The sequence below is a fragment of the Bidens hawaiensis genome, unplaced genomic scaffold (genome assembly GCF_021521415.1).
Source record: "Bidens hawaiensis isolate Kalapana, Puna unplaced genomic scaffold, B.hawaiensis_p1.1 tig00006534_1, whole genome shotgun sequence".
Taxonomy (NCBI): Eukaryota; Viridiplantae; Streptophyta; class Magnoliopsida; order Asterales; family Asteraceae; genus Bidens; species Bidens hawaiensis.
The window spans coordinates 893,829-965,917 of NW_027491439.1; the positions used below are offsets into that span (position 1 = coordinate 893,829).

The 72,089-nt window shown below is 36.1% G+C and overlaps 3 protein-coding genes and 1 pseudogene across 5 annotated transcripts in view; all 4 read left to right on the forward strand.

Annotated features, from left to right (window-relative positions):
* The first annotated feature begins 640 nt into the window (after positions 1–640).
* On the forward strand, positions 641–4,342 carry LOC143632774 (uncharacterized). Its single transcript, XM_077101201.1, has 6 exons — positions 641–852; positions 1,678–2,244; positions 2,854–2,942; positions 3,141–3,240; positions 3,338–3,544; positions 4,223–4,342. Exons 1-5 carry the CDS (start codon positions 703–705, stop codon positions 3,515–3,517), a joined length of 1,086 nt encoding a protein of 361 aa, XP_076957316.1. The 5' UTR covers positions 641–702; the 3' UTR covers positions 3,518–3,544; positions 4,223–4,342.
* An 8,131-nt stretch (positions 4,343–12,473) lies between these two features.
* LOC143632852 (glucomannan 4-beta-mannosyltransferase 9-like) lies at positions 12,474–19,560 on the forward strand (annotated as a pseudogene). The gene is made up of 8 exons (XR_013153584.1): positions 12,474–12,829; positions 12,909–13,007; positions 13,314–13,566; positions 14,343–14,453; positions 14,526–14,662; positions 14,726–14,839; positions 18,727–19,124; positions 19,271–19,560. The product of XR_013153584.1 is annotated as a glucomannan 4-beta-mannosyltransferase 9-like (transcript).
* Positions 19,561–21,597: 2,037 nt separating this feature from the next.
* LOC143632807 (U-box domain-containing protein 35-like) lies at positions 21,598–28,016 on the forward strand. Its single transcript, XM_077101229.1, has 9 exons — positions 21,598–21,799; positions 21,885–21,976; positions 22,237–22,358; positions 22,473–22,713; positions 24,452–24,831; positions 24,966–25,035; positions 25,609–25,980; positions 27,093–27,797; positions 27,999–28,016. The coding sequence occupies exons 1-9, from the start codon at positions 21,598–21,600 to the stop codon at positions 28,014–28,016; spliced, it is 2,202 nt and encodes a 733-aa protein (XP_076957344.1).
* Positions 28,017–69,202: 41,186 nt separating this feature from the next.
* The window catches only part of LOC143632853 (transcriptional activator DEMETER-like), a 10,314-nt gene continuing 7,427 nt past the window's right edge, over positions 69,203–72,089 (forward strand). Inside the window, exons 1-3 of one of the 2 annotated variants that reach the window (XM_077101277.1) lie at positions 69,203–69,377; positions 69,870–70,661; positions 70,755–72,089. The exon at positions 70,755–72,089 is cut by the window's right edge and continues 462 nt beyond it. In XM_077101277.1, coding sequence (XP_076957392.1) covers positions 70,037–70,661; positions 70,755–72,089 — 1,960 coding nt within the window. In that variant the 5' untranslated portion in view covers positions 69,203–69,377; positions 69,870–70,036. The remainder of the gene's footprint in view (positions 69,378–69,869; positions 70,662–70,754) is intronic. The other variant, XM_077101276.1, reaches the window with a different exon arrangement.

Sequence of the window (72,089 nt, forward strand, 5' to 3'; positions counted from 1 at the left end):
GGGAGTAAACCAACTTCCCCATTCTTATGGTGAAGATATGGGGTTGATGCTTGTGACATGTGTTAGATGACCTCAATTCTAAGACCAACATTTTACACGAACTTTGTAAAACTACATATCATGATCATAGATGGCGAAAACATCACCGATGGTGGTTGGTTGTGGCTATTGACATCATGTCACACCTCTTTCTCTCACACGTAGAGGTGCACATTTTAACCAGTTTCTAACCAGATCCCTAACTAGTAAATCTATAACCGATTAGTACCTGAAAATAACCGTCGGTTTATTATCGGTTTTTCATTTTGGCCCCGTAATCGGTTAACTGAAACCAGTTTTAGGCTCTTCAATTATTTCTTTTTAAAACCGTGTTTTTTTTCCCTGTTAACCGTTTCGATTATACCCGAAACCGGTTACACCATTTAGGGTTTTGTGCTTGAAAACCGGGTAGTACCGGTCTAACTGATTAATTGACTGTTGATCACTAACATGCTATTAACCGGTTTGTGCATGGCTACTCACATGTCTATGAAAACAGCTAAAGCCCATAAGAGGCCCATATGACTAAGCCCACTTGCTTCCTTCCTGATTCTAAAACCTACTCACAAACTTCCAACTAAAACTGCTCACGACTGCTCATAACTTCTTCTTCTTCTTCTTCTATTAATTTTTGTATTTGAATCTGAAGTATTAACTAACAATATGCCTAAAGGAGAAGACGCAATCATCAGAAAGAAGAACAAATCAAACAGAAAAAAGATGCGTAGCGATTCTTCCACGGTTTCTAATCGTATAGCCGCCATTATTGCACAAAAAAAGCGTCGTCAATCAGGAAAACGCAGAATGTGTCAGGTATCACTAATCATTATATTATATCATTAGATCATTTAATGACCGTTTAAACTATTTTATTTTATTTGGATTGATTTGTTAATTTAACATGCCAGGATTTTGCATCCTTTTGTAACGATTTTATGTGTTTTTTGCTTACTAGTTAGTATGCAATAGTCACAACATAAACTAAGCTTTACTTGAAGAATAACTGACTTATTTCAAAGACTTGATGTTTAACATTGATTGTATGTGTTCGTTTTTTCATGTTTTCGCCATTTAGGGGTTTCGGTAGGGGTGTGCACGGTTCTGTTTGGTTATCATGTTAAACCGAAACCGAAATGAAGTCGTAGGTTAATTTTTTTATTAACCAATCGAATTTCAGTTAGGCGGTTTGGTTAGTTCAGTTATTTTGTCGTTTTTTTGGTTCGGTTAATTTTAGTTGATAACCAAAACCAAACCTGTGCTAAATTTTTTAATGCTTAGAATTACATGAAATGGAGGTATAAAAGCTAAAAGTATATGAAACTATGAATGGTTTGGTTTGGTTTGGTTAACTGAGGCTACAAAAAAAGTTCAATAGCCAATTTGCGGTTAATCGGTTTTTGGTTAATTTCGGTTTCGGTTTTGATTCACTGTTCGGTTATTGCTCACCCCTAATTTTCGGTATTTTTAATTGTACGGTATTCGGTATATGGTTTTACTCGCATTTGGTATCGGTATGGTACCGATCTCATGATATCATCTAAAGTTGCTTTTTGTGCAAATTTATGTTGGCTGTTAGGTTTGTGGTGTTATCATGAACTCTAATTTTTTATTTATGAGACATTTTGATCGTTTATTCAGGGGATGTGTTTTAGCCTCCCAACTCTAGAGGATCCTTTTAATGACAAACCAAACAAAGTTGATTACACCAAGAAGGAAAAGAAAACAAAGACTAAGAAAGTTTGGCCATCAAAAGAAGTCAATTCTTTGAGCGAAAACGGAAATAATGGTTTACAGAACAAGAGAAAGGCTAATGGTGATCGTCAATCAAATGGGAAAAACCAGGAGCAGAAACGGGCGCGGGTCAACAAAGAGTTAACACCGTCAGATAAAGAAAATACCAAGGATGTAGGCTGTCCATCAAAGTTCTTGATCTCATGTTTGAAAACAATACAAGAAACGATGCATAATGAAGAAGAATTTGAAAGGGGAAAGCCTTTGTTCTTTGATCCCTGGGGGTTTGAATATTGGAGATGTTATTCAGGTGGCAAAAATGTGTTGGAGACAAGTTGTCATGCTACCATGGAGCAAATTGCGTGGATTGGATCAACCGCTGTTGATACGATAACAAAAAAGGAAAAAGAAGGCGTATCTTTCACCAGCCCTTATCTTCTGTTCATTGTACCATCACAAGAGAAAGCAGCACAGGTATACCTAGCTATAATTAAATTGTTTGTTTATATGATTTATTCACTAAAACAAGAAGGTTAAATCCATTGCAAATTGGTACTTATGATCTCGGTTTTCATGACATAAGTCTGAATTTATTAGAAAGAAAGACATCGTTGTGCTAAATAACCAGTGAAGTTTTGAAAAGTATCCTAATTTGTTAACACTAGGTTAGAAACACGTGCGTTACACGGGCCCAACAAAGAAAATATCAAATAGTTAATAATGAAGATTTATGAGTTATAATATGATATTTGGAGATTAGATATGATTGAAACTATGTTTAAGCTACTATATTTAAGGGATGCAATAAGAAAAGTGGGAAAAATAATCTTTGGCTCACAGAACCGTGACACATGGCGCTGCAATTACTTATTTATTAGGTATCGTGGTTTTGGTTTATGGTGGTGTAACTACACAACTATTTATTAGAGAAAATGAATTGTCAGGATTTATTATTATCATTAGTATTACCATAAGGTTTATTTGATTAGTTTTTCTTTGTAATTGTTCTCAGTGTATCCCTATGTAGTTGATAAATAGTACACGATACCTTACGGGGTTTTCATTATACTATACTATTTGCAGGTACGCGCTGTATGCAAGCCTTTGAAGGCGTTTGGAATACATACAGTGAGCCTACATCCTGGGGCCTCTATAGATCATCAAGCCAATGGGTATTTACATAAATCTATGAAAACTTAAGTTGTGTGCTTGCATGTTCAATTATGTATTTCTTAACTGCAACAAACGATTTATGCAAAGTTGCAAACGTATTAATAACCTTTTTAATTGCTTGAATATATACTTTTTGGATCATACATATTCCTGTATAACTGTATTATCACATGATGGAAACTCTGTTTCTGATACAGATTAAAAACTTGTGAGCCAGAGTTTCTTATTTGCACGCCAGATAGACTTGTGGAGCTTGTTTCCATGAATGCTGTTGATATTTCTGGTGTTTGCTCACTGGTATTCTTTTCAACTTTTATACATCATCCAAACTAGTTTCACCTTTTTAACGTAGATTATGTTTATGTTTACTGATATTTAATTATTATTTATACAGATTATTGATGGACTGGATTCTTCTTCTGGGGATGCTTATCTTGACAGCATAAAGTCTATTCAGCAACATATTTCTGTTGACCTGCATACGGTGGTTTTCTGCAGTGGGTTGACCGATGCATATTTAGCTGCAGTGTCGAGTCTTTTGCCAAACCCAACGTGCAGATTGTCAATTGATTAGATTTTTCAAATGGTTATTCATGCAAAGGTATATGAACTTAACGCGTTAATTATAATTGTGAGAACAATAAGTTTATAATATAATAACAATAATCTTTGAAATATATACGATCAAGAAAGTTGTATATAACTAGCTAATCTCACAATCTCAATCTTATATTATAAAATTAATTTCTCTCTCTCCAATCTACATAATTTAACTCATCCCAATCTTTTATACGCATTCACAACCCATCCCAACTTAAAAAAAATGTTTTTTTAACGAAGTCCGTTTTTAATAAAATTTATATCGGAATGTTCATAATTTTTTTTAAGAAATATCGTGTATTTAATTATTATTTTTAGTTAGAATATTAAAAGTTAATTAAATAATTAAGTTATCGGGGGTTAGTTTGGATTGCAATCTAGGTTTGCTCCACCAACCTAGATTGCCAATCTAGATTGCATTATTTTCTTTTTCAATTTTTTTTAACTTCGGACCCACCAATCTCATTATGAGATTGCCAATGGGAGTAGTCTTAAAAAGTACACATTGTGGTAACTTTTAACTAGGTTGAAGTAATATGCGACCCAATCAATTCATTTATAACCACAATTGGGTCAAATTTATTGATATAAACTATTGTGAAAATATTAGATCTGTGTCATGTACTTGCATAATCATATTCATAAATATCTATTGATATAATTTACCAACATGTTGCAGCGGGAATGAACCGGCAGTTTTCATGATTGATGCGGGCGAGGCAGATTTAAGTGAAGCTGAGATGGTGTTAGGTAATTTGCATGTCTTTGAGCCCGTGTTTTTAAACATTGAGCCTTGTCACAAAAAACATTAGTTTTACTGACCTGTACTTTTGTTTGTTGTATCGGTAGTACTGATGCAAATTAAGATTTTTTTTAAAGAGACGAGTTCATCTTAACATATGATTGGAGTTAAGTGTGGCAATCAAGGGCCTTTAATCTATATATTTGTGTTCATATTCGTTGATTCAAATTATAACAAAAGGTTAGAATGACTCTACCCACGTTAAGCTACGGCTGAGAATGGAGTTTGCCCTTTTAAGTGATAGTAAGCCGATTCGAGACGACTAATCTTCCAGGATAGTGACCTTTTGAGCGGGTTAGACTCTAACGGCCTGTTCTTGAGTTTTTTTAAAGGAGGGAAAGGAAAGGAAAACTAAGGATAGTTAAAAATGGGTGTTCTTGAGTTTTTTTTAGGATGGAAAGGAAAGAAGTAGGAGGAGTTATGAATGATTAAATTAATGTATTTTTTCAATAAGTTATCCTCCCAAAAATGGGATGATTACTAAGGATAACATAGTTATCCTTTTCTTTCCTCTAATTTCATCCCAACTCAAGAACACATCTAATTAAAAAAATTTTCCTTCCATTCTCTTCCCTTTCTTATCCTTCCCTCTCATTTCCTTTTCTTTTCTTGATTAAAAAACTCAAGAACAAGTCGTAAAGAAATAGAGAGAATAACACATCATTTACTTTAGTTTTCTTCTTACCTTAATACTCAATGATAAAGCCTTTAAACAAGCATACAAAGATGCAAACTAAATTAGGAGAACATGTCTCTAATGCATATACCCACTAACATAATAAATTAACCACTAACATGTCTTACAAACAAAACACATTGATAATAATAAACGTGTTTAGTTCATGGCTAACTTAGACGCGTATCACAAAGTGTTCGTTACAAACGAGTTGAGTCCTCTTTCATGTAATCTAGTTCTTACACTTTCTTGTATTAATTTATATGGTTTAAAAGTTGTACTATTTTACCTTGAATGCTTATTTGGTGCATCACACCTAACTTGACAACACGTCAATTACTATATATATCCAACGGTAATATATACAATGGTTTTGTACATTAATTTTCTTTCATTTTTTAAAATTTAATATGTTGTCATTCGCGTCTTGTCTTATCGTAATTTTTTTTACCCAAACAATATTCATTAATTAATAAAAGCATTCGAACGATTTACAAAGAAGTGGCAAGCAAGCGGGCAACAAGTTATTCTGCAACCCTCTTTTGAATAGCAAACCCAATCCTTAAACACAAAGTTTCGGTTCTTATGGGCCGATACATTACTATGCACAGCTTATGGAACTCTGCTCAAAAGGTCCACGACATCCAGAGCTAAGAAACCAAATGTGTCAAAGGCAAAGGAGATAAACACGTGTTGATTCTCCAAACAGGCTTTCTTGTGTTTAGCAACCTTGCCTGATGCCGCCTTCAAAGTTGCAGGACCTGCTTCATTGTCCCTAAGCCCAACAAGAGGGGACACTCCTGTGAGGTCCACACAAACATGCTTCCCCCTACCCACCAAAAAACAAGAATATCGTAATTGATAAGCGTGTAGAAGTGGTTTTCGTATTTTTAATTAAGCGAACAATGTATACACTATAAGCGACACTTGTGCCTATCATGCTTGTTAGCAATACATTTTTTCGATAGAGGACTTGGATAATAAAACAAAATATAGCTACTTTGATAAGCCTTTATATATCTTGTCAAAATATGCTTGTACAAACACACAGTAAAATGTTTACTTAAGAGTATTCTCTTATTATACATGTATCACATTCGAGCTATGTTGTGCTACTAAGTTGGTATTGTTTTGTTACAATCGATCACTAAAATAAGGTCAAAATAACTTCTCGAGGACATCAACTTGACATAATGCGAGAGTGATTGATGAATAACAAGTTAAACCGAGTTATTTTTGTTGCCTAAGTTGAACCTAGAGGTTTAGTTACAAAATAATAAGCTTATCTTAAGAGAGATGTTATATAATGCTTGGTCATTCTTATATACAAACGTTATATTACCCTTATGTATTTTTTTCTTGTACCCTCCAACAATATATTGTACATAAATCAACAAACATATTTACCGAATTAACTAAAATAATCCTTGAAAATACCATTCTGTTTAATTTGTTGTCGTCGTTATATTAAAAGAATACATATTATGTTTTACGCATTTATCTGTACTTAAGAACCAAAGTGCTATGTTGTTAGGATCAGACGGGTCACACACACGAACACAAATCACACACCACTCAGCTCACAGCCAAGAAAACACAAAGATTTATAGTGGTTCGGTCCGGCTCTGACCCGCATCCAGTCATCCACTCTCGGTAACTTGGAGGTTTTTATTTCTTGTTTGATGTAATAAAACATATACAGGATCAATCTCTTATATAGAGATGAAATAGGAATTTGTCAAACAAAGAAATTAATTTTGCAGAAGAAATAGATCAACACACAGCTGTCTTCAACCACTTCTTTTGACAGGCTACAAACATCAGTTTTCACACATGTTTTCTGCCGCTGTTTTTTTTTTTGACAAACCACAAGAATGGTTTCCCACTCAACATATATTACGTATCATATATAGAATGCGATTCGAATAGGATATAAGATACATATTATACACATTATATAATTTCATAGATATGAGTAAAATTATTTTTCCATAATACATTTTTCCAAGATTTACTCCAATAACAATGCCCAACAATCATGAACTTGTGAGGTGGAAGAGTGAAAATGAAGTATGATTTTGTCAGACTGCCATGTTATGGTGCAAAATCTTTCATAGGTGTCGAAATAAAGACTTCCATCTAAATTTTTATCATGTGTGTGGTTGTGAATTTCTTTGTTGTTTGGGTCCATTTTACCACAATAATGGAATACAACGAGTAATTTTAAAGAAAGTAAAATATATTATCTTCAAAATAAATCTTTTTTAAATTCACAAGTGAATGATTTATTTTCAAACAGGAGTTAAATTATAATAAAGTACAGAAATTTAGTCGGTAAAAATGTCTCTTAGGACTTAGGAGTATGAATTTACGATATGAACATAATACATATGTTAAGTTTAATATAAGTCCAGATAGGTTCTATCAACGAACACTCTTTGCTACACGGGTCAAGTCCCGGTCAACTTGACGGATTCATGGGTTGAAACTTGAAACCCTAAGTTTTATACTTCATTTTTTAAATGTGTGTTATGCCATAACTTAACATTATTGAGTGTTTTACGTTAAAATTTAAAAAGGTAAAAAGACGAGTATCGAGTTTAAGTTCAAATGTACTTATTTTATATTCGATTGTATTGTAAGTTGTAAATTTATATCTATAGAATTAATATATAAAAATATAAATCAAAACAAAATTTCAGGTCAATCAGGCCATGTTGATATCAACTTGTGAAAACTCGTGTCGTGTTTGGGTTATTGTGCCTAGCATTTCGAGTTTATGGGTGTCCGGGTTTGTGTCATGCTTTTGAGTTTCTATCGGGTTTGACTAGTCAACTTGTTTATACCCCTATAATAAACTTCCCTTTTAAGTGTTCTTAAAGTTGTTTTAAACAAAGAATATGAGACTTGAGGATTTCTGTGTGAGCCATTTTATTTTATTTAATACTTTGAACTTAATTTAGTATATCCTAACGACATACTCTTATTCTTATAAATTATTATATTATCGTTTAAATATACTGTAAAAGTGGTTAGTTGGAGAATGAAGCAGGTGAACGCAAAGTGTACAAATTCAGGAAGGAATGAATGAAATTATGAAAACATTGAACCCATTTCATACCCAAATTGTCTGACTAAAGTGTTAAGTGTACATGACTGCTCAACCCACTTCAAGACTCTATACCAACCTTATATCATCAATTAGTCGTTGCACCAAATGTAGTAATTTTTATGTTTATATTTACAATATTCTAGAATTAATATAATAATAGAATCTAATCAAGATTTGACTTGATGAAATTGTTGTTTACAAAAATGAATCAACTGAGCACACATTTACATACGTTCTTCGGAATGTTATGTGCCATGACACGTTCTCATGCAATTGTGATTTCTACACATTTACTTTGTCCCATTGGCCGACGTTAAACTAAACTTTAAAAATATACTACAATAGTCCTAAGTTTCGATTTATTGGCCACTAACAAGCTTTTCACCAACGGGGTTAGATTCCGTTAGTTTTGAATACGTGTATCGGAAATAAACTCAGGTTGAGAGAGTTTAGGGTCAGAACACGTTTTGGGTCGGAAGTGGTTCATGTCAGACGGTGGTGGTGGTTCGGTTCGTTTTTTTTTTTTTGTTTTTTGTTAAAAAAGTATTTCTGTTCGTTTATTTTTCTTTAACAAAAAGTGGTTCTATTCGTTTATTTTTTTTAGAAATGTAGTTAGGTTTGTATATTTTTGTTTAAATAAAGTTGTTCGATTCGTTTATTTTTGTTTAAAAAAGTGGTTTGGTTTATTTATTTTGGTTAGGAAACTATAATTTTAATTTAAAAATATTTTTTACCACATAAGCAGTACACGCCACTACATTTGTCACACCATCTTACACGAAATCATCCACGTCATAAAAAACTAACGAAATCTAACCCCGTTAATGAAAAGCTCGTTGACGGTTAATTTGTCGAAACTTGGGACCGTTGTGATACAATTTTAAAGTTTGGCTTAGTGCCGGCCAATGGGATAACATTTGGATTATTAAAATCCAATATCCATGTCCTTAATTCTAGTTTAGTACTGTACGTTCTGTTGATTAGGAGTGTTGGTAGGTTAGTGGATTATGTTTACTAGATAATAGTATCATGTTCCTAGTATCTTACTGTCCTAGTATCTTACTGCTTTCTAGGACTTGTGTAAGCCTGATAAAAGCCTTAGGATTTCAATTAAATGCATGAATGAAACATTAAAGAGTTGTCTAATCTCTCTCTATTTTCTCTCAAACTTCCTTCTTTCTTTGATGATTTGATCAAGAACCACATCATTGTAATGTTGATACAATTTATAAGATTCCAACATTGAACATTTTTATGAATATTTGTCTCTATAAATACACTATATTTAATTGTATCAACACATATATACTAGTAAAAAAAAATTTCACAGGTGACAGAGTGAAATTGAATATTTTATGGATATTTTTATATACTAGTGAAATTGAATATGAGTGTTGCGCATGAATTCAGCCAATATCAATTTGGTTCGTTATGACACCAACTCTTGTTATAGCAACCCAAAAAAAAACCATAAAAATTAATAAAAGCTTGACAAGCCATGATAATTGCAATTCAGCAAAGTTTGTATGACTGATTTTAGACTTTAGTAATTAGTAAACCAAGATCATCATTTGCTCAGTGGCGGATTCAGGAATTTTCTCATAGGGGTCGGAAGTTTTATTTATATGTACATAATTAACCCTCGCTATATAAACTTTTTTTTGGTCCGGTTCGACCATCGGGTCGGGTCGAATTGCATCGGTCATATATATAGAAAAAAATGATAATCAAACAAAGAATTATATAACAAAAAAAATGAGAAACTTTACTATAAATGCATAATTATTGAACAATATATCTAGCTTTGTTATATACGAGCCTTCATTTTCTGAAATCTAACCAAAACATCATCTAGTTTGACATTTATAAGCAGGTTGTTTTTTTAATGAAATGAATAAAATTATCATTTAAACTCTCATCACCCATATGATTACGCAAATTGGACTTCACGTACTCCATCGCCGAAAAGTAAATTTCAACGCATACGGTTGCAATGAGTAATAATGATATGAGAGGTAACTTCAATTAACGAATAAACAATACACCAATGCAAATGAAGTAACTGAGCAAAATAATGTATAGCTGAAACAGTTTTTTAGATTAAAACACTTAATCCATTAAATTTACCTGACATATTACTTCCGCCATCATACTCTTTTTTTTTAATTAGCTTAAATGTAGATTAAGTTGGGAGTTTGAGACTTATGCTTAAAAATTGAGTATAGATTAGTTGAGCATTTGAGTTTAAACTTGTATTTTAATTATTTCCTACTAAACTCAATTAGTTGGTATATTATTTAAATACATTTATATAATTAAAGTTGTAAATATGTCAAAAAAATTTATTGGGGTCGGTCTCAAATTTCGTAAGGTTGTTCTCAAAATCCCAATAGGGGCATTGTGCCGTCCTCGAAATCACACAGAGATCATTGTCAAAATTATACAGGGGTCGGTCGGAATTTTAACACATATATACTGGTAAAAAATTTCCATAGGAGACGGAGGACCCCCACCTCAAAATGTGGCTACGCCACTGCATTTGCTCCAGAAAAAGCAGTATTCACAAGCTCACAGCTACCCTTTAAGAAATGTGCTACTAGTTATAGTTTTTGTTATTATTTTAATTTTAACATTTTTTTATAAATTTTGTAATTTTTATTTTTTTTCATTAGCTTTTTCATAAAATTTAGGACCACTTTGTTTCTATTAAATTTACAAAGTCTGTGAAGAAATTTATTTTTATTACAAGCTATACATAATTAGTCGTTTTCTCTTCACATGTTATTCTTACTTACGTGATCGATTTAAATCGGTTAAACTTAATCAAATGCTAATACTAAGTTCTATAGTAATGAGGGGTTACCTAACTTGAGTTTAGAAAAACACAAATTAGAATCTTTTAATTGTTGTGGACTTATGAAAAAACATATCTTACCTAGTTAACTCAAATAATTTATTGTATCTATAATAAGTTATTAATGCATCGATCTTCTTCTGGTCATAATTTGATTAGTTTAATCTTGTAACATACCCAATTTCAGTCAGAGATTGAGACATTAGACCATGCAATGAATGCTTGTCGTTGTAATTTCATTTTCCCCACGCTAAACTTGACCTGGAATTTTGGCATCTACCTTAAATAATATACCATTTTTATTTAATCTTTGGGATGGGAGTGCCTTAAAAATGGCAAAAAACACAACTATGTATATTTCTTAGAGCTTCGAATTCAAGTTGTCAAATGCTTAGAACTTCAAATTTCCACCATACGAAAGACAAATTTAGTAATTGGCACACACATAAACTTATACGTCACAGTTCAACAATTTTATGGGAAGCACAATAACTATCTATACGTAGTGTTGACCATATGTAGTGAGAGAGATAATGATAAATAGCTATGTTGTATAATCGTCTTATGTGTATTTTATATAAAGAATCATAATAAACATAGATACACATATAGAACTTATATTTTTGAGTGACCCGAGGTGACTCAAAGGGGAGTAAAATAAAGCAATACATATGGGCACAAATTCTAAGAGGTAGCAAATTATATGTAGTTAATTTTGGTTTTGAGATTAGACACACATAGATGACATACGTGTCACTAGATCGGAATCAATTTTTCTTATGAAAAAGACCCCAATTTTATTATGCGCATTAGGTGTCCAAAAAAGATTGAGACGACCTTGCGCTTGATACACAATAGTTAGTCAATTTTAAATAAAGAATCACACGAAACACAATAAACATATATGCATAGCGTTGACAGATGTAGTGAGAGAACTAATTGTAAAGTTTATATTGCATAGTCGTCTCATGTGTCATTTAAAACTACAAACACACACTTATTCGGTTACAGTAGTTTTCTAACTAGAATTGATTTTAAATTTTAACTACAAAAATGCAAGAAGCGCAATAAGTATGTTTGTAGTGCCGAACAGATATAGCAAGCGGTTATAATATCATATAATCGTTTTATGTATCAAGTTTTCTAATTAAAATGGAGTGTGTCCCACGTTTTATTCTAAAATTCTTTCCCCCATCTCAAAGGGCCCCTATTGAGTCTCAATGGGTCTTCAATTCAACGAAGATAAAAGAAAAACTTACATAACAAGTGTAGTGTCACTTTCGGAAACATGATTTCACATTGTGAGTTAACTTGGATCCCAAATGCGTCATCTAACTCAAAGCTTCCATTGACACTTACTTGATTGTGTTTTCTGACACACCACTTGTCTTCTCTCACAAGCAAAACCCCATCAAACTGTCCTTATATATAACCTACTTACAATCCACCAAATATCATGATCAATTCAAAAATGTTATATTTCATTTTCTATAACAAACCTTTCTGACCTCTAATAAATATTTTGGAGGTCGAAAAGGAAGACGAATGGAGGGTCTTTTCTCGGTTTCTAGTTATGGTGCGATGGGTCGAACGATGTGGGAGCAAGTGAAGGCGCCCTTGATCGTGCCATTTATGAAAGTTATGGTGACATTATGCTTGGCCATGTCGATAATGTTATTTGTGGAGCGCGTTTATATGGGGCTTGTTATTGTTGTTGTTAAGTTGATGAAGTATAAGCTCGATAAAAGGTATAAGTGGGAGGCGATTAAGGAGGATTTGGAGACCGGTAACTCGGTTTTCCCTATGGTTTTAGTACAAATACCTATGTATAATGAAAAAGAGGTATGTATAATGTATTATTACATATACAAAAGAGAAATATTTTAAGTTTATAAACTTTATTTTCTTTTTGTATGTATAGGTCTATCAACTTTCAATTGGTGCCGCATGCGGGCACTCATGGCCATCGGATCGCGTCATAATTCAAATTCTTGATGATTCAACCGACCCGATCATTAAGGTTTGATTAATTCTTCTTCTATAACGACTAATTCACACATACTCTAAACGTGCTTCTAAATCTACACCATATCTATATGCGACTACAACCCAAACGCCTTTGAATATATGCGTTGATACCGCTAGCCTACAAGCCCTTGTGTTTTATCATCATTCATGGTCACTAGGGTATCTTCTTTAGGGCCAGGGGTGGTCACTCCCCCCCTGTTGTTTTTACTTTTTTGTTTTTGTTTTTGTTTTTTTTTGCGCAATAATGTAAATTTTTTACTCATTAATCTATTTTTTTAATTTATTGAAAATTGAACAGGATTTAGTAGAGTTGGAATGCAAAAGATGGGCAGGAAAAGGAATAAACATAAAGTACGAAATTAGAGACAATAGAAATGGATACAAAGCTGGCGCTCTAAAACAAGGAATGAAACACTCTTACGTGAAGCAATGCGAGTTTGTGGCCATCTTTGATGCTGATTTTCAGCCCGACCCAGACTTCCTTTGGCGAACCATTCCGTTCCTTGCGCATAATCCTGAACTCGCGCTTGTCCAAGCCCGTTGGAAATTTGGTATTCTTTTGTTCTCATCTTGTCTAAATAATATTTATATAGTGCTCGGAGTTTGACTTATAATGTTAACCTGGCTAATGGTTGTTCGGATCATGCATATTTAATATTGCAACATGCAACCCGGGTAAATACATGTTCCGAGAGTCTTTACTTTTTTAGGCTTGCTAGAAATTGGAAAACGGTTGATAAATATAATGGTCTAAAATGGGTTACTTTTGTTACGTGTCAAAAAAGGTCGGATCATATGGGTCAATTATATCATTAAATAATAATAATAATAATAATAATATTTTTAAAGAATAAGTAATTTTGTTTTAATAATAATCTGTATTTTAGTGATTTGAATTTAACGAAATAATTTAGATGGAATTTCTACGAGGTTCACATCTATTTAAGACTAAATTACAATTGTTGTTCTTTAAACTTCGGCAAATTACCAATTTGGGTTTATTTAAAAGAATAGTGTCTCGCTTTCAGTCTTTTTAGTTTTTTTTTTTAATTATCATCCATCCATTTCATCAATTAAATTGAATGATATAATCACAAAAAATATAATCATTCTTTAAGGAAATGATGGACCCAATCCGTGTTTTTTTCCCTGTCAATGTTTAGATAAGTATATCACAAAATATATATTATAAACTGTGATAATTATTTTACCTATATGAATGAATTACGGGTCGAACATACATGAAAATATTTTCGAATATAAAACTTTAAGCACTTTATTTTTAGACTAATTCATTGCACTGGTTTTTGTTGATGGTGTATTTCAGTGAACTCGGATGAATGTTTAATGACAAGAATGCAAGAAATGTCACTCGATTACCATTTTACTGTGGAACAAGAAGCTGGATCCGCTACACATGCGTTTTTTGGCTTCAATGGTAAATATTTTGGACCCAAGAATTCAAGATCAAACATAGTTGGAGATTAATGAGATGTGTAATGAAATATAGGGACAGCGGGTGTTTGGAGAATATCGGCCCTTAATGAGGCTGGTGGATGGAAGGACCGGACAACCGTCGAAGACATGGATTTAGCTGTCCGTGTAAGCCTTAAAGGATGGAAGTTTGTATATGTTGGCGACCTCAAGGTATGTAAACCAATATTGTCACATATGGTTAAATCAGCATGTAATTTTCTGTTTAACCCGTAGGTGAAAAACGAGTTACCAAGTACCTTCAAAGCGTATCGTTATCAACAGCATCGTTGGTCATGTGGACCGGCTAACCTTTTCAAGAAAATGATCATAGAAATCGCAAGAAATAAGGTTTTACTCTTAATACTTTATTGTAGATGTGACAAATTAAGCAAGCAAAACTTTGTTAAGTGTTGCAAAATTATGATTATTATATACTTGTAGGGGTATGGTACTAAACTCGGTTTTACGACCCTAAATTTATTATGTTTGACTTATTTTATTATATGGACTAATACAATGTTATTGGGCTGAGGGGGTTTTGTGGAGGCAACCCTAACTGGGCTAGGCCCATTAGGGTACCATGATGGTGGTCATGAGGCTCCCTATATAAGGAGGTCTCCACCTCCTTATTGAGGGTGGGTTGTTGCTCTCAATAAGGGCCACCATCATACTATTTTTGTGTCTGTAAACAAGAGATCTTTGAGATTTCTTAGCAGTCACCTCCACACCCCTGAAAAGCCATTGCAGGTCTCAAGCAAAATCGGAGAAGAAGATCAAGACGTGGTTCGTTCATCTCGAAATCCGTGGGAACATCGTCATGGATCAGGTCAGATTCATTTCATGTTTCGACATTGGCGCCATTCGTGGGACGGCAACGAGCTACCCTTCGATTTTCGTCTCGGTCCTCCGATCTGTTCATCAAATGCTCTAGATCTATGATTTCTTCTTTCAGATCTGTTCTATGGAAGTCCAAAATCCGCAGATCTAAATATATTTCCGGATCTAGAAATATGCAAGGAGAAATACCACCAAACTTTGGGGAAAACCTTTAGATCTGTGCTTTTCTAAGTGAAATATACCAGATCTAGTTATGGTTTTTTCAGAACTGGGTTCGTTTGAGCAATAGTCACGTTTTCATATTCATAGACCTATAAATCCTCTCAGATCTGTTGGTTTTTACATAAAACCTACCTGATGTGGATATTCAAAATCTCTAAATCTATGAATATATCTTTGGAGCATCTTCATAAACAGCTTCAGCAAGCAAAGCTCCCCGCAAGGCGTTATCAAAGCCTTGAGGGTCAACTTCAGCTTCCACAAAGCTAAGTTTCCGCGAGCCGTGAGCAAAGTTCCCGCGAGGCGCAATCAAATCCTTGGGGGTCAGCTTCAGATTCTGCATGCGCGCTCCCGGCGATTACTCTCCGCCACAGCGGGTCGCATGCGCGCTCCCGGCGATTACTCTCCGCCACAGCGGGTCGCATGCGCGCTCCCGGCGATTACACTCCGCCATGCATGCGCGCTCAACTCCGCCCTGCATGCACGCTCAACCTCGCCATGCATGCGCGCTCTCCCCGCCATGCATGCGCGCTCAACTCCGCCATGCATGCGCGCTCCCGGCCACGCGCCAAACTTAAAGGTTGGGAATCCTCATAAACCCATAAGGCCACGCGCCAAACTTAAAGGTTGGGAATCCTCAAACCCATAAGGCCACGCGCCAAACTTAAAGGTTGGGAATCCTCAAACCCATAAGGCCACGAGCTAAACTTAAAGGTTGGGAATCCTCATAAACCCATAAGGCCACGCGCCAAACTTAAAGGTTGGGAATCCTCAAACCCATAAGGCCACGCGCCAAACTTAAAGGTTGGGAATCCTCATAAACCCATAAGGCCACGCGCCAAACTTAAAGGTTGGGAATCCTCAAACCCATAAGGCCACGCGCCAAACTTAAAGGTTGGGAATCCTCATAAACCCATAAGGCCACGCGCCAAACTTAAAGGTTGGGAATCCTCAAACCCATAAGGCCACGCGCCAAACTTAAAGGTTGGGAATCCTCAAACCCATAAGGCCACGCGCCAAACTTAAAGGTTGGGAATCCTCAAACCCATAAGGCCACGCGCCAAACTTAAAGGTTGGGAATCCTCAAACCCATAAGGCCGCGCGCCAAACTTAAAGGTTGGGAATCCTCATGGCGCCAAACTTAAAGGTTGGGAATCCTCAAACCCATAAGGCCGCGCGCCAAACTTAAAGGTTGGGAATCATCATAAACCCATACGGCCATCGGCCGCGCGCCAAACTTAAAGGTTGGGAATCCTCATAAACCCATAAGGCCACACGCCAAACTTAAAGGTTGGGAATCCTCATAAACCCATAAGGCCACGCGCCAAACTTAAAGGTTGGGAATCCTCAAACCCATGAGGCCACGCGCCAAACTTAAAGGTTGGGAATCCTCAAACCCATAAGGCCGCGCGCCAAACTTAAAGGTTGGGAATCCTCAAACCCATAAGGCCGCGCGCCAAACTAAAAGGTTGGGAATCCTCATAAACCCATAAGGCCACGCGCCAAACTTAAAGGTTGGGAATCCTCATAAACCCATACGGCCATCGGCCGCGCGCCAAACTTAAAGGTTGCGAATCCTCATAAACCCATACGGCTTCGCGCCAAATACAAGAACGAACGCGGCTCCGCTCCGCTCAACACGCCCTCATAATTAAACCTCTTATAACCCGAAGCACCCCTAATAAGTCCAGAACTCCAACTAACCTCTTGCACGCCACGCATATCACATCTGCGCGTGGCGCACATCACATGCTCACGCATATCACATCAGCGCATGAAACATCTGCGCATGACACAGCCTATGCGCAAGCGCATGAAACATCTGCGCGTGGTGCATGACACAAAAGCCTATGCGCAAGCGCATGAAACGTCTGCGCATGAAACGTCTGCGCATGACACAGCCTATGCGCAAGCGCATGAAACATCTGCGCGTGGTGCATGACAAAGCCTATGCGCAAGCGCATGAAACGTCTGCGCGTGGTGCATGACACACAGCCTATGCGCAAGCGCATGAAAACATCTGCGCATGACACAAAGCCAAAACCTATGCGTAAGCGACACAACAAATGAGACAATAGTCTAATCCAAATCAGGATAAGGACAACCTTATTTAGCAGCAATGAACTAGGGGACTATCGTGGTATACCACCACTACATTATCGCGATGGAAGACATCCGAATCTTAGGGCAGGAGCCTAATAATATCCCAAACGGCCACGCGCCAACGTAGGTTGGGCACACCTCATAATTTGCCCGAGGATGGGAACCTTGTAATACATCCACTTTTAGTTGATATGTTTTTGCAGGTTCGGCTACGAGTCGCACAAGCACCTATGACATTATTATTATCTGGCCGATTGTGCCTCCGTTATTATTTTGAAAACAAGTTGGGATAGTCATCCTGCGTAGAGGAGGCCCTTGTGGGCCAGTCATTATCATCATATTATAGCTCATAAGCCGCAACTCGCGCATGATTCATTATTTTTATAGCTCGTAAGTCGCCTCGCGCGCAAGCTTCATTATTTTATAGCTCGTAAGTCGCCTCGCGCGCAAGCTTCATGGCCACCATGAGGCTGACGATGTTCCCACGGATTTCGAGATTCATTTCATGTTTCGACCTGATCCATGACGATGTTCCCACGGATTTCGAGATGAACGAACCACGTCTTAATCTTCTTCTCCGGTTTTGCTTGAGACCTGCAATGGCTTTTCAGGGGTGTGGAGGTGACTGCTAAGAAATCTCAAAGATCTCTTGTTTACAGACACAAAAATAGTATGATGGTGGCCCTTATTGAGAGCAACAACCCACCCTCAATAAGGAGGTGGAGACCTCCTTATATAGGGAGCCTCATGGCCACCATCATGGTACCCTAATGGGCCTAGCCCAGTTAGGGTTACCTCCACAAAACCCCCTCAGCCCAATAACATTGTATTAGTCCATATAATAAAATAAGCCAAACATAATAAATTTAGGGTCGTAAAACCGGGTTTAGTACCATACCCCTACAATACTAGTATTTTTTTTAATAATATGATTATGAGGTTATATAAGGTAAATCCATTTGATTTTTTTTTATACTACAACTTAGTCATAAAACTAGTTCTAATCAAACTTTTTGCAATTAAACTAGTAAAAAATATCTTATCAGAATGCTTATTATTATTATTTTTCGTTGCAGAAAGTGACATTATGGAAAAAGTTTTACGTGATATACAGTTTCTTCTTTGTTCGAAAAATCGTTGCACATCTAGTCACATTTATCTTCTACTGTGTGGTATTACCCGCAACGGTTCTGGTGCCAGAAGTGCAAGTTCCAAAATGGGGTGCCATTTACGTTCCCTCCATCGTCTCTCTACTCAACGCAGTTGGGACCCCGAGATCTTTTCATTTACTGGTTTTTTGGATCCTTTTTGAAAACGTCATGTCTCTCCATCGGACTAAAGGAACATTTATCGGCCTTTTTGAGGCAGGAACAAGAGTTAACGAATGGGTCGTCACTAAGAAACTTGGTGAAGCTTTGAAAACCAAACCGGGTACCAAAGCTACCAAGAAACCTCGAATTCAAATAGGGGAAAGGTAATTACAATTCACTTTTATTATTATTATTATTATTATTATTATTATTATTATTATTATTATTATTATTATTATTATTACATTGGATTTTAACAAGTACTTTCTCAAACTATTACAACTTCTTATTTGTTACATGACCTGGACAGTGTATATATGCTCGAGATCATCGTTGGACTTTATCTGTTCTTGTGTGGATGTTATGACTTTTCGTTTGGGAAGAACCATACTACATATACCTCTTCTTGCAATCGATGGCATTCTTCATTGCGGGATTTGGCTACATTGGTGTTTTCGCCCCTAATTCTTAAAAACTATATGAAAAGTACTCGGTTTTCAGCTTATCAGGACACAAAAATGTTGAAGTTGTTGGTCTGTTGTGTTTTCGCAATTTTGTTACAAGGAATCAAATTATTCTTTCAATATACATGTTTATAAACTTATAAACACTTGGAATGTTGTTGCTAAGTTATTTTTTTTCGTAATAATGGACTTGGATTATGCATATTCTAGTTATGTTTTTAACATTGGGCTTACGAGAATGCGAGCATTTGAAGATTGTTTGGCTATTCAAATTGAAAACTATTTATTTACATATATCTATAGTGTAAACCATTCTTAAAGTTCAGATGGTATATGACGGAATCAAGGGGGAGTCAAAATGGTCCATCCCAAAGCTTCGACCACATGCCCTAGCATAGCCTTTCCCCGCAGGGACATCCACAATAGAGCCAGTGCGCTTGACAAGATCTCCTTTAATAGCAGTATCACTACCAAAGACAACAATCCCTACATTCTCATTCTCAAGATTCAAGGCTATTCCTTTCACACCGCTGGCAAATTCAAGCATTTCCCCAGCTTGAATCATCAACCCTTGTCGAAATTCGTAGGAATTTGTTTTGCAAAAAAAGGGTGTTTTTTAGGTAATTTGAGTTTGAATCTCCAAATTGTCATTGATTGATATAAAAAAATGCTAATTCTTTTTAATCGGGTCAGTGGGTTAACCGAATACGAACCTGTAAATCAGACACAGATACAAACATGACATATTTTATTGTTCTACTAATGTAAGTAGCAAGAAACAATTGAGGTAAAGAGACCAAATTAGTTGATTTGGACTTGAGATAAATCCATAATAATAATTAATCTACAGTTTTGCACTAGAGTATTACCTAATTACTTTTACACTTCTTACGTTAAAAGCTGTTTGTATTTGAACCTAACACAATCCTACTAAACCTGTTATTTTTTGAATTCAACTCATTAAAGTGGAGCTATTAACAAATAATTACCCCATTAACCAATTATCCAATTTAAAACCCAAACATAACAAATACAGTAATAGTCCAATACACTTATACACATTTAACCATTACGTACACAAAATAGCCCATTAAACATAGACAAAATAACCCAATTACTCCTTACTCCTTGTATATTGTTATATTGTTATCACAATTATTTGGCGATCTATGGGGTATTTTTTTTCTTACAAACGAGCCGATCCGAGCCCGAGCTTGACTAGGCTCGAGCTCGGCTCGTTTAACTTGCACAGAGCTCGAGCTCTATTTTCAAAGCTCGAGCTCGGCTCGTGAATGGATTTTGAAGCTCGAGCTCGGCCCGGGCTCGGCTCGTTTACTATTTATCAATTGTTTTTTTATATAATTATAATTATTTTTTATATTTTTTTCTATTATAATTTTATGTATAAAAGAATATATAATATTTAGTTATTTTTTATTTCCATAACATTATATTTATTAACTAATAATTATTAAATATATATTTTAAAAAAATTATATAAATAGCATGCTCGTTTAGGCTCGCGAGCCGCCTCGAGCTCGATAAGTAAAGCTCGGGCTCGGGCTCGTTTATTAAACGATTTTTAGGCTTGAGCTCGGGCTCGGGCTCGATAAAGCTCGGCTCGAACGAGCTTTTTAACGAGCCGATTTCGAGTAGCTCGCGAGCAGCTCGGCTCATTTGCACCCCTAAATATAAGGGCCTGCTATTAAGTACTCGCGTAAGACACCCGAATTCTCATGAACTACGCAAAGAGAATTACTAAACAGTCCCTCAAGACGTGGAGCAATATATGAGTTGAATGTACCATACAAAGCCTGTTGGGCTGCCTTTTCTTTGTACAAGTCAAACAGTAGGTCAACTTTAGTCCATTTATAGATATCAGGAGAGCTTTTAGGATAAAACATTCACCTAGACCACAAATAATGGATAAAAAAAACATATTTTGACTTGGTACTATCAAACCCTTAATTTAAGTTACCTTAAAACATCATCCACCAATTTTAGAATTCAAAGAATCCATTGCAAAACAAAACATAACAAAAACAAAAACCAATTAAGATTTAAACAGAAATAATAACAAGGCATGAATATCAATAGAGAGAGAAAGACAAGACAATGGAAAAGGTAAAATTTGAGATCCTGATACAAGAAAAATACAAGAACAAAATAGAGAATGTGGCTTCCTAAGAGTTCTAGTACCAACTTCTATGGCGGTGGGGGCGTTGGGCACCAACGCAAGGCAAACGCCATTGTGGCGGTAGCTATTGACAAGGATAAATACAGCCAGCATGCTCTCAAATGGGCTATTGAACAACTTCTCACACGTGACCAAACCATTGTACTCATCCATGTAAATAATAAAGCTGCCGCCACAGGTATGAATATCTTAGAAAAAAATGTAATTAATTTCCGCTTATTAATTAAATTTCTTTGAGAAATGATCAAATGTTGTGATTGAAGCAGGGGCCGCACCCGATGGAAATAAGCTACAAAATGAGAAAATATTAAAAGATCTGTTCCTCCCTTTTCGTTGCTTCTGTACACGTAAACATGTACGCACCTTTCCAGTTTCTTTAGGAAAAAAACATTATCTGAACATTTTAGCCAAATCTTATATTGACTTTAGACAACAGAGATGTTGGGTTCATAAGAAATGTCTGACTTAAAATACCACCAACGGGTTTTAGACATATTAAGTTAAGCCTGTTTGGGTTGTGTAATTCTGCGATGTCATGGGAATATCCTGGAATTTTGGTATGAGAAGTCGGATGCTACATTATTTATTTATTTATTATTATTTTTTTGGTTGTAGGTACAATGCATAGAGGTTATACTTGAAGACAACAACATAGCAAAAGCATTGGCAGAATATGCAACTCAGTATGCAATAGAGTTCTTGGTGTTAGGTGCTGCCTCGCGACATGGTTTCATTAGGTGATAATATTCTTCAAACAGATTGCTTGCTAAACGTATATATTATTTCCAGAAAACGAATGTTTGAATAATCGTTTTTTGTTATTTTTTGGGCCAAATGTTGGTTGATGGAAGATTTAAGACGTCGGATGTTCCTACACACGTTATGAAGGCGGCCCCGGATTTCTGCACCATTTATGTCATATCGAAAGGAAAGATTTCTAGTGCAAAGAAATGTTTAAGACCTGCCCCTTTTGTCTCTCCATTGTTTGAGCAAATCCAAGAGCAAACTCACACTAACGCCATTAACAACACCTTTGCACCAGTCACACCCCCTAGCAACAATTTTCAAGTTAAAGGTATGTTATTTTTTATAGATTAATTGCATGTACCAAGTCAAATTTTCACATATAGTACTAACTTTTGAAAAATTAGCTATAAGGGTAAAAATGTAATTTTACAAGACTTAATTTAAAATTTTAATGAACATCTATCGCGGGACCAAACGAATGACGGGTGAGTATACAATTGTGACCAAATTTGTGATTACTCAAAAGTTTGGATTGAATGTGAAATTTTGACTTATTACAAGAACCATTCGTGTAAATTATTCTCTAACCTTAGGTAAAATAATATGATGGTATAAATAATTCATAATTTAGATTATTATTTTTTTTCAAAAAGAATTCTATTTCTTAAGCTTTAGCCTAAAAATTCTACGGAGAGACGCTTGACATTGAACTCTAAAAAAAGAACGATATGTCAAAGGTCCATTAGAAGGACTTTAGGCTAAAATTTTGGTGTTATTTGTTTTTGAAGACAAAAATTGTCTGCAATCTGATTTCATCTGATTTAATGTCTGCAACTGAAGATGTGGTCTGAATGTCTGCAATCTGAAAATATAATACTGTTTGTTTTATAAACTGTTTATCGTCCGCATAAGCTGAAAATTAGTTACCTATCATATATATTACAGTAGATAAAATTCATTTAACGTTTGTAGACTGCTAAAATAATTGGTAGTGATGTACGAACAATGGAAGTAGGTGGTGGTAGACGATTTTGGTAGGCGGTGAACGGTGGGTGGTGGTGATTGACGGTTGTGGTGGTGGGTGGTGGACGGTGATGGTGGCCGACCATGGGTGGTGGACTATGGTGGTGATGGACGGTTGTGGTGGTAGGTGGTGGACGGTGATGGTGGCCGACAATGGGTGGTGGTGATGATGAACGATGGTGGTGGGTGGTGGACTATGGTGGTGATGGATGGTTGTGGCGGGTGGTAGTCGTGGTGGCAGGGTGGTGGTGGTGGTAGTGGACGGTGGTTGTGGCCGACGGGGGTGGTGGTGGTGGTGATGGATGGTGGTGGTGGGTGGTTAACGGTGTTGGTGGTGAGTGGTTGACGGTGGTGGTAGCGGCGGATGGTGGGTGGTGGTGGATGGTGGTGGCGGGTGGTGGTGGCGACGGACGGTGGGTGGTGGTGGTAGTGGACGGTGGTTGTGGCAGACCTGGGTGGTGGTGGTGATGGTTGGTGGTGGTGGGTGGTTAACGGTGGTGGTGGTGAGTGGTTGGCGGTGGTGGTGGAGGACGGTGGGTTTTGGTGGCGGCAGACGGTGGTGGTGGGTGGTGGCGGCGGCGGACGGTGGATGGTGGCGGCGGCGGCGAACGGTGGATGGTGGTGGTGGTGTTGGACATTGGATGTTGGTACTTTGTATGATGTTAAGAAGTATGAAGAAGTTGAAAAAAACTTATTTTTTAAGACTATAAAAGCAGTTTTCAGATCTTTTTTTTTATTAAAAACAAACAATTTTCAGGAGCTTATGTCTGCGCGCCCGCAAACATAGGCTCCTTACAGACCTTATAAGCAAAAACAAACACAACCTTAGAAAATCACCCAAGGTTTTATGCATTAAAAATGTAATTTGATGACTTTTGATTAGTTTGACTCGTTCGAACCATTTCCTTTCAAAGTTTTTACGGACTTAGTTTTATTTAGTGTTTTGGCTTACATGACGCAGAGAATTTGTTAGCTATACCAGAAAAGGCGCCAGAAAAACCTCGCCCGGTTCTTGAAGAACTTGATTCATTTAAGTAAGTTTCAACGGTTGGCGCAATAGAAGTATAGAACTATAGAAGTACATTATGGAACTGATAAAATATTACTTGACCTTATGTTAAATACCAGATCACCATTTACCCGGCCCGGAAGAGCACCAAACGGAAAGTTGTCGATGCTTGGGGACCTTACGGAATCCGAAACTGATATATCATTTTTAAGTCCCGGGAGGGCCAGTACTGATCAGATGGATAATGACATGGACTTGAGCCCAACCGCAAATACAACCTCACGTATGTCAACCAGTTCGGATCATATTTTAGGACCCGCTCTAACGGGAACCCGCGGATCTGTTGATTTATCATCTTCTTCACAAATGGTTAGCAATCAATCCCATCTCATGAATTTTAACAAAAGTAATAAACATGACAATTTCAACCCGTTTAAATATGAATGTGCTGAATTATGTTATTTTTGTTTTAAACATGTTTTTCATTTTCTTGTAAAATACTAAAACAACAATATACGTTTGTCCTAAACAACACAGCATGCTATTTTTTGTCCTAAAGATAAAGTTGTAATGTCTCACCTGTGTTGAAATTATATAGTACGGCCAGTAAAGAATCATTTACCACAAAAGAAAAGGTGGTTTCTTTTAAAATAATAATAATAATATTATTATTATTATTATTATTATTAAATGCATTTGCATAAAAAAGGTATATTTCAACAAATTAAAGATTTTTAAATCAGCCACCATTTTCGCTAGGTGTGAGTGAATACTGATTAACTGAAACGAAAGTAAAAAAACCAAACTAATAACTAACTGTTCAGTTTTGTTTTATTTGAAAACCGATATACAGCTTGCTTTCGGTTATGCCTCGCTTCAAAACCAAACCTCACTGAACCAAACTCCAAAATCGAATCACAATGAACTCGTTTGAATGCACGGTATTGAACTTATGTCCCAAATGTATTTATAGGTGGTTAACAATATCTTAAGACCAAATATTTAAACCCAAATTCATTACTCTAGGCCAATATTTGTCAGGCCTAACCAACCCATACAAAAAAACGAACTTGAAAGGTTTTCTAAAACTAAAAAACCAAAACTCCGGTTTTGATTCCGTTTGAGCCCAAAACCGACCAAACTGACACATGCACACTCCTAACTTTTGCCCCGAAACAAAAATACTAAAGCTTGAAATATCATTTTAGGGGGGAGAATTGCAACGGTGGCGAACAGAAGAAAAACAAAAAATGGAGGAAGAGATGAGAAAAATGACCGAAAAGAGCCGAGCAGCCACGGACAAAGCGGAAGCTTCAAGACGGATAGCGGAAATGGAATCACATAAAAGAGTGATTGCTGAAATGCAAGCACTTACAACAGACGGTGATGACCGTAAATTTAATTATCAAAGATACACCATTGAAGAGATCGAAGAAGCTACCGAGTATTTTACACCGACTAGAAAGATCGGTGAAGGGGGGTATGGTCCTGTGTTTAAAGGCCGGCTTAGTAATAATCTTGTTGCCATTAAGGTGTTACGTCCTGATGCTGCACAAGGAAGGTCACAGTTTCAACAAGAGGTAAATGTTAAATAAAACTAGATAAATGTCATAAATAATATACATAACCAGTTTTAAATAGAGAATGGCATAAGTCACATAAATGTATTGTGTATCGCGTGTTAATAGCAATAGTTGCAAGAACTTGCTTAAAATTGGTTATATATTGAACGGGCTTACAAACCCTTTGAAGCGCACGTTCAATATATAACCAAATTTTAAGAATGTAATTGTGAGAACGGCATAATGCACTTGGTATGTAGTGCATGAAACCAATTTAATACAAAACATGAAACTATTTTAATACTTTTTGGTGTGGGTTGACAATGTTAATAAGATATGGAACTTTTAGTAAACAAAATATGGAACTCGGAGTAGTTATTAATCAGTAAAATAGATTTTGAAGATTTTTTTTTCTTTTAAATTTGGTCTGCCCACCTAATAGGCGAGGGTGGGGTGGCTCGTGGGACATCGAAAACAAATTAGGGTTTTAGGCTCACATGTAATTAATGCCTCCAAGTCCAAAAAAACATTATATATAGATATATTATAATGGCTAAATTAAATTTAAAGTAATGTATTGGTGTTGTGATAGGCTTGGTTGTTACTAAAGTATAGGTTATGAGTTCAAAATTTGTAATAAGCAACTTTTTTGCTTAACAATTGTCATTAAAAGACCACAAAATCTTGTTTTGATTTAGGCCTCCACATTCATTGAGCCGGTCCTGCTGGTAGGTTCGACGATTTGATAATAAGCAACTTGTTCGAAGACGATTCAAATGGATTGTTTATGTATCTGGTTCCTAGAGCATGTTTGGGATTAAAATTTGAAAACTGCTTATTGACTTATTAGCTTTTTAAAAAAAACCATTTTGAAAAACCAAGATTTGTGGCTTTTTGAAAACAGTTTTTTAACCCTTTCAAAAAGTTAAAATAAGAGGGACTTTTATGTTTGACAAATAACTTTTTAACTTATTGGCTTTTTAAAAAAACCAATAAGTCAATAAGTTGTTTTCAAACTCAATCCCAAACATGCTCCTGGTATGGCCGGGTTCTAAAAACAGTGTAAAGAACATATAATTCTTGTTGTCAAACTTTGTCAATATAGGTTGGTTAATATCAGTTGATCACAGGTGGAAGTGTTAAGTTGCATGCGGCATCCAAACATGGTACTACTCCTAGGAGCATGCCCAGAATACGGTTGTCTTGTTTACGAATACATGGCTAATGGCTGCTTAGAAGACCGCTTACTCAGAAGAGGAAACACCCCTCCATTGTCATGGCAAATAAGATTCAAAATCGCATCAGAGATAGCTACAGGCATCTTATTCCTCCATCAAACCAAACCCGAGCCCATTGTTCACCGCGATCTAAAGCCTGGTAACATTCTTCTAGACCAAAACTTTGTAGGCAAGATAAGTGACGCGGGCCTAGCCCGATTACTCCCTCCTTCGATAGCCGAAGACATCACTCAGTATCGCATGACATCAACGGCTGGAACCTTTTGTTATATTGATCCTGAGTATCAACAAACTGGGATGCTTGGGGTGAAATCGGATGTATATTCTCTAGGGATCATGTTGTTGCAAATGATTACTGCTCGACCTGCAATGGGTTTGAGTCATCATGTTGAGAATGCTATTGAGAAGGGTACATTTGGTGCCATGTTGGACCCATTTGTGTCCGATTGGCCTCAAGATGAAGCTCTCGGATTTGCTAAACTAGCTTTGCAATGTGCCGAGCTTAGGCGGAAAGATAGACCCGATTTGGGGAAGGAGGTTTTGCCGGAGCTTGCTAGATTGAGAGATCTTGGAGAAAAGAGCATGCCCCCAGTAACGGTACGATTACTTACAGTTAGTTAATCTGAATGTTTATTCTCTAACGCGTCAAACGGGTAAAATTATACGTAACAAAAACAAAAGGTAAACAAGATGTGGTAGAAAGTTGTCCAAAATGTATTATAAATATATTAAAATCCTAATATTTAAAAGTATAATATTATTTTATATAATTGTTACTGATTATGAGTTTTTATGCAGGATACCAATGACCCATAAGAAAGCTGCGGAAACTAAACCCTAGTGAAGTAAAATCTAGGAGGTTTGTTAAATACCTTTTGACCAAGTTAACCATGGGTTGGGCGGTTGTTGGATAAAGTTATAATAGGCGATTATGGTTTGGGCAAAATCGATCTGGATTCACCCAAAACATTATTCTCAATTTTTTTTCTTTTATAAATGTCATTTGTAAGTGATTAGTGTTGAAATATGATCACAAAAGTTAATTATTTATATATTACATACAGAGGCTTTTTATTTATTAAAATACACAATGAGCGACTTTTGAACTGTCTCCATTCTTATTACTCTTTTTTTTTTCCATTTGATTCATGAGAAATAAAATATAAACCAAATCAAGCCAGTTCAAAAGTAAATGGGTCGAAATTCGATACTAACATTTCTTTTGTATGCATTGATTACAGAAGTTCACTACAATACCAAGGACATGAATGGAGAATGAAGAACACATTGTATATATTTCCCCAATTTTGCTTCTAGAATGACTTGTAAAAAAAGCACAAGAACTAGCGTTCTTTAAGTCACACATAGAAGCCCATAAACTTTCTGGGCTATCAATTTTTTTAAATATATTTTTGTTCAGTTTTTAGCATTAAATTAGCGTTCTGATCTTCAATTGTTATTAATGATTAAAATTCATATGTTTCGGCTCATGTATACTAAACTAATGAAATCAAACAATTGACCCATGAGCCCATCAAGCCATTAAAAAGGTTAATTTGTTTGAATTGGCATCACAATTTTGGATCTGTTCAGGATCTCATGCACAATTAACTATTATTTGACTAATAAAAATAATATATATTTGTTTTTATTCTGATTAAATTTTAGCAATGCATTTATGCGTCACAAATGTCTAAGCTGTATACTCTCAGTTTTAAACAACTTTTAAGCCCCCAAATGTGACATAGTTATATCGAAATTTATAAATGTGTTTGTGTTTTATGTATACATCTATACAACAATGCATGTGTTGATAAGATTTTACACAGAAATTTCATGAAATCACTTCAGTTTCTCGATTCTTTATCACGTTCATTCGATGTATTGAAAAGTGACACACCTCATAATTTCATGGAAAAAGGTTAAGAATATGACCTTTATTTTCGTAAATTATTAATAAACCATGTGTCATGGTGGCACCCATAGCTCCAACACCTTCTCCTTCATTGGCTATAAAAAATGTGGCCCCATCTTCTTCTACAACATGGCGCTAGTACAAAGCACCCCGGCGCTATGGGGCTTTTTCTCCCTCTATAGCGCCCCACTACATTTGGTCTTATTACACTCGAATTTATAGAACCAGGCCCATATGCGAAAACTTTCATGCTTCTTTTTACCACCAATCATGAAAATTGTATTCAAAAACATATTTGTGATTTTTGTACACAGTCTTTCATCTGTTCTACCAAGTGTAATAACACTAAATTTTCTTCAGATCTTAATATTTCATATTCTTAGTCTTACATGTTGAAAATGAACTCTCGTGATGATTGTATGATGAGACCGGATGGCTATGAAGTTTAAAGGTTGAATTCAACTACATCGCTACATGAAGTTAGATATTCATAGAGATGGATATAATGACATATACATATTTAAAATAGTAGTAAGTTTTCTACACCGGTAAAGATCAATATGAGGCAGGTTTGCTACAAAGAATGTGTATTTACTTAACATTGATGCAACTAAAGGATGCCTAATAAATAGAAGAGGCACATTTAGGGTTACAAAGTAATATGCTAGTACCACATAGGGATGTGCAATGATAATTTCAATCCAACAATTTATATTACACACAGTCTCATGTTCGTCAGATATCATGTATACACATTAGTTTGTCAGAAATTGTTCGTTGAGATTTTCAAATGCATATCACCTAGTACCATACCTGTCTAAAATTTTAAAATAATTCCGCACATAATCACATACCCAAATACTTGCCAATTATTCATCCTGAATGTTTCGGATTTATCGGTTGGGTTTAGATACGTTTGTTCGCCGTAGTACTACAAACACAATTGCCATTAAGTATACTTAGAAAATATTATATAATATGGTTTTAAAAAAATAATTATATTAGAGATTTACATAAATCCATTTCTTTAAACCATTTTCAGACGGTACATTGCATTTTTCCTGACAGTGCCATGAATTTTTCCTACTATATTATATATCTTTCCAACAAGAGTATACTTTTTCTTGACAGTTCTATACCTTTTATTGATGATATTTTATCTTTTTATGATAATGATATACTTTTTTTTACGGTACTATATTTTTTCCAACAATATTACACCTTTTATGAAGGGACATTTTTGGGGGAATATTAATCAATAGGACAAAACCTTTAACTTAAAATAATCAAAAACATTTTGAGGATTTAAATTGTTGATTTGATATGACATATTTTGCAAAATATGTCATATTCAACACATTTCATTTATAAAGTTTATTTAAAAGTATCTTTCATAATAAGACATCAAGTTTAAATGATATGGAAAAGGCTTTTGAAAAATCCAAGTCGTTGAACAAAACAGTTCCTAAACCTAAAGTAAAACCTCATGTGAAATTTGTGGAACTTGTTAAGTTTGTTAGTTCAGTTGGAACTCATACTTTACAAAATTTTTCAAATTGTTCAAATTTTGATTTTTATAAAAAAACAAACGCCCATATCATATGTTTTCTAACACATTTAAAAGAATGTGAATATGTGATAATACAAATGAGTTGCAAGTTAGTTAATGACTTGTGACGAATACTTTGCCATAGGATTATCTAAGGTCTAAATGTAAATAGATTTTTTTTTGTTTTTGTTTGGGGGGGGGGGGGGGGGGGGGGGTTGAGTAACTCTTTTGTTTCACAACACGTTGTAGACAAGAAACTTTATACTCTCATCACATAACAAAACTCTTATTTGAGGCCTAAAGTGGCAACCTTTATATACATTTGTGTCGTAGTGTCAATGGAAATTAGCATTCGCCTACATAAAATGCGATGATAAAAAAATATAATAATAAATTAATAATAATAAAAAGAGCGTGATCTATTTAATTCATTTAACTTTTTAAGTGTTTTTATTTAATTCATCGATTTGTATTATCAAATCAAATTATGATAATATAACTAAAGTTGACTCATATGAGGTTGCATATATAGAAAGAAAATGGATTTTAATAATCTCGGTTTTGTACGGTTGTTTATTTATAATTTCATCAAAGAATATTCATGCTAGGAGTCTCACATTTTAAATATTTATTAGATCTCTGTTAAAAAAAATAAAAATAAAAACACTTAACGACGTTAAATTTTATCCAAATCTCAAATTGATGAATTAGAACTTTTGATCGGAAAGAAAAATACGAGCCGATTGATGTAAAACTTATATTGAAACGATGATCTAAACAACTTGATTTTTGTTAATTGGAAGTTACACATCCGAATTAAAGCACCGTTTCGTGTTTTGGCCATCACTTCGAGGTAAGTTTTACGTTAATCGGCTCGTATCTCTCTTCCGACCAAAAGCCATAAGACTTCACTCTGAAACTCAGATAAAACTAAACGTTGTTAAGTTTTTTAACGGAGATTCAATGAAACAAAAATGTTTAAAAGAAGGACGTCCAACAAGCATATGGCGAACCATACAAAGCTAGAACTATTAAAATCCAATTTTCATATATTGAAATAACCACATGTAAGTTTTCATTCAATCCCTTGGTTTAAGTAGATAATATATTTGAACTTTCTACCAAAATATATTTCCTTAACTAGGATTGGTATAAATGGCTCTAAGGGGCTGTTTGGCAAATGTTGTGTCATTAAGTGCTGAACCAATAAGAGGTCTGAATAATTAAGAGAGTCTGAACCAGTAAGTGCTGAATCAGTAAACTGTTGTTTGTTTGGACCTCTGAATGATTATCAGAATGACTATTTTACCCTTTATACTATTTCGTGGTGAATGATATATATATGTTTAGTCATAGCTCCTAATAACGGTACTGAATGACCAAAACTTTCATTATAACCAATTAAAATACATCTCAAAACAAACTTTCATTATAACCAACCAAAATACATTTTAAAAATAGTTCACCAGTCACTAAACTTAACAATACACACAAGTAAATACAAAATTGCAGCAATATATCGGCTAGGCCTTCATGTTAAGCGATGTTTGTTGTTGTTGTTGTCCTTTTAGTAAAACATGTAGCAAATATCCCACCAACTTCAAACAACAAACAAAGATGATCATAACAACAAACCTGCATCACATAACAAATACTTATTCAACAATAATATATGCATCACATAACAAACCTGCATCACATAATAGTTTTTAGGGGGGGGGGGGGGGGGGGCACAGAGAGGTGTACATTAGTAGGATAAGTAAAAAACAATTAAAATAAAATAACATTTTTTTTCCTTTTTACGTATTGCTGTAAGTTGGAGACACCCAAAGTGATTATTATGCCACTTGAATTTGGTTAACCAAATAATGAAACACAAATATAAAAGTTGTCACAGTAAGCAGCTCCTATCATAAACTTTTGTCTACCATGTCTACATTCTCAAAGTATGAACTCCACATGACACAAAAATAAATAAAAAAATGATTAAATTTTGGATGTATGTAGAAACCTAAATGTTTACTGCAGCAATTGTAATCCATGATCATTTATATTTTAATACACAGTAATTTAATTGTAATCCATGGTCGTTTATTTCGCGACAACTTTTATATGGGCCAGTTAAGCCATTGTGGCATTTTACGCTAAACTGCTATTTACTTTGATTGTTATATAATGTGTGTGTGGTTGGGGTGGGGTGGGGGGTGGGGGTTGACACATGATCAAGAGGGGAGATATGTAGAAGTTGAATCAACATAACCTAATTACCTGATGAGCAGGTGAACGGCTCACAAAAGAACTTCACAGTTGACCAACAATTTGACTGGATGACCGTGAGAGAAATACACGTAACAAACACAAATCAAAAGGCAGACATAGACAGCCTATATTTACAGAATAACACACATTATAATTAAAACAGTAGACTCAAAATAAACAACAGATTAGTGTTTATACTTTTTCATGATTTATTGAACGGGTTTGTTGAATATAAAGAATGCCACTGTGGTAACCTTTTGGTATAAACCGTAAACCAAACCATTCATCACAGTTTGAAAACTTTGAAACCGACCAACCAAAAACATCTATAGAAACAAATCGCGGAACCAAATCGACCCCTTAATATAAACACAAACACAATATACATGGCCAAACCCACTTTATTTCATTTTGATGAAAAATAGAATTGAAGCCCTAATCTCTAACATAATCATATCAATCTGATTAATCAACGCTATAAACTAAAAACACACGAACAATATACAAGCATAGCAGATTGGAGAACAAAGAACAAGCCAAATGGTTCATCAATTTTGGAAATCATATTGCATAAAAAAAAGTTACCTGGGTAGAAGATGTGTTTGAAGGGCTGAACAGGGTTGATTACCTCGCTAGCAACGGAGCAGATTCGTGATTTGGGATTAGAAGGAGGAAGCGCTATTGGTTGCTGGTAGAAGGAGAAGCAACGTTGGGGTATTCCTGTCCTTATTTCATTTTATGACTTACCGAATCAGAGGTTCATTCAGATCTATTTTTTAAACGAGCCAAACAGTCTGAATAGCCCTTGTATCTGAGCGAATCAGATGTATTTGTCTGAATGGCCCCATTAAGTGGTTTGCCAAAGAGCCCCTAAGTCTATAACACTAAGCATGGGCGTGTAAGACAGAGGTCAGAGGTGCCCAAACAAACTTCAGTGTCCACATCTAGGTTCGGTTTAGTTAAAATCAAATATAGGTTAGTTTATCTCAAAAGCCCGGCTGTTTTGATTCTAGTAGTAGTCTTATCTTATAACACAAAAAAAGCCTTAAAAAACTAGATGGTCCCAAAAAAAATCAACAATAATAGTACTAATTTTTCTTTATCTTTCAGTATTTTCAAAGATGTCCGATTTCTTTTATATAAAATAAGTGAGGTTCATCAATGTCTACCTCTTACACTGTTATTATCTACTTTTTATATTCAATCATATTTTCATGTAACTAAGTAACTTCTCAAGTTATTTATAAAATTATGTTAAGTTGAAAATTAGGCCCACGAACACTAATACATAATTTAATCTCAACCTAGATTGACTATTTCGGTTTATTAAGATTTCTAACACTTACGAAGACCCACAACCCATCTAATTATAAAAAAAAATAAACCATACCAATCATACTCGAACTAAACAAAAACTTAACATACTTAAACTCAAACTCCTAACTTATAAACATTTAATAAACAAAGATAAACTTGCGAAGCATTTAAAATAACATATATTTGAACGGCATTTAAAATGATCTCACTTTAAAGTTTAAACTAAAAAGTATTAATTAAATCCTAACTAGTTAAACAAAATTTCCCACTTTAATCCGTTCAACTTTCTTCTTAACTCATTTCAGAAATAACTTTCAGCAGTTAGGCATGCTGCTAAACAAATAACTTGATGTGTTATTCTCATATTTTAATCAACTTAGGTTAAATAATAAACTTGATACAACAAATGAAATGAAATGCTTATATTACTATATATAATACACCAAACAAAGGTAAATTAAAACGTTTGTTTTAAAGAATTTACAATTTCCAATGCATAAAGTACAAGTGTAACAAAGGAAAAAGTAGTCTTTTAAACACAATCTACACGCATTCATTTGATTTCAACAAATATAATTACAAGTTTGGTACCTAAACTATTGTCCAATTTTGTTAAATTAAGAAATAATTATAACTTTCATCCCTCATGTTTACCCAAGTTTTACTCTAACTTTATTCTTTTTGGCTTTCTTGTTATATCTTTTATAAAAATTTGATTAAAACTAAATCTGAACACACCAATTTAACGAGCTTATTTTCATAGACGTGTCAATATAAAAAAATTTTAAAATAGATAAACAGTTTAAATTGTACAAGTCATTAATGCATGGATATATACATGAATGTACAAGTTAGTTTTACAACTAAAAATTAATTACAAGTATAGTACCAGAAATTTACTCAAATTTTATTATTTTAAGGATTACTTACAACTTTGACCCCTCGTGTTTATATAAATATTATTTTCTTTTTATATGTTTTACAAAAAATATGAATAAAGGTACTCAAATGACAAATCATATAAATATCAAAATAATCAAGGCGAACTTGAGTTTAAGATTTTATCTCTAATTTCGAGTTGAGCTGAGTCGGCTCGGTATGATGTTCGACTCGAGCTAGGCTTGGCTCGCTAACAACCTTTTAAGTATTTTTCCCGCTACATCGTGCGGGCATCTGACTAGTTGTTATAAAGGTAATAAAATAAACAAACTTGAAAAAGGCCAATTTATCCTGTGAAAGCTTTCAAATGTTGAATTTTTGACATACAAGTATATAACCTTTCCCTGGCATTTAGTAATCGGCGATTTTTAAACTTGGGTCCAGTTTAAAATTTGGGACCACTGTCGACATAAGGTTCATAAAGTAGTAATTTTTTTATCATCACGTTTATTTATACTTTCATTAGCATTTATTTCCTGTTGGTTCTCAAATGTATGTGCTACGTGGTCCGATGGTTTGTATATTGATTCATTAAGTCATGTATACGTGTGGAACACGGATCGAAATAAATAATTTTTTTAAAAAATAATTACACAATGTGAAATACAAAAAGTATGTTGAAACAAATATAAACATTAATATATGATAGACTAAATTACATATCACACAATATGAAAATAAAAAGTGGTTGAAAATTCATGCATCTTTAAATATTTTGTTGTATACAATATTTGTAATTTTAATTGTAATTACACCCTTTATATAAGAAATTAGCAATTTCACTTTGTTTCTACTTTTAACTGATAATGCAACAAATAATTGACTATGAATTAAAACACGCTTTCTCAAAAATAAATGTACTTGTTCTAACTTTTATTTATCTTCATTGCAAAACAAACATAAAGTGAAAATTTCCTTCTTTGGAATTTGAAATTAATTATTTTATCTAAAGATATAATTTTTTTAAGAATAAAAGTGTGACTTCCAATATTACTTCCCGATATGATTTCAGTTTCTATAACACGATTACCATATTGTATTTTCACATGTAGTTTAGTTTCATTGCATAGGCCACTTTTCTAGTTAATGTTTTAAGCGGTATCACTTTAACGTCGAATTTTGCGACTAACCTATAACTTGACAACCTTAGATTTTGAAGTCATTTAAAACATTATGAAAGTAATATTTTTTTGTAACATATAATTTTATTTCTGACATATACCATTTGAATAATGGTAATATTTTTTATCGCTCGAAAACATGGATAGCAAACGATTGTTAGTTTCTTGAACAAACTCATTTTTTGGTGCAAACATGACTCGTTCACGAAAGAAAACAATATTTTTAAAATATTCAAGAATAAAAGGATATACGAAGTCAATTTATTATCTGACTAACAGTGTGCTTAAGTCTAACATGTGTATTCCTAAGGTAAAAATTTGTCTTATCCACCTGAAAACCTAAAACATGTACGCCTTGTTCTTGAGTGTTTTAAGCAAGGAAAGGAGAATGAAGGATAAGAAAGGGAAGGGGAGGGAAGAAATTTTTTTTTAATTAAGTGTGTTCTTGAGTTGGAAGAAAATTAGAGGAAAGAAAATGATAACTATGTTAAAAAATAGTTATCCTTATTAATCATCCCATTTTTTGAAGGATAACATATTGGGAAAATACATTAATTCAATCCCTCCTAACTCCTTTCCTTTCCATGCTAAAAAAATCTCAAGAACACTCATTTTTTAATTATCCTTAGTTTTCCTTTCCTTTCTCTCCTTTAAAAAAACTCAAGAACAAGGCGGTAGTCTGGTGTTTATATATATATATATATATATATATATATATATATCATAGGATTATGTTCATTTCAGAAATGTTTCTTATTACGAGAAGTGCGAGAAATGAATCTAACCAATCACATTTTTTCTTTTATTTTATCATTTATTTAATGGCATCTGTGTTATAGTAAAATGTGCATTTTTTCATATTTAGTAGGTCATAATGTATGAAGAAGTTACAATTAATGTGTTTTCATATTTTTTAAAATATAGTCAAATCAACCAATATTGAATTATTTTTTTTATTTGATCAAATCCAATTTTTTTGATTTGTCAATATTATTTTTTTTATTCTCGTAATTTGAGTTTCATACCTTTATCCACACCAATAAATTTACACAGTACATACATGAACATACACATGAATAAAATTACACACACACAATTCGAAATACCACCTACATAGTATATATACGAACCTACACAATACATAAATGAACCAACACACGATAAAAATTACACATACACCATTCGAAATACCACATACATAGTATATATATGAACCTACACAATACATAAATGAACCTACACACAACAAAAATTACACATACACAATTCGAAATACTAGATACATAGTACATATATGAAACTCATGACTAGGATTAGGTTCATTTCAGAATATCCTATACACACACACACAAATTTTTAAGATGATGAAATTAACGTAAATGATGAGTTGATTAAATAGTCAAGTAAAAAAAAGTTTTAAATGGATATTCTTTTAAACCAACCCGTGGACCGAAACTCATTTTAATCATAGATGTTTTAGCCTGAACCATGTTTGATCATTTATCGGTAAAGATACCCACTCGTTTAAATTAACATAAACACTAAAAATACATAAACAGTGAATTTATATTTTAAGGATTTGAAAGAAAAGAACTTGTAATTTATTAAACAATCATATATATTTAATAAGTTTAATAAGTAAAAGTTTCTTGAAATTTTAAATTTAAATTAAGCTTGCTCTTCATCCAATAATATCATTTCTTATAAAACATTAATATAAATTAACTAATATAGTATATTTAAAACCTTAATTTTTGAAATAATTATTTAAAATCAACATAAAAATTGGTTACTTATAAAAGCTTAATATTAATAACTAAGACAATATATTTATCTAAAACAAAATAGTATATTTATGTTAGTATTAAACTTTTAAATCGGAACATAATTATTAAAAGAGAAAACAATAGATTAAAAAGGAAAAAAATGAAATTTAAAACTATTAATAAAAAATAAAAATTTATCAAATATGAGAAAGATGAGGGAAACTTTTGTAAGAATCACTCTAGTGTGATGACATGTGACGTTTAAAAACATTTATTTATTATATAATATAGATATATTCTAATATCTTAGTCAAATTCTATTTCGACTATGGACAAGATAAATGTCCAATACATAGAATGTCTGACCTCAGATAGACAACAATGTTTGAACACGTTGGTTGTGAACATAAAGAAAACTCTACAAGTTAGCATTGACGGATGAAGAAGTTTTTCATCAAGGGGTCAATCATAAGGTCCTGTTTTATATTGGCTAAACCAGAGGGTCGTAATCCTGTTTTTTTCTAGAAAATCTCAAATTTTATATGTAAAAATTCTTCACATTTCCCCGCACGCCCTTGCAAATAAGCATGATGAGTAAGATTGATTTCATACTAGCGGTCTCTTAAGTGAACCAAAAACAAATATGCAAGCTTTTGTAATTTAGAAAGCTAACAATGATTAGTACAAGAGATATTGATCGATAGATCGATTTCGAGCCAATTGAGATTATCAATAGTAGTCCATGTTACCGTACAAAGTTGTTTAAATGAGTGTTTATGTTTTTTAACAAGCTTTTTAAATTTGTTGGTTAACATCTTTTGTATGATTTAATGTATTAGTTATGTAGTATTTTTGAACTCCTCAATGACTCCTTGCTATGGTCTATTATATGTCACCACCATGTGACTTTTTTTTATTTATATAAATATAATACATCTGAATAACATTTACAAACGTTCCTATCCATCATTGCATAAATACAAAACCCTATCTTCTATATAATTTTATAATTACCATATATCATGACAAAAAAGGACCGCATGAATTGGATTTGGCATGTGCCGGTTTTGTTTTTTTTTTCTTTTTTTCTTTTTGTGCAAAACTCAAAGTATGCAATGACAAGCTAACAACCTTTCTTAGTTTGGTAAATATACTTTATTATTGTTTTTACTATTATCAACTTTATTAAAAATATATACATAAAATGCAAATAGTTATAGAAGTTGTTAAAACAAACTCAAACTCATGAAGGATAGCATTATGATGTTTACTTTGGTGAAAATGAGATTAACTATATCAATATTAAAGTCGTAGATGTATTTAAAATTAAATTGTTTAAAATCCATAAAAGTCGTCATCATCATCATCGTACTCAGTATATCCCACCAATAGCAAAGCTATAGTAGGGTCTGAGGAGGGTAAGATGTAGACAGCCTTACCTCTACCCCATAGGGATAGAGAGGCTGCTTCCGGTGAGACCCTCGGCTCGATAGTAGTTTTGCATCAAGCCTTGGACATAAGACACATAACACTCAACCATCGGGACACCGACCGATTGGTGCATGTACCCTTGTCTTTCGGCTATCAACGTCACCACATGATGCCTGATTAACCTTCCGCCACTTTTAACGTTATTTTCACGATATTGGTAAAATAACGTCAAAATTAGTGCAATTTCGCTTTTGCCCACCTGAGGGTTCACACATATATACATTATATGCGTGCACCGCAAGCAGGGCGTTTAAAATCCATAAAAGTATAAATTGTATATGCATATTAAACAAAGCCAGCAATTAGGTCATGAGTAACCGTTAATGTCCTTTAAGAGGTATTTTTCGTCACCCTTTTTAGTCTAAAACATGTATAATGGATGATACCTCTTACCATCCCTTTAATTATTACCACTTCAAGAGATATAAGGGCTTTATTGTAGAAACGTCCATGATTTTGTGCAGTGGCGGATCTAGGAAATTCTTCTAATGGGTTCCCTGTTCGGGTCGTTTAAATGGTTTGATGATTCAGGGCCTTTAGACAATTCAGGTCAGTTAAAGTTTATCACATAATAAAAATACGTCACATTAAAAAAAAGAAATTAAAGCTTTTGGTGATAGTTACAAGTAAAAACAACGTGAAGATATCGACTGTAGCTGTTTCACATGATGAGATCATTTCAATTCATACAAAATTTGTATTTGTTGCACGATTGTATCGTTCGTTGATTCTGTTGTATACAATCGTTGATTCCGTTGCTGACAACAGTTTGCTTATACGTTTCGGAACCGGTTATTATGTGTAAAATCGGTTCAATTTTTGTTCGTTCCGTGTTGGCTTCAAATTTGAGTTCGTGTTTGCATGATCCGATTTACTCCGTTTTGATTCATATGTTAAATGTTGGATTTGTTTTTGTTTGGTGTCGGATTTGTTTTTGTTCATACGTTTAAACGATTTTTGCGCATCAGAATATCTCATTCGTACCAATTATGATTTTGCTTATACGCTTGCTGATTCATTTGTGTTTCATGCGTCTTATTTGTTTAAAACTGCTGATTCATTTGTACAAATTCAGTTCTCATTTCATACTTTTCAAGGGTTCCATATGTATAAAATTTGAAATCATACAGTTGGAGAATTATTCCAGAACACACAGATGTGATGATAGCGGACTGGGTAAAAGTCCTATAATTAACAGCATAAGTAAAAAAGAATACTAAGATAGAGATTCAAACATGGGTTCTAACTGTTGGGTTTCTATGGAATTTATAAACTTAGTTAACCATTTAACTAGTCATTAAAAGGCGGAAGCGTGATATTTACAAACTAAACATATGTATCCATGTGTTTATATATGTATATATTACAAGTTTATATAAGATGTGTTCATGAACAACCTAGTTTATTCATGTCATAAGATTACCAATAATCTATTTATTAGAAACCCGAAGCAAGGATCAAATGATACGGAAAAAAACTAAACTATCAAAACTATAAACACTTACATTCTTAACCTTTTAAGAGTGTAGTTGATGTTGAAGAAGATGATGATGTTGATGCTAGACTTTCAAAGGGAAAATCCTCAAACGGAATATACCCCGAGCCTCCAACACACACCGAGCTATGTTAGGGAGCTTGAACACGAATAACCGAGACCCGAGCCTCTTCTTTTGATCTTGGCCGAAAAACAAGAACAAAGAAAAGGAAAGAGTTGTGTGTATATTTTTTTTTGTTACTTGAAAGTATCTTGATATATATAAAATCTTCCAATCAAATCATATATGGTGTTAGGTTTTTTAAGTCAAGTAACCAATACTCAACCTCTACCAAATCCATGACAAAACTTGACCAAAACATTTGGGGTGTGGGGCCCACCCAAAACCGGCCCCAAAAAATATATTTATTTATTTTTTTTTTATTATTTTATACTTTATAAAATATATAAACACCCCATCTTTTATAAACCATTTTATAAAAGAACACATAGTTAAATAATCATTCCAATAATAATTATTTGAATAAATAAATTAACCAATTAATTTATTTAACACTTTCAAGTAAGTATTCAGAAACCCGATTTTCTGAATGTATCGTGTTCTGTATTTGTCTCATAGATCTTATCTTAACAAATACATAATTGGTGTGTGTCTAACTCGTTATTGGGTATGACCCGACTTGGATCAAACACAACTAGCCACATTAACCTAATTATGTGTCTCGGGCATACGGTATTCCAACAATCTCCCACTTGCTCGTGACTCATAAGATGTTAATGCTAATGGTGAATACCGCCTAACAACAGGTCACCACCCCTAGTGTGTTTGACTAAGTGCCATTCAATAACATCATCCCCTTCAAGTCCATACTTGATATGATATAGGTAAGTCTTATCACTACATCCCTTTGTTACTAGATGTCCTGTCAAATCGAAGAGACACAGAGTGATCATTCTCTCAATGATTTAACTTAACAGGCCTTAGACATCTAAACTCTCAACACATAAGAGGAACAAATCCCATCTTGACTGCATAAATCCTCGTTGACATCTCATATGATATCTGAGCTCTTTCTTACACGTCATCGTGTTACCGAAATAACAAAGAAGAGAGTCAAGTTATCAGACTTGATGAAAAACCAGATCCAATATGCATCTCAGGTCAAATGACACAATGATACTCGCCTTTACTCAAGGATTACTTATGATCAGTTGCACTAACTCCATGCAGTGATCCTTGAGAGCGGATCATGTCCAATACTTGTATCCCACAAATATCAATGAACCTTGGTGGCAAACCTATGCCCTATATTCATCACATGAATATCAACCAATCCGGGTTCATAATAGTCTTACCTTCATAGTTGTTCCCACAAGTATGATCGACTACGGACGTTTAGAACAACATAAGTCATTCATGGATTAAACATGCAAATATAGAACATAACTCATTGAATAATTAAAACATAATTAATTTTCATGAGATACCCATTACATTCGTTCTTATACAAACACTAAATACAGATTAAATCCACTCACTAGAATACCGAAGTCCTAATGCACAAACATGACCCTCATGCTTTGGCCTATCGAGGAGCTTCGTGAGTGGGTCCGCAATATTTTGATCGGTATGAACTTTATGAATACATATCTTTCCTTTTTCAACTTCATCCCTTATGTAGTTGAATCTGCGCTCAATGTGCCTCGTTTTCTGATGAGCACGAGGCTCCTTGATCTGTGCAATAGCACCCTCATTGTCACAGAATATCTCTAGGGGCTCCTGAATGGTAGAGATAATCCCTAGATCCATGATGAACTTTTTCATCCATGCAGCCTCTTGGGCTGCCATTGAAGCGGCGATGTACTCAGATTCTGTAGTGGATAACGCGACAACATCCTGCTTCGAACTCTTCCAAGAGACAGCGCCTCCATTCAAGATGAAGACATATCCCGACTGTGACCGAGAATCATCTCGGTCAGTTTGGAAACTCGCATCCACGTAACCCTTTACGACGAGTTCCTCCTCACCAGACCCATATATTAAAAACATATCCTTAGTCCTTCTAAGGTATTTTAATATATTCTTGACAGCCATCCAATGACTGTCACCTGGGTAGTGCTGGTATCTACTCGTTATGCTCAAAGCATACGAGACGTCCGGTCTAGTGCACATCATTGCATACATAATAGATCCTATTGCCGAAGCATAAGGAACATGCTCCATCCTATCCTGCTCTTCCTTAGAGCTAGGACTTTGGGATGAGCTTAACACGGTTCCTCTAGGAATAGGTACCAAACTGTAACACCCCGACCAAAGGCGGATTATACATCGGGGCGCCACATATTGTTTCATTACTCGTGACACTATTGGGTGTCAATATTTAATAAATACATTCATTCGCGCACGCGCAAAGCAAACACAAATAATATAAATCAACATAAATCAATATATTATAAATCATAATATCCGAACAACAATAACTTGTCTTGATACATTTTAATCTAGGTCAAAAGTAAAGAAAACTTCCTACGTGTCCACAAGCTCCAAAACAGCTACTGCAAACCTGAACATGTGTTAAAATAAAACGTCAAACACTTGCGTGTTGGTGAGAAATCAAGTTTAATACAATACATAGATAACAATAAATCTGCGCGCAACATGTGTATGTCTGGGTTTCAACAAGGGTGTAATCAGATCGGGACCAACTCTAAGAGACAAGACTGCCAGTGCTCACAATTGAGCTCACAAACAAGACTAACTGTGCAAGTGTAAACAAAAGAGAAAATCATAAACGATTGTTCTCCCGTGTTCATCTAATGGTACCATGAGAACTGCGGAATAGACCGACAAGACGGTTAATGATCCACACATACAAATAACAGCCAAGTCTACGTCCTCAACACATGGGATACTGCGCGACTAAAGTTCATAAACAAGTTTAAGACTCTAAGTTTGTATGAACACATGAACATCCCAAAACATTAAAAGCAAAAAGGGATTAGGTACGAGATTACTCACTTGATAAAGATGCGATGATAGATAAAGCAAGAACCAAACAAGCAAGTTAACCTATAAGTAAAGATTATTGTTTTAACGATCGGTTTTAAGTCTTGATTATAAGTTAGCATAATTAATAAGTAAATTATTATATATATATATTACCGGAAAAGCAGGGCAGAACAGGGAGGAAGACGGAGGCAAGAGAGGAGGGAGGCGGCTGAAGAACAACGGCAGAGAGCAAAAAGGGAGGAAGAGAATAAGTGTAGTGTGTGAAGTGTTAAGAAAATAGTACTATATATAGGCAAACCCTAGGGGACACAAACCCTAGAAAAGATCTCCAAAAGTAAAAGAAAAGATATCAACAGTAAAAAGTTCTGAAAAGTAAAGATATCAAAAGATATGGTAGCAGGGAAAAAGAGGAAAAGGTTGACAGGATTCAGAAAAAGGCATGGGAGAGGACAGATAAAGTTACTGGTCAAGCATGGCAAAAGCAGATCTCAAAAGATTATGTCAGTCACTTTATCTGCCAACCAATGGGGTTGGTGCGCATGCTGCGCCGAAAGTAACTTTTCAGACATAAAGCAGATTAGGTCAACAGCTCAAAAGATAAGACAACTCAAAAGCAACGGCTAGATTAAACAGAAGAAAACTCAAAAGGTTTAGCGCGAGAAGGCTAAGGCGCTAAGGCAAAAGTGCGCGAGCGCGAAGGCAGACAGAACCAACCTTAACGCGTCGCGGGAAGAATCACATTTCTTAGCGCGCCGCGGGAGGAACTAAAATTCCTAGCGCGCCGCGGGAAGAACTATAATTCTTCGCGCGTCGAGGGATGAACTACGATTCTTAGCGCGCTGCGAGAAGAACTACAAATCCTTAGCGCGTCGCGGGAAGAACTACCGTTCTTAGCGCGCTGCGAGAAGAATTACAATTCTTAGCGCGCTGCGAGAAGAGTTCGTCTCGCGAATCGCTGTACAGGTGGTCTTCACGCAGGATTCCTTGTAAGGGGTCTGGCGCGTGGAGCTGCGCAGACAACCTTAGGCGGGAAGGAACAAAGGACAAGCAAAGAGTTAGAAGAAAAAGAGGGAAACAAGGCGTAAGGGCGGGACGGCGACAAGAGGGAAAAAAAGGCGGAAAGAGAGAAGGAGAGGGACGGGACGGCGGAAAGAAAGAGAGAGAGAGGCGGGAAGGAAAATATATATATTATTTTTAAAAGTAAAATATAAGTATAAATATTAAATCATAAAAGAAAGAGATCGGATAAGGGAAACGGGTACCTAGGTCGGGTCGGATCGGGGCAGATGTCACAGTCTCCCCTACTTTAAGAAATTTCGTCCCGAAATTTATCTCGAAGTAGGTTGCGCAGAGAACAGGTGCGGGTACTTGATCTTCATTTGATCTTCCCTTTCCCATGTGAACTCGGCTCCGCGCTTGGACTCCCAGCGAACTTTCACGATAGGGATACGACTGCGCTTGGTTTGCTTAACCTCGCGATCCATAATCTCAACAGGCTTCTCAACGAAATGCATAGATTCATCAACTTGAACTTCATCAAGTGGAATGTGAAGGTTCTCGTCAGCTAAACACTTCTTGAGATTGGATACATGGAACGTTGGATGCACATTACTGAGCGCGGGCGGCAGGTCAAGTCTGTAGGCAACTTTTCCCACACGCGCGAGAATCTTAAATGGACCAACATAACGAGGAGCAAGCTTACCTTTCTTCCCAAAGCGGACAACACCCTTCCAGGGCGACACTTTGAGGAGAACAAGATCACCAACTTGAAATTCGAGAGGCTTCCGTCTACGATCTGCGTAACTCTTCTGTCGGCTTCTGGCAGTCAGCAGATGATCACGGATCTTGGCGATTTTATCGGTTGTCTCTTGAACAAGTTCGGGTCCTGTGATTTGAGTTTCTCCCACTTCGCTCCAACAAATCGGGGAGCGGCACTTACGACCGTAAAGTGCTTCAAATGGGGCCATACCAATACTGGAATGATAGCTGTTATTATAAGAGAACTCGATCAAAGGCAGGTGTGAATCCCAATTACCTCCAAAATCAAGAACACAAGATCGGAGCATATCCTCAAGAGTCTGAATAGTTCGCTCAGACTGACCGTCAGTCTGAGGATGATATGCCGTACTCATGTCCAAGCGAGTTCCTAGCGCAGATTGGAGAGATTTCCAAAAGCGAGATATAAAACGGCCATCGCGATCGGATATGATGCTCAAAGGAGTACCATGGCGGCAGACAATTTCCTTGACATAAAGCTGCGCGAGTTGCTCAACACGGTAGTTTTCACGAATGGGCAGAAAGTGAGCAGACTTAGTCAAACGATCCACTATTACCCAAATGCTATCATGTTTGCTTGTTGTCAAAGGTAACTTGGTAATAAAGTCCATCGCTACACATTCCCATTTCCACGTAGGAATTTCTGGTTGTTCGAGCAAACCAGATGGGCGTTGGTGTTCAGCTTTTACTTTAGAACAAGTCAGGCATTTAGCTACGAACACAGCAATATCCTTTTTCATACCGGGCTACCAATAAGTAATGCGCAAATCCTTGTACATCTTATCAGCGCCAGGATGAATAGAATACCGAGATTTGTGCGCTTCACTCAGGATATCAGCGCGAAGATTCTCATCAAAGGGAACCCAGATGCGATTAAGATAGCAGAGAATTCCACTCAGATTAGGGACAAAGAGTGCTTCCGCGCCACACGCTAACTCGGCGCGAAGGTTACCATTACTGATGAATGCGCGCTGCGCGTCACGAATACGCGATTCAAGGTTGCTTTGAATCGGCGCGAAGTGAAGCTGCGTGCGCGGCAAGATACAGTTAAGCTGGCAGGGTTTTCGGCTGAGCGCGTCGGCTACCACATTAGCCTTACCAGGATGATACCGGATCTCACAATCGTAATCGCTGATGAGTTCGTTCCATCGGCGTTGCCTCATGTTAAGTTCCTTTTGATCAAAGATATGCTGAAGGCTTTTATGGTCAGTGTAGAGGATACACTTAGTACCATAAAGGTAGTGTCTCCAGATCTTCAAGGCAAAAACAACTGCACCAAGTTCGAGATCGTGAGTTGTATAATTCTTTTCATGAACCTTAAGTTGCCTTGATGCGTAAGCGATAACCTTGCCTCGTTGCATAAGAACACAACCGAGACCTTGGTTGGATGCATCGCAATACACGACAAAATCATCATTACCCTCAGGTAGCGCAAGGACAGGAGCTTCACACAACAAACGCTTGAGCGTTAGAAAGGCTTCTTCTTGCTTCGAGCCCCAAATATATGGTTTACCTTTGTGCGTTAGAGCTGTTAAAGGCAAAGCGATCTTCGAGAAGTTCGAAATGAAGCGCCGGTAATAACCAGCTAAGCCCAGAAAGGAACGGATCTCAGAAGGAGAGGATGGCGTAATCCAGTTCTTGATTGCTTCAATCTTGGATGGGTCGACATGAATACCCATCTTGTTTACAACATGACCAAGAAACTGTACTTCATCAGACCAAAATTCACACTTGGAAAGCTTAGCATAGAGTTGTTCAGCTCTAAGCTTTTGCAATACCAATCGGAGATGTTGCTCGTGCTCGGCCTTGGTCTTAGAATACACCAGAACATCATCGATAAACACAATCACGAATTTATCCAAGAAAGGCCTACACACCCGATTCATTAGATCCATGAAAACGGCGGGTGCATTTGTTAAACCGAAGGACATGACCAAGAATTCAAAATGGCCATAACGAGTTCGAAAAGCAGTCTTCGGAACATCTTCATCGCGGATGCGCAACTGGTGATAGCCAGAGCGGAGATCGATCTTCGAGAAACAAGAGGCACCTTGGAGTTGATCAAAGAGGTCGTCAATACGCGGTAAGGGATACCGGTTTTTAATGGTGAGTTTGTTCAACTCGCGGTAATCAATACACATGCGAAACGATCCATCTTTCTTTTTAACGAACAACACCGGAGCACCCCAGGGCGAAGAGCTAGGGCGAATGAATCCTTTAGCAGTCAACTCTTGAAGTTGGCTTGCCAATTCTTGCATCTCAGCGGGCGCAAGACGGTAAGGAGATTTAGCTACGGGGGAAGCACCAGGGACAAGATCAATACGAAACTCGACTTCACGAGCGGGAGGGATACCAGGAAGATCATCAGGAAAAACTTCAGGGAAATCACGCACAACAGGGATATCGCGAAGCTTCTTCTCTTCAGCAGGTTTAACCACATGGGCTAAGAATGCAACACACTTCTTCCGCATGAGTCTTTGGGCTTCGGCGCAAGACATAAGTTTAAGACCACTGGAGGGTTTTTCGCCGTAAATATGAAGATCACCATTTTCTCGAGGTATGCGAATCAATTTCTTGGCGCAAATAACTTCGGCGCGATTCTTCGAGAGCCAGTCCATACCAATGATAACATCAAAGCTTCCAAGAGGCATGGGGATGAGGTCAATCAGAAAATCGTTTTCGTTAAGGTTAAGCGTGCAATCTTTAATCACTGAGTTTATTAAAACAGTTTCACCATTAGCCAATTCAACTGAAAAATTTTCTTTTAAATCGTTGCGCGGTCGCGCAAGCTTCTGCTCGAAGGCGCGAGAGATAAAACTTCGATCGGCGCCAGTATCAAAAAGTATAGAAGCATAAAATCCGTTAAGCAAAAATGTACCATTAACTACGTCATTATTCGCTTGCGCTTGGTGCGCAGTTATATTAAAAGCTCGTCCACGCGTCACTTGGTTCGAAATCTGGTTCACCGGATTCGCTTGTGTGATTTGCACTTGTAGTCTCGGGCACGCATTCCGGAAATGACTGGGATCACCGCAGTTAAAGCACGATCTGGGTCGTGGGTTTTGGTAGATTGATTGTGGGTTCTGCGGGTAGACTGGTGGTGTTGGCGCAATTGGATTGGCGGGAAGGACTCTACAGTTCTCAGCAGTGTGACCAGTACGGCCACATCGGTTACAAAGTCGACACGGGGTTTGGGTTGGGTGGTGAAATCTACAGGTTGGGCAGAAGGGATGGTTTCCTGTGTAAGGTTTCTTAGTTGGTGGGGCAGGGAGTGCTGGATTGGTTAGGGCATAGTTGTGAACTACAGGGGGAGTTGGGTAGGCTGACAGTGGGTTAGGCGCGTAAACTGGAGGTTGGTAGATGGGTTGCTGGACAATGGGCGGGTTGGTAAGCGCATAGGCCTTGCGCCTGCGCTTGAGGTTGTTACGGTTTGAGGGTTCAGGTTTGGTTTCTGTTGGTTCAGGGGCAGTCTTGGTGAGTTTGGTCTTCTCAGTTCCCCGCAGGAACAGGGTTCCTGCTCTGACATGGTTGTCGCTGAGCACAGCGGCCAACTCAATGGCGTCAGAGAGGGTAACTGGGTTTCTGGCCCATACAGAATCTTGAATTTCCATGGGGAGACCCCCAAGGAATTTCTCTATGGCTCGGCGGGAAGGGGTAACAAGGTGAGGGACAAGCAGGCTTAGTTCATGGAAGCGCGTCGCGTACTCGCGCGCTTCACCACTGTACTGCTTAAGATTCCAAAATTCCTCCTCCAGGCGCTTAACTTCGTTGGGAGGGCAGAATTCTCGCGTAAGAATTTCCTTAAATTCCTCCCAGAGCATGCTGGAAGCAGCTTCTGCGCCACGCGCATGAGCTACTCCATTCCACCATGTAAGCGCTCTGGATTCCAGGACACTGGAAGCATACAGGGTTCGTCTGTCTGAGGGGCATTGGGTATGGAGGAAAGTGTTTTCTATTTTCTCAAGCCACTGGAGCATCACGGTGGCTCCTTCAAGACCTGTGAACTTTGGAGGGTTACCCGCGTTAAAGGACTTAATGTTATAACTCGAGGTATTGTTTTGGCTCAAGGCTTGGGCTATCGCGGCGGCCATTTCCTGGGAACGTTGCTGTCTACGCATGCGCGAGGCTTCTCTTCTCTGAAATCGGCGAGATAGCGGAGGCATTCTATAAAAATTTTAATTTTAGTTAATATCTTGGTTTTAGCGCAAAGTTTTAATCTCATAAAGCTTGGTTTCGCGGAGTCAGTTACTGTCAAAAGTTAAAGTAAAATAAATGACCCTAAATGCAGACTTAATAAAGGTAACAAATTCGAATCAAGAATCGACAATTCATGTATCACCATGACTTTCCGAATTCCCAATTTAAAATATACGAGCAAACGAGTATTGGAGATTGACGATTCATGTATCACCATGACTTTTCAATCCTCAATATAAAACATACAAGAAAATGAGTATTGGAGGTTGACAATTCATGTATCACCATGACTTCAAGTCTCCAACCTCAGAACATAATCGTAAATGGAAATTGAAAATCAACTATTCATGTATCACCATGACTTTTCGGATTTTCAATCCCAACAAACGAATATGTAAGTAAAATCAATAAAAATCGAAATTCACAAAAATCGAAATATCGCGGAATAAAACATAAAATCATATACTGCGCAAGCGCGAGCATACTCATAAATAACGAGTAATTAACAATAAGCGCGCAAACATGAGATTTCTCTCATGCGCGAGAAGGGACTCTTAGGTATTCTAGGCCGTTACGTCTAACCACCTATCCTAAAGTCAACGAGCTCTGATACCAATCTGTAACACCCCGACCAAAGGCGGATTATACATCGGGGCGCCACATATTGTTTCATTACTCGTGACACTATTGGGTGTCAATATTTAATAAATACATTCATTCGCGCACGCGCAAAGCAAACACAAATAATATAAATCAACATAAATCAATATATTATAAATCATAATATCCGAACAGCAATAACTTGTCTTGATACATTTTAATCTAGGTCAAAAGTAAAGAAAACTTCCTACGTGTCCACAAGCTCCAAAACAGCTACTGCAAACCTGAACATGTGTTAAAATAAAACGTCAAACACTTGCGTGTTGGTGAGAAATCAAGTTTAATACAATACATAGATAACAATAAATCTGCGCGCAACATGTGTATGTCTGGGTTTCAACAAGGGTGTAATCAGATCGGGACCAACTCTAAGAGACAAGACTGCCAGTGCTCACAATTGAGCTCACAAACAAGACTAACTGTGCAAGTGTAAACAAAAGAGAAAATCATAAACGATTGTTCTCCCGTGTTCATCTAATGGTACCATGAGAACTGCGGAATAGACCGACAAGACGGTTAATGATCCACACATACAAATAACAGCCAAGTCTACGTCCTCAACACATGGGATACTGCGCGACTAAAGTTCATAAACAAGTTTAAGACTCTAAGTTTGTATGAACACATGAACATCCCAAAACATTAAAAGCAAAAAGGGATTAGGTACGAGATTACTCACTTGATAAAGATGCGATGATAGATAAAGCAAGAACCAAACAAGCAAGTTAACCTATAAGTAAAGATTATTGTTTTAACGATCGGTTTTAAGTCTTGATTATAAGTTAGCATAATTAATAAGTAAATTATTATATATATATATTACCGGAAAAGCAGGGCAGAACAGGGAGGAAGACGGAGGCAAGAGAGGAGGGAGGCGGCTGAAGAACAACGGCAGAGAGCAAAAAGGGAGGAAGAGAATAAGTGTAGTGTGTGAAGTGTTAAGAAAATAGTACTATATATAGGCAAACCCTAGGGGACACAAACCCTAGAAAAGATCTCCAAAAGTAAAAGAAAATATATCAACAGTAAAAAGTTCTGAAAAGTAAAGATATCAAAAGATATGGTAGCAGGGAAAAAGAGGAAAAGGTTGACAGGATTCAGAAAAAGGCATGGGAGAGGACAGATAAAGTTACTGGTCAAGCATGGCAAAAGCAGATCTCAAAAGATTATGTCAGTCACTTTATCTGCCAACCAATGGGGTTGGTGCGCATGCTGCGCCGAAAGTAACTTTTCAGACATAAAGCAGATTAGGTCAACAGCTCAAAAGATAAGACAACTCAAAAGCAACGGCTAGATTAAACAGAAGAAAACTCAAAAGGTTTAGCGCGAGAAGGCTAAGGCGCTAAGGCAAAAGTGCGCGAGCGCGAAGGCAGACAGAACCAACCTTAACGCGTCGCGGGAAGAATCACATTTCTTAGCGCGCCGCGGGAGGAACTAAAATTCCTAGCGCGCCGCGGGAAGAACTATAATTCTTCGCGCGTCGAGGGATGAACTACGATTCTTAGCGCGCTGCGAGAAGAACTACAAATCCTTAGCGCGTCGCGGGAAGAACTACCGTTCTTAGCGCGCTGCGAGAAGAATTACAATTCTTAGCGCGCTGCGAGAAGAGTTCGTCTCGCGAATCGCTGTACAGGTGGTCTTCACGCAGGATTCCTTGTAAGGGGTCTGGCGCGTGGAGCTGCGCAGACAACCTTAGGCGGGAAGGAACAAAGGACAAGCAAAGAGTTAGAAGAAAAAGAGGGAAACAAGGCGTAAGGGCGGGACGGCGACAAGAGGGAAAAGAAGGCGGAAAGAGAGAAGGAGAGGGACGGGACGGCGGAAAGAAAGAGAGAGAGAGGCGGGAAGGAAAATATATATATTATTTTTAAAAGTAAAATATAAGTATAAATATTAAATCATAAAAGAAAGAGATCGGATAAGGGAAACGGGTACCTAGGTCGGGTCGGATCGGGGCAGATGTCACACAAACCTTTCTTAGAGTTTTCCATCCTGAACCTTTTCAGGATTTTATCAATGTATGCACTTTGATTGAGTCCGATCAATTTCCTTTGTCTATCCCTATAGACCTTTATTCCCAAGATATATGTCGCTTCTCCAAGATCCTTAATTGAGAAACGACTGCTTAACCACGCTTTAACGCTTTCCATACTTGGTATATCATTTCCAAATAAAAGTATATCATCGACATACAAAATAAGGAACATGACTATACTCCCACTAGCCCATTTATACACACACGCCTCATCACCGTTTTGGACGAAACCAAACGCTTTGATTTCTTCATTAAAACGATGATTCCACATCCGTGATGCTTATTTCAACCCGTAGATTGATTTCCTTAACTTACATACTTTATCAGGATTAGATGGATCGACAAAACCTTCAGGCTGAACCATATGGACATCTTCCTCAAGATATCCATTAAGAAAAGCGGTCTTGACATCCATTTGCCATATCTCAAATCAAAATGAGCTGCAATGGCAAATAATATCCTGATCGACTTAAGCATCGCGACCGGCGAGAAGGTTTCATCATAATCAATCCCTTGAGTTTGCGTGAAACCTTTTGCTACAAGTCGAGCTTTGTAAGTATCTAAATTTCCATGCATATCGGTCTTCTTCTTGAAGACCCACTTACATCCAACCATTTTGGAGTTAAGTGGACGATCAACCAATTCCCAAACTTGGTTATCGTGCATGGATTGCATCTCGGCGCTCATGGCTTCAAGCCACTAGTCACAATCAGGTTGTGACATAGCATCTTTGTAGGAGATCGGTTCATCCGAATCGACCAAGTAGCAATCATCCACAAGAAATCCATATTTCTTGGGAGTTCGACTAATCCTACTAGATCTGCGAGCAACGTGTGTATGATCAACCATTTGATCACCTTCAACATCCTCGTGTTGAAAACTAGTATCGACCAACTGTGTATCATCCAGTGATTCTTGAACCTCTTCAAGTTCCACTCTCTTTTCACTAGGTCCTTCCATAAGGAACTTAGTTTCTAAGAAGTATCCTTTGCGTGAAACAAACACCTTTTGTTCACTAGGATCATAGAATATATATCCTATATCATCCTTTGGGTATCCTATGAAGATACACCTGATGGATCGAGCCTCAAGCTTATTTGGGGTGTCACGTTTAACATAAACTATGCATCCCATTACCCTTAAATATGAAAAGGATGGAACCTTTCCATGCCACACTTCATAGGGTATTCGATCCACCTTTTTGGTCGGGGCCATATTCAAAATACGAGCCGCTGTAAGTAGCGCATATCCCCAAAATGATGGCGGTAGTGAGCTTCGTGCCATCATTGATCGAACCATGTCCAACAGTGTTCTATTCCTCCTCTCGGATACTCCGTTATGTTGAGGAGTTCCAGGAGGAGTGAATTGTGAAATAATTCCACAATCTCTAAGATGACATTGAAAAGCATCACTTAGGTATTCGCCTCCTCTATCGGAGCAGAGTACCTTGATTGTTCGGTCGAGCTGATTTTGTACTTCATTTTGAAATTCCTTGAACATTTCAAAGGCTTCATGTTTGTGTTTCATTAGATACACATACCCATATCGACTAAAATCGTCGGTAAAGGTAATGAAGTACCTTTCACTGTTCCTACTAGTGGGCTTGAGAGGTCCGCATACATCCGTATGTATGATATCTAACAAGTCCTTAGCCCTTTCATTTGTACCTTTAAAAGGTTCTTTGGTCATCTTGCCTTGAATACAAGATTCACACTCATCAAACGAACCTAACTCATTTGTTTTCAAAAGACCATTCTTTTGGAGAGTATTTACACGATTCTTGTTTATGTGTCCAAGGCGACAATGCCAAATGTAGGAATCACTCAAATCTTTTTTGAGTCTTTTAGTGGAAGTTTGATATAATGAGCTATTTGAGGTATTGTCATGAACCAATTCATAAATACCGTTGTTTGGTACAGCTTTAAAATAAAAAATACCATTAGATGATACATGCATTTCTGATTTTACAAATTTAAAGTCAAAGTTACATTGTCTAAGAAGGTGCACAGAAATAATGTTCCTAGTCAAACTAGGAGCATACAAAACATTTCTCAAAACAACTTCCAAACCACTTGGAAGCGATAAAGTGAAGTCTCCTCTAGCGACCACGTGCACCCTTGCACCGTTGCCCATGAAAAGACTCACTTCGCCCTTCTTTAAGTCTTCATTCCTTTTGAACCCCTGCAACCAATTGCAAATATGAGTTCCACATCCGGTATCCAATACCCATGTGTTAGAAGAAATAAGATTTAGCTCAATATTAATCATAAAGACATTACCCGAGGCATGCCCCGCATTCCTCTTGTCTCTTAGCTCTTTTAGGTAGACCGGGCAATTGCGTTTCCAACGTCCGGTCTCCCCACAACCAAAACAAGGATCATCCTTATGACCCCTCGGTTCCACAACCTTTTGTTTCTTTGCCACAACCGGTGATTTGCCCTTACCCTTAAGATGCACAGGAGGACCCTTTCTTTTTGCTACCTTAGCCTTAGGATTGGGTTGAGATCGATTCTTGGATTTACCTTCATTGATCGCAAACATGGGTAAAACCCTTTTACCCATGCTCGCCTCGGCTGTTTTAAGCATTGAGTGAAGTTCTCCAATGTTTTTGTCCCACCCGTTCATGTTATAATTTAACACGAAAGTGTCGAACCTTTTCGACAGGGAGTTAAGGATCAAATCCGTTGCTAACTCTTTTGAGATGGGACAATTGAGCTTGGCGAGGCGATCAATGTAACTTTTCATCTTAAGTACATAAGTTGAAACTGGTTGATTATCATCCATTCTACATGCATGCAAGGCTCGAACCGTTTCGAACCTTTCAACTCTTGATTGCTTAAGGAACATTTCCTTAAGTTGAGTAATCATGTCGTACGCATTATGGTTTTCGAAATCCTTTTGGATTTCGGGAACCATAGTCGCCAACATGAGGCATGACACTTGAATGGAATCTTCCGTGTGTTGGACCCAATTCATATATTCGACCTCACTTCCCTCTTCCGGTTCGTTGGGGATAGGTGTTTCCAAAACATGATATAATTTTTCTTGTTTTAGAACAATCCTTAAATTTCGGAACCAATCCGAAAAGTTATTGTGGTTAAGACGGTCTTTAGCGAGAATAGATCGGAGAGATACGTTTTGGACGTTAGGGATTATGTTGTCGTCGACGTGTGCGGCCATCTGCAGAATTTTAATTAAGTTCATTTTAGTGTTTTACTTATTTTAATTATTAATACCCTTTTATGTATATACCAAATATAATTAATAATTAAAATCTAGAATCCAACGATAAACACGACTCCGGTTAGGTGACCTTTTTCCCATTGTCGGTTTATCAAGGTAGTTATTCATAACAATTGCAAACCCTTTTGCAACTTCCAGAGTTTATGGGACCGGTTCGAAATCATATTTCGTGTCGGCATGTTTATCCCATCAACACCTATTAGACCCCATGCTTGGGTGACCCTCTTCACATGGTTCCAATTTAAGTCGTCCTACTTGTATCAACTTGTAATATTAACATACAAACGGTTAGGTGACCTTTTTCCCATTTATATGCCAATATTACCTCAACATATTAATTTACTCTACGCGGTTAGGTGACCTTTTTCCCACTAAGAGCTTACTAATATGTTAAGCGTTATACAAAAGGATGGTGTTTAACTTGTTATCCTTAATTTTAAAAGGGATTTTTAGTTTTAATAATTCTAGTTGTAAAACTTTAAATCATGTTCTAACATGCATTTAGTAACATGATATTTTGAAACCATTTTCAAAATTCTAATTTATAATAAAACCATTTTATTATGGGCATGAGACGGCTAGTTAATAAATCCATTTTATTAAACTACGTGTCACGTAATTACCGATAATTATTAGAACCCGTTTTATGCTTTGTTAATTAATTCTATGTGACGAAGTTGATATCCTAATATCTAACAACCACATAATCAAACAATCAATTAACAAGCATACACAATTATACTAGACACGAGCCACTAAGTTAGACCACACTTGTTAGCCGAAACAAGTGTGTGTCTTAGGTCCGATCCTAAGGGACACACGACACATGGATGTTGTAGCTCCCACTTGATCCCGCATCCAAATGCGTCAAGCATCTTCTTCAACCCCGTTGTAATCCATTGGGCTTGAACTTGGGCCTTAGCTTCCATAAGCTTCCATTTGGGCTCAATGGGTGGGCTTAGGTCCTTTTGGGCTTGAATCCCCTTAATGGGCTTGTGAGACCCATTATCACCATACCCGGCCCAATAAGGCCCAAACTTCCAATTTTGCAATCTTCTTTAAATTTACAAAACAAATGTCCTAATACATTTTTTTCTATAAAATAAAGATATTACAAACAATCTATTTATTACATACCCATATGAATAAATAATTACAAAACTGCCCCTAATTAATTATTACAAACCGAAACTTTGAATAATTAATTACAATCACAACAAACATCCATTTGGTCTACGGCTCGGTCTAGTTTTAATAAATATTAAACATAACCCGTTATGTCTTAGGAACCCGTTCCAAAACCCCTTGACCTTATCGGGCCTAGCCCAACCCATTTGGGCTTGACCCAATAACTAGATTATGGGCTTCGGCCCACATGTCCAAAACACATGGGCTTCGGCCCAATGAAAGGTCTTATGGGCTTCGGCCCATTCATCCAAAATGGGCTTCGGCCCATTTCACTCGGTTTTATTTATTTATTTTTTTTTTAACAAAGCCAAAAAATATAACAAGATTAAATACAAAAAATCATGCATGTTTATTTTTGTATAAAATATGTCAAGGGGAAAATATAAAACCGAAAACCCGAAGCTTAGTTTTCCGTATCCCGGCTCTTGATGCCATTTGTTGGGTTTCTATGGAATTTATAAACTTAGTTAACCATTTAACTAGTCATTAAAAGGCGGAAGCGTGATATTTACAAACTAAACATATGTATCCATGTGTTTATATATGTATATATTACAAATTTATATAAGATGTGTTCATGAACAACCTAGTTTATTCATGTCATAAGATTACCAATAATCTATTTATTAGAAACCCGAAGCAAGGATCAAATGATACGGAAAAAAACTAAACTATCAAAACTATAAACACTTACATTCTTAACCTTTTAAGAGTGTAGTTGATGTTGAAGAAGATGATGATGTTGATGCTAGACTTTCAAAGGGAAAATCCTCAAACGGAATATACCCCGAGCCTCCAACACACACCAAGCTATGTTAGGGAGCTTGAACACGAATAACCGAGACCCGAGCCTCTTCTTTTGATCTTGGCCGAAAAACAAGAACAAAGAAAAGGAAAGAGTTGTGTGTATATTTTTTTTTGTTACTTGAAAGTATCTTGATATATATAAAATCTTCCAATCAAATCATATATGGTGTTAGGTTTTTTAAGTCAAGTAACCAATACTCAACCTCTACCAAATCCATGACAAAACTTGACCAAAACATTTGGGGTGTGGGGCCCACCCAAAACCGGCCCCAAAAAATATATTTATTTATTTTTTTTTTATTATTTTATACTTTATAAAATATATAAACACCCCATCTTTTATAAACCATTTTATAAAAGAACACATAGTTAAATAATCATTCCAATAATAATTATTTGAATAAATAAATTAACCAATTAATTTATTTAACACTTTCAAGTAAGTATTCAGAAACCCGATTTTCTGAATGTATCGTGTTCTGTATTTGTCTCATAGATCTTATCTTAACAAATACATAATTGGTGTGTGTCTAACTCGTTATTGGGTATGACCCGACTTGGATCAAACACAACTAGCCACATTAACCTAATTATGTGTCTCGGGCATACGGTATTCCAACACTAACAACCGGATTGCATGGAGTTTTCCACTAGACCATTGTCCTACTTTGTGTATGTGTTCACTCACAATTTATATATGGGTTCACTCTCATATTTTATATAGGCATTCTATGTAAAATCTGAAAATCAGTGAATTCCTGTAAACCCATACCCATGTACATAGATCTGCCCATGGTTTTATGGCCTTATAAAACCTATAATATCGATGGGATGGTGTAAGAGCTTTATTCGCCTCTACAAAGTCTCATCACACATAGCCTTCAAGATCTAAAGCTTGCAATTAATAACCACCAACCAATGAGAAATTTCCATGTAATAATGTGTGGTTTGGGACCAATGAATTATTCCAGATGTAACTAAAGTTTGACAATAAATAGTTTACTCATGAAATACTTTCAACCAATAGGATTCTTTCATCTGGTCATGCAACCATTTACTCATGGCAAGTAAATAGTTAATGAACATGCTCGTTACGGTTAGTTTATGGTCACATTACAAGTTTTAATTGGTTCTACAAATTATTCGTGTGCTATCATAATATACTTGTCACGCCAGTTTGTAATACATATTTATGAATTTCTTTACAAATGATATCAAAGTTAAAATTTGTTTTAATAAATGCTTATTTGGGAAATTTCCCGTTAAACAAAATGGTTCATGTTTGTGTATGTGGAGGAAGAAAAGACTCGTTGACCAGGAGGTGAGAGACAAAGACAAAGGGAAGTCAATAAGAAAAGGAGTATATTTAAAGGAGTAAATGTTAAGTTTGACAAAACATGAGTCAAATGTAACAATTACTAAAATAATCATCCAATCATTGTTAGTTTTGAGTAGGATGACATATGTGATTTAGATTTTTTTTAACCACGACTGTTACTCTTACTATTCTATATCAATAATCCTAAATTACTCTTTGTTTTTGCCCCAGTTATATAGATTTACTTTATGATGTTTTTCACTAATGTATTTGTAACAAATTGAAACGTTTTTTATTTATGAAAATAAAAATAATAAACGAGATCACTTAAAATACATTGAATTGGCAAGGGACCATGCTGCTACATGTATGGTCCACGAAGCCACCAGTTTGTGCAATAACTATTAACACGGTGTATTAATATTTTTGGCGAACAAAATTTGTATACTGATATTTAAGAGATTTTCATGTTAGTATGAGTTTATACCAATCTCTTTATTTAGGTAAAACTCGCAATGCATTAAAGCCTATATACATTTCAATTCTCATGAACTAACGTAGAAAGACTAAAGGTTTGTTTAGTATGGAGTAATTGCATGAAGAGATAATAGAATGAACAATGGAACAAAATATATCATTACTATTCTATTGTCTTAGTAGTTAATCTATGAGAATAAAACAACTTATTATTTTATGTTTTTTGGTAGGAATAAAAAAAAGACGAATAAATCAAGGGTTTAGTTAAGGAAGGATCTTGCTTATACTAGAAGTTAGCAAATCAGGTGAGTTCTACATCTCCTTTTTATATATGTTTTGGGGTGGTGTGCATATGTTCAAGGTTATGTAGTTTATTAAAAAAATAGAAAGTATGACTTTAATGAGTTTAATCGATGGTTTAACATACCGGTTTTTAATGCAGATTTACTCATGGAATGAGAGCATTTATGTTTGGTTGGAGGTAATGGAATAAATGAAGAATGGAATGAGAGAAGGAATGGAATGAACAAGGTAATGAAATAGATCATTATCATTCATTTGTCATGTTTGGTTAACTATGGGAATGAAATGACTTATTAGTTAATGTTGTTTGGTATCCAAAAAAAATTGTAGGAATAAAATAGAAATAATAAAAACACTCTTATCTCAAAGTAATTTTTTTACCATAAAAAATAAAAAATAATTGTAATGGCGATGGTGGTGGTGGTGGTAACTCCGGCGACGAAAATGGTGGTAGTGGTTATCAGGTGGCAAGTGCGGTGGTTGTGGTGGTAGGAGGGGTGACGTTGGTCAAGAGATGGTAGCATTGGTAGTGATGGCGATGTTAGAATATTGGAGGTCACGTGGTGGTGGCGGTGAAGGACAGGCGGCGACGAAGACAATGGTTATGGTGGTTACGGTGAAAATGGTGGCGGCGACGGTGACAATGGTTGCAGTGGCAATGGTTGTGATGTTACGGTGACAATGGTTGCAGTGGCAATGGTTGTGATGTTACGGTGACAATGGTTGTGATGTTACGGTGACAATGGTGGCGGCGGCGGTGGTGGTGTTAGCGTTAGTGGTGGTGGCGGCAATGACAGTGGTGGTGGTGGCGGCAGCGACGATGGTGGCGAAGGTGGTCGTGGAGACGACGACAGTGGCGGCGGGGGGGTGGTGGTGGTAGTAGTTGTGGTTGATGTTGTTAGGTGGTGGTGTTGTTGAGAAAGTAGAGTGAATGAGGAATGGAATGAAAAAAAAAAGAATGGGGGTGGGAAGGAATGGTTTTGATGGAATGAGATTCCAAGCGTAATGGATGATTTCATTCCATTGAGCAACCAAACATTACTCTTTTCATTCCCAAGCAATGAATCATTCCATTCCCCCTATGATTACTGCATATCAAACGCTACCTTAGTCTGTGGCACTCTAAACCTCTATTTATAACTTTTAGAATCCAAAAACCCTAATAAAGCATAACTTCGGCCTCAAATTAACTAATTAAATTTTGACATATTGGAGTAAACTATTTAACCCAACTAGTTAACCCATTGAACTTTTGGTTGGTTTAATTAATTAAACCATTTTAAATATTTATTTAAGTTTATTATATCATTAACATATAAATCATATTTATATATTAGTTAATCATAATATTTATATAATCTTATTTCACAAATAATTAATTGATAAACTAATAATTAAATGGAACATAACTAGTATTCTATATGTTGGAATACTAAGAAACACTACCGAATAATAAAGCTAAAAAGAAGATCACCGAAAGGGTATTTTCATGTTACTAGTTGATGTATATGGAGTAATCGAAGTTACAAAGTTTTCAATGATAAAAATGAATCCGCTTTAAAGATACTCGATGACATAAAATCACTAGGCAACCACGAGCCAGATCACAGGACATATTTGAGAGAAAATGAGGGGGGGGGGGGGGGGGTTAAATAATGAGGTTAACCTAACCTGTTTTCCTAGCGCCACTTAAAACATTAATCCCTATAGAGTGCGAATAATCTAGCAAAGTATCGAAAACTAAGAGACTTTTAAAGCTTTACAGCTTTGGATTCGATCATACACTATGGTAGCTAGATTTCATCTTGCATAATCTGTAAGCGCTGTACGCTTCAACTTTGAGTTTATATTAATGCGTATCATATAAGGAACCAAAATAGAACAAAATTTAAATTCTTTAGATTAGTCGAGTTGGTTTAAATTTTAAACTCAAAACAACTCAAAGGAAGTGTAATCATTATATATTGTATATTAATTCTAGCGTCTTGCTAGTTTTTTTTTAGTTGCGTGCCATCATTGTTAAAAAAAACTAACTTATGTGTAATTAACTTAAAAAAACACATGATGTGATTTACTCAGCAACCATGAGCCAAATCGCAAAACATCCTTAAGAGGAAAGCCGCGAGGGTGATGGGGGGGGGGGGGTTAGCTATTGAGGTTGGCCTAGTTTGTTTTCCTTGCGCCAATATCAAACGCTTTAAACATTAACCTCTATAGACTGCAAATGATCTAGCAACTAGTCGCATATTAATATCGAGTGTGAATATCGAAAATAAGAGAATTCTGAAGCTTGACATCTTTGGATTCGATATTGCATAGTGGTTGGATTTCATCTTGCATGGTCTATAAGCGCTATACGTTTCAGCTATGAGTTTATACTAATTCGTATGAGATCTTGGTTTTGATTTTTTAAGAAAAAAAATAAAAATCTTTGAATCTATTATCACTCTAAAGGGATCAGTCCAAACTTCAACATTTCTTCATAATATAGAAAAGTTGTTATAAACATGTGCGTTACGGCAGGAACTCGGTCGGTTTCAGTTCAACATATTATTGTATTGGTTCGTACCATATTAAAACTTGTGTGGTTGTTTGTGTAAGTTAATAGAACATGAGGGTTCACATATTAAAAAGTTGTGGGGTTAATGGTGTAACTAAATGAAAGTTGTGGGCACCGTATGTAAATATGTGTGTGAGGTTAATTGTGTAATTAATTAACCTTGAGAGCTACCATATGTAGCATTTGTGTGGTTAATTATGTAAACAAAATAATCTTGAGGGATTAAATATGTAAATAAGTTGGTGTGGTTAATTATGTAAACAAAAGAATCTTGAGGGATTAAATATGTAAATAAGTTGGTGTGTATAGTTATGTAAATAAATGAATCTTGAGCGCTTCAATATGTAAATAGGTTTGTACAAAATTCAAAAGTATAGTTTTAATGTATGTATTAATAAGATAAATTAATGCATATTGGGTTCGCGGGCCACGCTACCACATCTCATATTTTGGTCATGTCAAGTCATCTCCAAATCAAATACATACCTCTATTGTTAGCCTAAAGAGCATTTCCTAACAGCTCTTCAAAATTTTGAGTGTTAAAATACACAGTGTGATTATAAATGCATAACACAATTATGAATAATGTGTTTTAACAATATAACAAATTATTATGTATTTTACATTTTCATGATAAAAAGACATATCAAATTGTATTATTAAATCAACCATAAATAGACGGTGCGGCACGCGATGCTATCAACTTTTTATTGTCATATGGTAAGTCATGAACATCATAACATGAATGTCATGCAATTTTTAAGTCTTTTAAGAGGATCTGACGACACACACCTCTGGTTCAAGTACAAAGATAGGTGTATGTTGCACACTTTTTTTTGCCAGGTGTCATAAGTATTATGCAACTGTTGTGTGGCATCCATTGTACGCTCGTCTTATTGTAAGTTAGCTTTACATAACACCACTCATATAAGTAGTTGGTCCAAACATTACAAGCCAACGAATAAGCGATTGGTCTTTGATTCTTTTAATTAAATAGCCAATGCTAACAATAATACAGTATAAAGCAACATTGGTATCACATAGCGTTTGTTTGTAGTATACGTTTGCCCTAAGACTCGTGTACCGCTCTGTTCCCGAGTTAATATAAGGGTGGAAAGGAAATGAAATGAAAGGAAAGAAAAATATTATTGTGTTCCAGAGGATTTTATCGAGAAAAGAAAAGAAATAGATTTAGAGTAAATTGTGTTCCCGAGTTCATTAAATAGAGGAAAAGAAAACGAATGGAAGGAAAACAATAAGAAATAAATAGCAGGTTAAAAAAATATGTTTTTCTTTCTAATTTGGAAAGAAAGAGGAAGAAAAGAAAGGAAAATAAAATAGAAAAGAAATAAAAACAAAAAAATTCTTTTTTTTTCTTTTCTCTCATTAATTGAACTCGGGAACAGATTAGAGAGGCACTGAAAGAAAAGATTAAAAATTAGAGTTAAATGTCATTTTAGTACACGTGGTTTTGCCAACTACGCAACTTTAGTACCTATTCTTTATTTTGTGTAAATGGCTACCTCAGTTTTAAAAAACATGCAGTTTTAGTACCTTTTTTAACCCCGTCAATTTTCTTCCGTTAAGTCAGGGTTAAAATGGTAAATTCATTTATTATATTTGTTTTTCTTTTCTTTTAAGATCGTTTCCCCTTTTCAATTGATAAAACCCTAAATTCCTACATTCTTCTTCAAATCCTCCTACCAATCTAAACCTTCAATTAAAAACCATAAATGGAACCTGCCAATCTGGTCTTTCAAATTCCCCCTAGCAATCGTACCTCCGCCACTGTGACGACCGTCGTCGCCTAGGTTCTTAAATGGAACCCGTCAATAACATCACCCTACCATACCACCGTCACCATCGGTGTACAACATCACCGCCACCGCCATGACCGCATACGGCAACAACCGGCGACAGCACAACAATGGTTACTAGAGGTTTGGTCTGCGACAACAACAAAAGCCGAAGACACCTTGTGACTGATGTCTCAAACATACAAATGGGAGAGGGTTGGTGAAATTATAGGGAGAAACAAATTGAAGAAACACTAATCGGACCCCGGGCAGATTAGGGATAATCTGTGGGTTAAATAGATGTTTCCCACGAGGGGTTAGATCCAGCAAAGATGGTTCTTCTGATGACCTGCAAAACAGACACCGTGAGCTCGTCACTGAGAAGGGGGGGTTCCTCCTTGTGACCACCCTCCGGCGTGAGAATCAGACTAGATTGCTCTTGAATATAAGTGTATATTAAGAGATTGCTAGAGCAGATATCAGGTATAATATGTAATACGAGATAGTATATGATGATAAGATGATAAGATCATACCATTTGGGGTATTTATAGCCGAAGGTAGGTTTCCAAGAAGGTATAGCCGGCTGAATAGTATTCCTGTTCTACCAACTGTAGCCTACGCACGTGCCATGCTGGTAGTTGGTGGGTAGGCAGCAGCTGACAGTGACCAGGCCTGCTGTGTACTATTCCTTTTCCACCAACTGCCGGCTATGCACGTGGTATGACAGGAGTTGGTGAGTAGGCAGCGGCTAATAGTGACATACAGTACAAGAGCATGCCGCTCGCCATACTGTTGTCAATGAGCTGTCGTATCTTTGGTCAGATCTTTTGCCCATACCTCGTCAGGTACAGTACAAAAGATCTTCCCGTATCGTACGGACTGGCTTATTTGGGCGGGAGTATTCCCCCTCCCGCCTTTGTGCGGGATTGTTCCCGGCTTATTTGGGCGGGAGTATTCCCCCTCCCGCCACTGTGACGACCGTCGTCGCCTAGGTTCTTAAATGGAACCCGTCAATAACATCACCCTACCATACCACCGTCACCATCGGTGTACAACATCACCGCCACCGCCATGACCACATACGGCAACAACCGGCGACAGCACATCAATGGTTACTAGAGGTTTGGTCTGCGACAACAACAAAAGCCGAAGACACCTTGTGACTGATGTCTCAAACATACAAATGGGAGAGGGTTGGTGAAATTATAGGGAGAAACAAATAAAATGGAAGAGTGGTGAATGAAGAGAGAGAGATGCATGAGTTCATATGTGGATAAACGAACACCTACTCAAATACCAGGGATACCCACGGGGAGAAAGAAGGAGAAAAAAAGAAAGAAAAAAATATAATGAAATTACTCAAATACTCCTGATTTAAATTATGAAATTACCGAAATACCCCTGAATTAACGGAGGAAAATTGATGGGGTTAAAAAAGATACTAAAACTGCATGTTTTTTTAATACTGGGGTAGCCATTTGCATAAAATAAAGAATATGTACTAAAGTTGTGTAGTTGACCAAACCACGTGTACTAAAATGGCACTTAACTCTAAAAAATTAACACATTAGTTTAAGTTTTTGCCATTTCAAAATAGGCTAGTACAAATATATAGTAAATTGCTTAGTTTATATCTTTTCCCACAAATCTCTCTTTATTTTGGAATAACATTCAATATATTCAAAGCCTATCGATGGTGAAGGAATTGAATCAAGAGCAATAAGTGCAAGCTATGGTAAGTTTTAACTTACTATAAATGCAAGCTTAGTATATGGCCTAAAAAAGTAATGGTGATAGTCATTGGTGGACCGTGAGAATTCACGAAAATCGGCTGAGCCGGGAAAAATATGCTCCTTAGGCCTTAATAAATTAAGTAATGTAAACTAATTTTATTAAATGACAATTAAGGTTATAATAAACATAACAATTAGCAAAACCATTGTTTATCAGAATGAGTTTATCATGGAGTGGGCTTTTAAGTGGTCGGGTACTCCCTCTCTCTCTTATATATAACGTCATGAATTTTTTAAAATTTTTGTGCCTCCGCAAAAAATGTACCTCATCGGGTTCCCGCATTGCCCCTACTTGAGGCCACTCCTGCTAATAGTATGTTGCTGAAAAGATTTTTAGAAAAAATGATGGAATCTCTAGGTGTAATAATGATACACCCTTATGATGGGAATAAGATGCATTGCTCGTCGTTCTTGACATCCACTAGGAACAATCAAAATCGTCACCTATGCACCAAAAACATAGCAATATAGATTGACAATTCTCTTATTTAAATGTTGGTGATCTATAAATACTACTAAAGTAATTATTACGCTTTTAAAAAGATCTTAATCATATGTTTGATTATGATACGAGAGTGAAGACCTAGTGTAAGTTATGCGGAGTCGTATAACTTCTGATGCAACACAACATTGTCACGTAAGTTGGTTTCAATTAAACTATATAAACGTATAACCATTGCAAACCACCTTAAATGGTTCATGTATCATCTCATAGGAACTTATTTTCATTTTTACACAAAGTATGTACAAACATATTATATTTTACAGGTCATACTATATATAAGGGCTATACAACCCATATAATATATCAATGATGTACGCATACACTGTCTCCATGAACATACAACCACCAATAATAAATATATTTGAATTTATCAACATTCAAATAATGCCTAAAAATCATGTACTCTAGATACCGTCTTATTCTTTGTTCTTACTAAATTAAAGAAGATAGATAATCATACCAGAGAGGCAATGAAATATAATACGATGAAGTATTAAAATAACTGAAACAGAAACTTGATTATTATTCTATAAAGTCACCCATATTTTTAATCACAATCTAATCTACTTCTAACAATACGAAACCAATGTCCACCGCATAGCTCGAACCCCGGATACTAGTAGGTTAAAAGCCCTTGATAACCATATTATTTTTTTTATTTTTAAATCTTGGAACGATAACTTTCTTGTGTCTTAGGATATCGCACTCCCCAAATTTAGAGAGCTCATTGTCTCACACCACCAAACAATGTTGTCTTAACCGGGCTGATGCTGGCTTCAGAGTTTGCCTTGGCCATTCCACTGGAAAACCATACCACCAGTTGTCACTTGACAATCGTGTCACCACTAGAGCATAACTCTCTTGCGTAACACACAGCGAGACGAAAACTCGTGTGTGCTCGAATTAGATCCGACAACCTCACAAGGTATTGCTTAAATCATTTATTATCATAATCCACCAAAAACGACACAAATGAAGATCGAATTTGAGTCTCCACTGAGAAACCAAGTCTCCTAGATTTAACAACTTGCACTTCTGATTGGTTCCATCCATCCCCAACCCTAATGAATCGAGTATGAAGGGGTCAAGCGGTTCGGGTTTTCGGTCGGTTCCCGTTCACCTTCCCCCCTCATAGTCCATTAGTGGGTAGGGTGGTAAACTTAGAGGCCGCCGGCCTCCTCTTCAGACGTGTCTCGACAACCTGGCGGTTCTTCGGTCTCCGCTTTTGGGGGCGGGAGTGCTTGATCGCTGGGCTTTCCTTTTCCTCAACCAATTCGGTTGTGTCAGCCGGTCTAACATTTTTTTATGGGCTGGCTTGACTGGACAACGATGGATTGAAGGTAAGATAGATTTGAGTTCAAGTGGCACAGGACCTTCGATCTACCATAGGGTAGAATACTACCTAATTCATTCTATTGAAGCGTAACATTTCATTTCCTGTTGCATTTCTTTGGTTTGGAAGTTCCAGAATGTTGTCTGTGGATTTCCAGCCCCCTATATTATATGCCAAAATTAATTACTTATTATGTTATGTAATTTATTTAATTAAAATTAAATTTAATACTATAATAAACATGTGTAATTAATAACTCTTTATATCGAGTAATGCATGTAAAAGAGGATAAAATATGAAACTTCCAAATCAGGAATTAATACCATATCTTCGAACTTAATTAAAAAAATTATATTTTCAAACTCTATTAAATATGTGTATGTTTTGATTATTTTACTTTTGTGTTTTTATTTTTATACAATTTTCTTTCCATCGTTCTCATAATCCTCTTGCTTTTTTTCTTTTTTGATCTATTTTATTTGCTTTTGATATACTGTTTATTTATTTAATTTAAATATTTAATTATTTTCTTTTAGTTAACTCAAGTATTAATCTAACCAACCAAATGACCATGCTATATTTTTTGTCTTATTATTTTATTATTAATTAATTTTATTCATTTTTTTAATCAACTCACATAGTAATCTAACCAAAAACATGTTAATCGTTATATCGTTTAGTTTTCTCTTTTGTTCGATATCCGTTGCAGTGTGCAGGTTTAGATGTTACATAATTCAACAAAAAAAAACACGTTTTAATACCATTTTTGTTACATTACGGCTATATCTTTAAATCTTTTTTTTGGGCTTCCTGTAATGAGTAAATCAAAACACAAAATATTTTATAGCTATCGCAACACGCGGGTTTTGTCTAACTAGTAATAAAAAAAAATAAAAAGACACAAACATGTTTTAATAACATTTCGGTTACATTGCAACTATAATAGGTACATCAAAACACAAAATGTTTTATACCCATCACAACGCGCGAGTTTTTTCCCTAGTTTTAAATAATTCACAAGCAAGCAATCAATCTTTTTTTTTTATTTGTTTTTAATTCAGTAAAAAGTAAATAAATACAGGGGTTAAATGCAATTATTTACTTTTTATGTTTGAAATCGATAGAACAAAGGACGATGTGTCCTCTCATGACTTTCACACCCATGTGTCGTTTTAATATGTGTCCTATCTTGTTAACCCCTCCTCTTTCTCTCTCTCTATTTCTTTCTCTCTCACACACACATATACACACATACTGACTTGGCTCATCACATTGACTTGTTCTCCGGTGACTTGCTCCGGCCATCATGCCTGAGCTTGAGATCGGTGAGCTCAGCCACACCTGATTGTCTAATTTATGTATATGATTTACACATATTTATTCTACCATGTGTGTGTTATGTAATTTTTGTAATTTTTTTTCGTCGAATTCGCGCAATTCGCATTCCGGTTTGATGGTTTTGTTTTAAAAAACATGGGGTTTCATTTTGATTTATTCGGGTCGGTTTCGAAACCTCATTTTTGTAATTTGTGTGATTGAATTATTGAAATTTATGAGTTTTGTTGTTTTGATTTGTTTAATTTGGTTATTTTGTGAATCGGTGAATTTATATATCAGAATTAATAACAGAAACAGAAAATCAGAATTTGTGTTTTGCCGACAATTTTTTTTATTGGGGATTTATTGATTATTGTATCAATTTGATGATAATAATAATAATTGCATGGATTTTGTATTTCTTTGTAGTTACATAAAAGAATGTCAATTTGTTCGCCTAACAATTGTCTGGTTTTTAACTGTTGAATTATACTTTTTAGGTGGTTGGTCGCTTTAGTGACAGAAATTGGATTTGGGTGTTTTGACAGGTTAATTTCAGAGAAAGGAATTCGGATCCGTCAGTGAAATTCATTCCGTTCCGATTTCAAGAATTCGGTTTCCGTAAAAAAGATATAATTTTCCGGAAGCTGTTTGCAAGAGGTTTAGTATGAGCATTGAGAAAGAATTTCCAAATCCTCATGGAAACATTGATTCATGGAATTCTATGACTAATGGAATGTCTATTCCGCAAGAGAACGGAATTGGGTGTGGCGGTGGGATTGAGCTTGTGGGTTATGGGGATCCTACAATGGCTACGAGAAGGCCAATGCTGATGGATAACAGAACGCTTAGTAATATGGATTCTTGGAATACAACTACCGAGAGTACCATTTTGCAAAGCAATGGAATTAGCCAAAGTAGTAGCCCCTGGATTCCGGTGACTTCAGAACAACAAATAAACGAGAGAATAAATCCGGTTCCAGTTGAGGTGCAAGAAACTCAATCGGAAACCGAGAACTGGCATGATTTAATTGGGATGTACACAGATTTGTTGCAAGAAAAGCCGGCTGATCAACCACCGCCACCACTGGTTCATAATAATGGGAATCAGAATTGGGTTGCAAGTATAACCAATTCGAACTTGACACAAACACCGAATCCGGTCCCATATCAGAATCACACATCAAACCAACCCTCAATCTATAATACTTCACTGACTTCTATTCTTGGAAGTCAACAAACTCAAAGGTTCACTTCAACCAATGTGATAAATAATGGACACAGCCCAAAAGGTGAGTAATTTTGCTAATCGGTTCTAAAGTTTAAATTTCAAAATCCGCTAATTTACTTTTGGCAAACTGAGGAAAACTATTTTTGTTTCACAGATGGATTTACAATCAATTATGGACCACACTACAGCTCGGGTTCACCACCAAGATTGAAACCCGATCACATAATTGATTCTTTCCCGTTTGCCCCAATTAAACCGGGTAATCAAATAAAGCATATGAACGGTCAACGGGTGCAAGAAAAGGTCAACATTTTGGATGAAGAAACCTCGGCTCGTACAGAAAACGAGAATACAAATGATGGGGTATCAATGAAGGATGCAGAAAAGTTGTACGAGCTGTTGCAGAAGATTGAAAACTCTCCACCTTCGGCAGTTTCAACAACACAGAAAGATTGCCTAGTTTCTGAAGATAAAGATGAACAAGCCAGTGACTTGCAAAAAACACCCAACCAAAAAACACCATCAAGAAGGAAAAAACACCGCCCGAAGGTGATTAGAGAAGGGAAAGCAAAAAGAACACCTAAAGATCCAAAAACCGGTACTCCGGGTGAGATCCGAGTTAAAAGAAAGTATGTAAAGAGAAAAGGTGTGAATAATTCAAACGAAAATACTCCTGTGGAAACCATTCAGAAAAGAAAATATGTGAGAAGAAAAGGCGTAAACGGTGAAAAAACTCCAGCGGAGAGCATTCAGAAAAGAAAATATGTGCGAAAGAAGGGCGTTAACCAATCGGAATGTCAACCACAGAGCACGGTAGATGATACCCCACCCAAATCATGCAAAAAACAGCTGAATTTTGATTTGGAAAACATTACACAAGATGAAGGCCACAACAATAAAAGCAGTCAGCCGGATATAACTGTTCCTAGCACACCTCATGTCAAACCAAGTTACCATGGTTTAAATGTGCTTGCAGGAAATATGACCACAATTCTAAAACAAGAGGGATTTGCTAACGAGCATGGAATGACGGTAGACGATACCCCACCCAAATCATGCAAAAAACAGCTGAATTTTGATTTGGAGAACATGACTCAAGATGAAGGCCATGACAATAAAACCAGTCAACCAAATATAATTGTTCCTAGTACACCTCTTGTGAAACCAAGTTACCATGGTTTAAATGTGCTTGCAAGAAACATGGCCACAAGTCTAAAACAAGACCGAGTTGTTAATGAAAACGGAATAAAAAATGATGTTTTCCAAACAGACATGAGGCTCGTACCCGCTCAACACACCCCTCAGACATTCAAAAGTGAAGGTATGGTTAGTTTAGATGGAAGAAGAGGCATCAAAAGACAGAGTTGTGAGCAGATGAATTATAATGCAAATGCTATGAATTCTCTCCTCATGTACCAAAAAATGTTGTTAGGGGTTGCAAGCCGTGCTTATAGCAGCAACCATTTGGGCACTATTTTGTTAGAAAACC

What these genes read in the sequence shown, in the direction of transcription:
- LOC143632774 (XM_077101201.1), top strand. Translation starts at nt 703, where the DNA reads ATGCCTAAAGGAGAAGACGCAATCATCAGAAAGAAGAACAAATCAAAC. An exon ending in GAAAACGCAGAATGTGTCAG is followed by an intron (nt 853 to 1,677) that starts GTATCACTAATC and finishes TCGTTTATTCAG; the next exon opens with GGGATGTGTTTTAGCCTCCC. An exon ending in ATAGATCATCAAGCCAATGG is followed by an intron (nt 2,943 to 3,140) that starts GTATTTACATAA and finishes TTTCTGATACAG; the next exon opens with ATTAAAAACTTGTGAGCCAG.
- LOC143632807 (XM_077101229.1), top strand. Translation starts at nt 21,598, where the DNA reads ATGTGGCTTCCTAAGAGTTCTAGTACCAACTTCTATGGCGGTGGGGGC. An exon ending in GCTTCTGTACACGTAAACAT is followed by an intron (nt 21,977 to 22,236) that starts GTACGCACCTTT and finishes TTTTGGTTGTAG; the next exon opens with GTACAATGCATAGAGGTTAT. An exon ending in AAGGTATGTTATTTTTTATA is followed by an intron (nt 22,714 to 24,451) that starts GATTAATTGCAT and finishes TTGGCGCAATAG; the next exon opens with AAGTATAGAACTATAGAAGT.